We start from the raw sequence: 72,089 nt of genomic DNA on the forward strand, positions 1-72,089 counted from the left end.
CTTTAATGAGCTTGACAGTGGCAAGACGTTAAACGCAGGGGTAAGTCTTTTATCATAGCTAGAAGTGAACTTTTGATGAGAATTGGTCAAACTGATTAAGAAGTAAAATAATATTAATTATCTAATACATAAGCACTCAGATGCCAATAAACTGAAGAAGATTTAAAACAAAAGAATTTTGTTTGTCTATGTCATTTAAGTCATGTGGATCAAAACGAGTATCTTATATAAAAAAGAAAATAGATCCTGAAGGAAGATGTTACGCAATCTCTTCACTGTGTAAATGCAAATCAGTAACCCCACAAGGGATATCTGAAGAAATAAAATCTGCTTATGAGCTATTATAACAAAACACCATTGTACTAGACAGTACAAAGACTCTGTCGATACCCAAATCAAAAAACAATAATGCTTCAGACATATCTACATTCAGGTTGACATTCTGAATGAATCGAACACATAAATTATACAATGTGCAACATTCTAAATCTGTAAGGTACTACACTAAGTTCTAATTATCCTAGCTACAGTGATATAATATGACAAGAATTGCAGATAGTACGAACAAAAAATGTTGACAAGCGCTGCATGAAAATGTTCTAGAAAAGATACTTACATGTATATGCGGTATCCTTCATGATTACAGCAACCTTTTTTGACACTAGCTGGAATACCAGGCATTCCTCAGGTTAGAATACGTTGATGGCATGAGGACACTTCTCCCTATCAGATATATAAAGATGTAGATTCCATTAAATGTTTATTGTATATAGTGTATACTAAATTCATCACTCACAGATGCGATAAATTACTTTTTTTTCTTCAAAGCTGTAGTTCATCAGCTGCAGAATATTTCAACAAAGACAAAAGCCAGTCCCAGCGACACAAGAAAACCTTTATTTTGTTCATTTTCCCAGTTATGACGTTTTAAACTGTCATCTTCAGAAGCGAAATAGTGTTAAATCATTGACTAGCCAATGTCAAAATAAGAAACAAACGGTAGTGTCCATTGCTATATAATCAATAAGATGGAGTGACATCTCTCGAAGTATGTGATTTGTGTGACGAGTGGCAAACAATGAAATGTCCAATTTCACATTGTACATAGTTTAAACTGTCAAAACTGGTAAGGTGAACCAAATAAAAGTTTTCTTGTGCAGCTGACTACTGACTTTTAACTTTGTTAAAATATTGTTATTTTAAAAAAAGGGCACACAATCAAAAGTTATTTGGATTTATAGGAAATTTAATTTATACTGTTCACACATATTTTCATATTTCCATGTGTTCACTACAGTAGCTTGTATCCTATATTTTCAGTTTTATTGCTTCGACTACAACAAACAAATTTTAAGCTGATCCAAATCTTGAGCACCCGATGTAAAATTGGCCATGTGCAGAGCATGATTCATTTGAGTTCACACTACAGTATTTGAATTTTGGGTTCTAAGCTTTTTATTGATAGCCCTGCTGTAAATCAGCTTCACTGGAAACAACAAAAATAACAAAACACCATTTTATCCGAATTCACTTCACATTTTGAATAATGAATTTTTCGAAATCGATGTATATTTGAATACTCTCTTTTAATTTTTTGGTATTTTTCTCATTGATCCACTCTTGATCATCATTAAAATAAGAGCTGCAGTTTATACTGAAATCGAAATGTGTTGTATTCGATATAGATATTGCACAACATTTAAATGTGTTAGATATTGGAAACTGAAGAAATTTGAATATCCTAGAATTTTCTGCAAGAGTAAATTTTGGAACTTGCTAGAACAGTCTAAAACAATTTTATAAAATTTGGGAAGGTCTAAACTACAATTTTGTATTCAACTACAGAATCATACAAGTCTCACAAATAGGTCAGAAAATGAATTAATCATATTTTTTGGTTACATAATGTCATACTCAATCTATCAAGCTACATGTATTCTACATGCTAGCAATAAGTTTACAAATAATTCTGAGTGAAAGACATTGAGTACAAATTAAGTGATTGCCACGACATTAGGACTCATTATCTGTACAGTATGGGTTTCACAGGAAGGGTATCTTGAATGGAAATAATTAAATAGTGTACATTTCATTTGAATTCTCAATGAGTTTCAAAAGAGTGGAAGGCACTACTCGACAAAATGTTACTTCCTTAATTCAACCCTAAACTGCACCTCAGTGTCTACATTAAATGGAATACTCACAGGAACATTTTGACACACATATCTACCAATACACCTGACACATTTTTATAATAGTAGTAATCGACTGAAATTATTATAGAGGTTCCTTTAGTTTTAATGTTCGTGTTTGTCAGTGTTTCTTGAAAGATGTTATTTACTGCTAACAATAAAGTCGTTAATGAACATATTTCTCTCTGTCCCTCTCTCTCTCTCTCTCTCTCTCTGTATGTGTGTGTGTGTGTGTGTGTGTGTGTGTGTGTGTGTGTGTGTGTGTGTTTTCTGCAGTGTCTGTCAGAATAACAAATGTAGTAAGCATGACTTTCAAAAATTTGCGGCCAGATCTAATTCTTATAATAGGAGCTAGGATTCTATAAAATAATATAAATTGAAGCTCTCAGAAAATTAAGAATGATTTGATGATTTATTAGTAATGGAAATATGCAGGATAAACTCTTTCCTACATTTTTATACCACCTATACCATTAATTATATGTTCAGTACAGTTGACATACATAGCTGAGCATAATTACTTCCTTTTTTCCGGGAAGTGTGTTTTCAAACTAATGTTGTTATGCACTTGCTGTCTTAAAAACTGAAAAATTTTTACTTATTGTATTTGGGTTCTTCAAAAGACTATTTTGTAAGCATGTGGCGTTAAACATAAAGAACTTAACTGAGTGTATTGAGTCTTCTCAAAACTTAGCAGTAACCCATTAGTCTTGCACTATCTGTCAGTGTTCTCAAATATTTGATGAGCTATATTACCTCAAAAAGAACTACTTTTCAGTACCAAATTTGTACTATCAATAAAATATATAAAATCTGCATCGATTGCAGAAGATTGGATACACAGGGGAACTAAAATTCAACCTTTTTGTACACCACATCTCAGTGTTCAAATTCTAAGTGTCTGTTGCTATGTGAAAATGAGGCCTAGTACATCACCTGTGAAAGCACATGCAACTTGTTCTGCTGACAAACGTTTATTGAATCCAAACAGTTTGCTACTGAAAATTTTTCCCTCTACTAACCATTTATAAATTCAACTGTACATAGCATACTGAATTTTTTTTTGAAAAAAGCTGAAAGTATTGACATTGTTTGCTAATTATTCACTATTATTATCTCCATTACTTTGAAAGTCAGTGGCCATAGCCTTTTCATATTCTGAGCAATTGTAATTCTCGAGTACTCTAGAAATTATACAAAAATTGTTCTCTTGTAATTGCAAGGTGCCTCCCACATGTTCTACCTAATTACCTCTTTTATGATTCACTAACTGTTTTGACCAGTTACTACACATTCGATAGAATGTGTTTCATGTTTTCTCTATTTTGTGGAAATTTTGTAAGAGCTAGAGACTATCACAACCAAGACTGACATTCAGGGTAAAACGTTCTACTTATCATACTACAAGTTTTCAGAAATGAAAACGTAATTCACTAAAATGGATATCGATAATCAAATCAGACGACAGTCCCTGTCCGTTTCCGCTGTGACGAATTTAAGTAATTTGGTTGATAATTTGTAAGTTGATTCTTCCATCTATTCTTGGTAGAAAAAAGTAATAATTAATAAACACCATTATATTGCGTAGGTCTTACATGGAACATACTCAATATAGCAGTTGTCATTTAGTATTGCTAACAGTGTGAATACTGTGTGTATAACAGGCACACTTTATGTAGATTACTGCCAATATAAATAATTATACGCAAAGCGCAACAGTGTGATTCTGTATTATTATTTCCTGAAAACTAACAAATGAAAGAAACATAGCATGACAGTATGCAAAAATTGATTTAGAAATACTTCATGTGAATGTAAGGTAATAAATGTCACCGTAATCTGGATCAGTGTTTCAACTGCACAGCGTCACCTTCACTGCAGTGGCAATTTTTTTTTATTGTGTGTTGTTGGATGTCAACATCACATCGAGGGCGCTAATACAATTTAACTCAGTCTTATCGACAACGTTTCAAAAGTGCACATGTGTTTTACATTCTGCGCTCTGTCCGTAAATCATCAAGTAATTTCGGTACCCACCTTGCACACAATATGCAATCTCCTAGCCACTAGTGACAGTCGTATAAGTAGTGATGAGTCAAACACGAAAAACAAATTAACAGTAGTACAAATAGTCGAGCAAATAGTTCTTGTTCCATTTGTTGCAGTTACAGCGATTTTGATACAAGATTTAATGCTGCGTCCTTTATCCTGCTAGTTTTTATATCAATTTTTAACGACTCGACACCGACAGCTAACACTTATTTCACTCGTTATGACACACCCGTAACGTCTACTGATGAATTTAAGGCAATTGTAGAATCTCTTACACACAAGAATGGAATAACAATGGTGGAAGCAACGATTCCCTGGGTAATGTTGTGTGATCTAACCGCAGTCAAATCGCCAAAAATAAGCCATCACTGGCTTCATGAATGATGTGGCATTCGTGCAACTTTGTTCTCAGCTACCAGCAGTACATATACTATATATATATAAGCAATATGCACATATGCAGATGGAGATAGTATCACGTACACAAGTTGGAAGAGGCCAGTGCATTGGCGGAACTATCATTTGTACTTAGGTAATTCATGTGGAAAGGTTTCCAAGGTAGTTATCATTGCACGATGGGAATTAATTGACTTTCAATGCAGAATGATAGTTGGAGCTAAGCACATGCTACAGATGGACATATGGGACTAAACACATTTCGGAAATCGTTCAGGAATTCAGCATTCCGAGATCCGCAGCCTCACGAGTATGCCGAAAACACCAACTTTCAGGCAGTAGCTCTCACCACGGACCATGCAGTGGGCGACGGCTTTCACTTAGGGACCGAGAGCAGCAGCGTTTGCGTAGAGTTGCGATTGCTAACAATCAGCACTACCTGAAGCAACCGTAGAAACCAACGTGAGATGTACAACGAACGTATCCATTAAGACAGTAAGGCGAAAACTTGGAGTTAATGATCCATGGCAGCAGACGATTGCCGCGAGTGCCATTACGAACAGCATGGGATACCTGCAACGCGTCTTCTGGCCACGTGACCAAATCGGTTGGACATGGACAACTGGAAGACAGTGTTGTCTGATGGGTGCCGATTTCAGATGGTAAGACAAAATGACAGGATTAGAGTGTGGCGCAGATCGCACGAAGCCATGGAACAAAGTTATCGACAAGGCACTCTCCAAGATGGTGACAGTTCCCTAATGGTTTGGGCTGTGAAACTTCCTGGCAGATTAAAACTGTGTGCCGGACCGAGACTCGAACTCGAGACCTTTGCCTTTTGCGGGCAAGTGCTCTACCATCTGTGAGCTGTGTTTAGATGTAATTCATTGGTCCAACTGAACCATCGTATATCTAGAAATTATTATGTTCGGCTACTTGGAGATTATTTGGAACGATTCATGCACTTTGCGTTCCCGAAAGACACTGCAACTTTCGTGGATAACAATGCACCATGTCACTAGGACACAGTTCTTTGCGACTGGCTTAGAGAACATTCCAGACTTCTAGAGAGTATAATTTGACCCTTCAAACCGCCTACCATGAGTCCCATCATATATTTATAGGACATAATTGAGAGGTGTCCGCCAGGTTAGCCGAGAGCACTGCTTCCTAAACTCCGGTAGGCGCGCCAGCCCCGGCTCGAATCCGCCCTGCGGATTAACGGGGAAGGCATACTGGCCAGCCTGAATGGGGATTATAGGCGGTATTCCACATCCCACTGGGTGAATACCGTGCTGGTCCCCACGTTCCGCCTCAGTTACATGACTCGGAGACATTTGAAAAAACGTTTGCACTATTTCACGGTTTCTCTAGTCGCAGACAGCGGGGTTACCCTACTTCCATCCTGGGGAGGTGCGGGGTGGCGACAGGAGGGTCATCCGCCCACCCTCTGAAACTAACATTGCCAAATCCCATAGCAACATCTCAGACCCAGCAGTAGCTGGAATAGGGTCCGGATACAAAAAAATTAGAGGTGTGTTCATGCGCAAAGTCCTGCACCGGCAACACTTTCGCAATTGTGGTTGACTATAGAGACAGCATGGTTCAGTATTTCTGCAGGTGGCTTCCAGCGATGTGTGGAGTCCATGCCACGTCGGAATGCTGCATTACGCCGGGAAAAAGGAGGCCCGACACGATATTAAGAGTTATTGCAGGACTTCCGTCACCTCACTGTGAAAGCATACAGGCCTTAACTTTTGAATACGACTAGTTTATGAAGTGTTGCTAAAACTCACATGTGTATGAAATTACTTCTCATTTACTGATTAACAGCATCAAACAGAAATTTGAGAACAATTTTTATTCACTTCTCGCTGGCAAGGGTGTGACTGGTAACTTCTAAATTCATTATGGGTGAGAAAGACACCCCTTCACCCCCCCCCCCCCCCCCCCGAGTCCTTTCGTATCCCCTCCTGTGCCTTTCCCTACTTCCTGTTGCGTCTGCGCAGCACCCGTCCCCCCTCTTATGGGTCCTCTTCCTCCATCGGCTCCTTTCCCCCCTCCCCTATTTCTTTTTTTTCATCTCCTCCCCCCCATTTCCTTTCCCATCATTTGTCCAGGTTCCCCCCGTCTGCCCTCGGCTGTGGTATGTCATATTTGTGCCAATTTTTTTGTGCAGTGTTCAAGTAAATGTTCAGTGTTGTTCGTCTTTCCAAAGTGTTGCGAATGGAAACCATGCTGTCGCTGGGTGTGAATTTTATATCTCTTGCGAACAGAAACCAGATTGTCACCGTGTTTTTTTAATTGTCTATTATTTTACCTGTCTGCTTCATATGTATTTTATTAGCATCATCAACCCTTTGTTTTATGTTTTAAGTTCCACGATTTTCCGACATTTTAACATTTAAGCCACCGATTTTACCGCCTGCTTTTATTATCTATTCTCTTCATCTTTTTAAAACAAACTCTGTCGGCTGATGAGCGGCGTACTAAGCTGCTGCCAGCCCTCCCCCTTCGGGAGAAACGAAGCCCAATAAAGAAAAAAAAAAGAAAAAAGAGAAAGACAATCACAGCTCACTGTAGAGTGGAAACTAGAGTTCCCTTATGGCGTGATATTGTTATCTGAAGTGGTCCTCTGTCATAGACTAAGAGATTTATTGCTGTGAACCCAGGTTTACCGAAGTTACCACAGCCGGACCATTTCACTGATTCGTGTTAATACTGTCAACTTCACTTTGTTGCTTTAGTGGTAAATTGCGAGCCTGGAGACCGGAAGGTCGTGAGATCGAATCTCAATCTGACGAAGGACTTTTTTCAGTATGCCTTTACACTAGCATTCATCTCTGTGTGATATGAAGATATGTCAGGAGCGACACATGATCCGGACTGCATTTTATATTGTAGGTCAACTTTCACCAGTAGGATTATTTCCGTAGGTTAATGCAAAAGTCAGCTATGTGGCTTACCACTGCAAGAAGTTGCCAATATGGTTTAGGTTCAAATGGTTCAAATGGCTCTGAGCACTATGGGACTTAACTTCTGAAGTCATCAGTCCCCTAGAACTTAGAACTGCTTATACCTAACTAAACTAAAGACATCACACAAACCCATGCCCGAGGCAGGATTCGAACCTGCGACCGTAGCGGTCGCGCGGTTCCAGATTGTAGCGCCTAGAATCGCTCGGCCACCCAGGCCGGCAATACGGCTTTGGACGCACGTCTTCAGTGACTCCTAGCGAATCATGGCATTCGAATTATGTTATGTTGTTGTTGTTGTCGTCTTCAGTCCTGAGACTGGTTTGATGCAGCTCTCCATGCTACTCTATCCTGTGCAAGCTTCTTCATCTCCCAGTACCTACTGCAGCCCACATCCTTCTGAATCTGCTTAGTGTATTCATCTCTTGGTCTCCCTCTACAATTTTTACCCTCCACGCTGCCCTCCAATACTAAATCGGTGATCCCTCGATGTCTCAGAACATGTCCTACCAACCGATCCCTTCTTCTAGTCAAGTTGTGCCACAAACTCCTCTTCTCCCCAATTCTATTCAATACCTCCTCATTAGTTACGTGATCTACCCATCTAATCTTCAGCATTCTTCTGTAGCGCCACATTTCGAATGCTTCTATTCTCTTCTTGTCTAAGCTATTTATCGTCCACGTTTCACTTCCATACATGGCTACACTCCATACAATTACTTTCAGAAACGACTTCCTGACTTTTAAATCTATACTCGATGTCAACAAATTTTTCATCTTCAGAAACGCTTTCCTTGCCATTTCCAGTCTACATTTCATATCATCTCTACTTCGACCATCATCAGTTACTTTGCTCCCCAAATAGCAAAACTACTTTACTACTTTAAGTGTCTCATTTCCTAATCTAATTCCCTCAGCATCACCCAACTTAATTCGACTACATTACATTATCCTCGTTTTGCTTTTGTTGATGTTCATCTTATACCCTCCTTTCAAGACACTGTCCATTCCGTTCAACTGCTCTTCCAAGTCCTTTGCTGTCTCTGACAGAATTACAATGTCATCGGTGAACCTCAAAGTTTTTATTTCTTCTCCATGGATTTTAATACCTACTCCGAACTTTTCTTTTGTTTCCTTTATTGCTTGTTCAATATACAGATTGAATAACATCGGGGATAGGCTACAACCCTGTCTCACTCCCTTCCCAAACACTGCTTCCCTTTCATATCCCTCGACTCTTACAACTGCCATCTGGTTTCTGTACAAATTGCAAACAGCCTTTCGCTCTCTGTATTTTACCCCTGCCACCTTCAGAATTTGAAAGAGAGTATTCCAATCAACATTGTCAAAAGCCTTCTCTAAGTCTACAATTGCTAGAAACGTAGGTTTGTCTTTCCTTAATCTTTCTTCTAAGATAAGTCGTAGGGTCAGTATTGCCTCACGTGTTCCAACATTTCTACTGTTTTACGTCACGAATTTATTCGCAGAATTTAGTTGGCATTGTGGCATTTGGTGTCGTTTATGACTTTAACACCCCGAATTCTGAGAACCATACATAAGATCCGAATGAGAACAAAGGTGAGGTTGTTGCGGGAATGGCTTACACCATTTAAGAGAACAGCATTCACAGATGCGGCTGGTCGCCTTAGAATACCGACAAGTTGGTGCCGTTTGCGACCTGGGAGGGACCTCCAGTGCGGGGGTGGTGCAGACTGGTGCGCTGGCTGGTCGCTGGCTGCCAGAACTGTCGGTGATTTGTTGCTGCCCCCGTTCCAATCCGGCTGCGGGGGCTCGGATTTCATCTCGCGCCCGCATCCATCATGGCTAATTTATTTCGTCGCTAATGATGTCGTAATTCAAACGACATTAAAACCTCGCTCTGCACCGGCGAGTAATTTACGCTACGTCGCACTCAGTGTGGGCGAAACCTGAGGCGCGCCAGTGTTGCGTTGGGACTGGGACACGCGTAATCACAGGAAGGTGACAGCCAGGTGTGGTGCGAATTATTGCTCTGTTTCGACGTGTTTATAGGCCTGACGTGTGTGTAAATGTCAGTGTCTTACATACACTTACAAGTACTGGTTTATAGATGTTATTTTACAAAATTAGAAAAGGTACTGCGAAGCACATTTTTTCTTCGACCACTGTGAAAGGTGGCATCAAATAACACCAGGAGTGTGACTTTTATTGGTGGCTTAAACCGGTAGTGCTGACTGAAAATTGAAGTGTTACTGGTGGTCTTCTTTTTTCACTTGCGGATCCTTCTAACGGAACCTATTAAAGGCTTTACTTTACCGAAGTATTCGATACCCTCCAAATTCAACCAGTTTAGCGAGTATTATGAATATAGAAAAGTTATTGTGTATGTTAGCAATGATTGCATAACATGTCTCCATAAACAGTCAACCCATTAAATTATACTGAATAACTGACCCACACAAAAGTGAATATCACTTGATCACTGATACAGCAAATGTCATCATGTAAAAGCACTAAGTTTATCTTATATAATTAATATGAAGCACGAAAAATAGTGGCCAACTTACGTATTTTGGATCTCCTTAAATAAAAACCTATTTGTTCACTAGGACCGTTTTCACTCAGTATTCACGTAAACACTCCTATTTTAGACGAAACCCAATGTAATTGTTAATAATTCATGTTATTTACTTATTTATGCAAATTAGAGAAGTCAATTGACAAACTTCTGAAAAAAACGGCCTTTTTGTAACAAAGAATTATTCTGTCAAGTCAACAAATCTGTCTGCCATTTTAATAACCTGTTAAATTATGTCACTCGATATAAATTAATAACTTCTCTGCAGAAATTACGATAACAGATGTACATGTGACTTATAAACTATATCTCTTTTTAGTAGTTCTTTGACAAGGTTATAAATACAAGCAGCAAGAAGGGTCGGGAGCGGAGTCTGAATGTCACTTTGGTAAAGTGTATGTGTGTTATTGTTCGAGGTGGATAAACATTGCAAAGAACATGTAAAAGAAGTGCTACTTTGTGTTGTGCCATTGTCTTTGGTGGACAGTGGAATTAAGATGGCCACCAGAGTAATAAATATATGGAGTTTAAATATTTGTTGGTTTCGCTCATTATTTATCATCAAAAGCACATCAAAAACAAGGGACCTCATCTTTTCACCCCTAGACAACCAGATTTAGAGCCAGCATTAGCTTCAAGACACAGCAGCGATCCAGGAAGCAGCAGCGATTACCACAATGCATTTTAATGGCGCCAACCTAACATCAAGTGCTAACAAGTTCCGTAAATGGGAGTGAAATAGTGCGATTATAGCAATATCTAAGACTAGGCGACCATTATATCCTGCAATAACATTTTTCACATGTTGGGCATTATACGAGGGTAGTTCGGAGAACAGGTTCCGTTTCGATTTTCCTTCGCGGCACGGCTATGACCGCAGCTCCACTCATGCGCTGCAGTGTCTCCGGTGTAAGCAGAACGAAATGACGCAATTCATAGCTCGCTTTGTGTTGTGTGTTATGCGACTTAACTTCTGAGGTCATCAGTCGCCTAGAACTTAGAACTAATCAAACCTAACTAACCTAAGGACATCACACACATCCATGCCCGAGTCAGGATTCGAACCTGCGACCGTAGCGGTCGCCCGGCTCCAGACTGTAGCGCCTAGAACCGCACGGCCACTCCAGCCGGCTAGGCGCTTCAGTCCGGAACCGCGCGTCTGCTACGGTCGCAGGTTCGAATCCTGCCTCGGGCATGGATGTGTGTGATTATGTCCTTAGGTTAGTTAGGTTGAGTAGTTATAAGTTCTAGGGGACTGATGACCTCAGATGTTAAGTCCCGTAGTGTTCAGGGCCATTTGAACCATTTGGATCACGTTGTGTGAGTAAACATCTTAGTCAACAACACAAAGAACAGCGGATGAGCAGTGAACTTGATTTTTTAAGACGTTATAATGACGATGGCGAGAAATTTTTCATCCCAAATAATCACATGGGATGAAACTAATGTTAATTATGGCACCCCTGAAACAAAACGGCCGTAGATGGAATCCAAGCAGACTTCATTCCCAGAAAAAAGTAAACCCAATCCACTCTTAATACCCCGAAAAGTCATGTTCACAGCGTTTTGGGATAGGCAAGGCATTTACTGACAGATTTTTTAGCACGAGGTGAGTCAGTCCATAAGGATGTTTATTGCGAGACGCTTAAGAAATTGCGCCCCGGAATGCGAAACAAGCGCAGAGGAATGATCTCAAAACGTGCGGTTTCGATTCACGACAAAGCCCGATCACACACTGCAGATGTGGCAAAACAGCTCCTCCGTACCTTTGGCTGAGACATTTTTGGCTGTTGTCCGTTGTACCGACCTCTCTCCTAGCGATTTTCACCTCTTTCAGCATATGAAGTCGTTGCTTGGTCGTAAACGCTTCAACAACGATGAAGAGGTAAAGGGACATGTTACCATATGGTAGAAAACATAGGCGCCAACATTCTGTGACGAAGGAATTCGTAAACTTTTACCACGCTACGAGAAATTCCTAGAAAATTAACTAGGGCTATGTTGAAAAGTACAGTACGTGTTATAGATTTCTGTGTAAGAAATTGCTTTCTTTATCTCTATTCGATTCCTTTTTGATTAGCGAACGGAACTTACTTTCCGAATTACCAAGTTACTATCAGAGTTAGTCGAATTAAAACAAGACAGACGGGAAAAGGTAACTAAACTTTTTATTGTTTCTAATTAATCGTCACAACAGATAATAAATTTATCCCACTGCAATATAAGCCGGTTAATTCCGTCAGGGGAAATTGTTTGTGGTTACCTACGAACGATGATTGTACGCAGGCGTACCCGTATTTCTTGAGGGCTCCAAAAATACAGAAAGCGCAGCCAGTAAGATCGGGACTGCATGAGTTTACATGTAGTCGAAACAACAGGATCGGCAGGAATGTTGACGGACTGCATCATGCTGTTACAGCTAATGACCGTTCACGTGTTGCCGATATTGTTCCAAATACGCTGCAGAACTTTTGCTGGGACGCCCTTATACATCCTCCATACAGTCCCGATCTCTGCCCATGTGATTTCCATACTTTCTGAGCTATGGAGGAAGACATTCGAGACGTCGATATGCTTTGGACGAAGCGATGCACGCCTGCGTACAGTCATGATTCCGTAGGCAAACGTAAACTTTCTTCCATGAAGGTATTGACCGCCTTGTCTCGCAGTTATGGCGACTAATTTTGAAATTTACTTATTTCTTTCCCTATTTACCATCTCTCTCGTGTTCATCTGACTGCCTCTTACGTTTTAAGTTTCTTGTGGTAACAAGATTTTCAGCATTTTGGTTTACGGTTTAGGTTCGTCCATAACGTGGCCTCTTAAAATCACTGCAATAGGAAAAACTTTTGCTAGGGAATATGCATCGTAGGATGTGAAGATTGCTAAAAATATTTATAATGGTCTAAAAAACAAATTGAATACTGTAATTGACAAAGGAATCGGGGCTCTTTTTATATATATATATATACATATACACACACACACACACACACACACACACACACACACACACACACACATATATATATATATATATATATATATATATATATATATATATATATATATCGATTTTTTTTCTAGGTGCATATTACTAAACGGTTACCCTGAGGCAGGAGCCGAGTCACAAAAAACTTACCTAAAGGCTTCCAGAACAACAAAAATTTCATCGACAACATTTTATATGTAAGTGCCCGCCATAAAATTATAAAAATCTGTCACAATTTGCTCATTAAGACCTATTACGTTCTGTGAAAGGTTTAACGAGATAAGCGATAACAATTTTAAACTGTATGTATGTCACGAGGCAGCGCAACTCAAGACCCACAAATTACCTAGACTATTTTTACAACCATTCGAACATCTGAGTGGCTATATTACAGAATATTAAGCAAGGTATGAACGACGAACCAGAGCTGGCGCCCTTGTCGAATTTCTTCTGCAAAAGATTTTAATTAGGATGAAATTAATGGTCAGGTAATGGTACCATTTTTATGGGAACCTTTCGGATTTTACGTGCAAAAACAGCCACTCTAAAAATAGCTTCGGGCTGGAGTGGAACTGATGGTTCAACTTTTGTGCACAGGTGTATCGGACCTAAGTCTTAAACAAGTGTTAAAACGTTTGAAAAATGTTTTCTTCGTTTGGATTTTACGTGCAGGGAACACGTTTTTCGCGGAGGATATTCGAGTGCCCCACTTTTGTACTCGAAACTTGTTCGATACGCCACGCAGGTAGATAAATGCATAAAGACGAATTTTTCAATTCTTTTATCTTTTCTCGTTGTTGAGACACAGTGTTTTGAAATCGAACTAAATGTTGTACGTAAAATTCTATCTTACGTGAATCGAACGAACTGAAAAAGTTTAATGTGAATCAAATAAACGGAAAACTGACTTTAAAAAATTCTACCTTCATTCATATTTTACGTACGAAAAACATGTCTTATGTGATTTTCTTCCGCGTGCCACTTCTATGTTTCAGACGTACACGAGGCAGTTCAAATTTTGTAACACGTTTTAAATATACATCTTCCTGTTGTTTTGTGAAACCTTTATCCGTTGCGACTGTATAGCTGTCTAAAGTTACACGTAAAATGCACGAAAAATCCGGCCTTACAAAAATCGCAGTTGGTGTGAGGGTTTAAAAGTGACAGAGATGATCATAAAATAAATATTCTACCGTAATTATAAGAAGCGTTTGCAAAAATCTTCAACATACGAGTTTTACGTGGGAAAAATCTCGCGTTTTCACATCAATCTATGTTTCGTAGAAATGCGTTATATTTTAAGCGCTGCTCTTGGATATAGTTAAAAAACTACTTATTACGGTTGATTCTCGTTTCGTTGTTTCTACGTTACGAATTTTATTCGCCAGCGGCTTAAATTCACTGAAAAATCTTTGGACTTGCAAAATAGCCCACGTACCAAAGCAGTTACGCCCTGCCCTGTATAAAACTGGTGTACTGTAAGCTCGAGCGTTTAAAGTTTTATCGATGACATTCAGATAATTAATCCAATACGAAAACTGCCGTAGGAAATAATTGTGAAAGAAATGGTCATGTTATTTCTAAGCAACATGAAATGTTTTATTGCGTTCTTCAAGAACTAATATGTTATTTTGTAGAACATTTATTTTCGGACATAAGAAGTTTACGTTTGTCAATTTTAGTACAGAATTAGAAAGTTGATAGTCTTTTGTCGCGCATACATTGTTTCTTGGTTACTCTGCTTAGTTCAGCCAGCCATACTCACACTTATTTCGGATAAATTGCTGAAATATTTGGCACCAAATTTATTTCTGAGAGTATTTTGAGGGCGGTTTCTTGATTTTAAGTTTTTGTTATTGTGGACCTTAAATAAACAATGAGAAGAATTTTAAGAAGAAAGTAATACGATATATGCTTTCAATAGTTTATTATTTGGTGCGCGAATCGTTCAGCTTGCAATATAGTAAACTTTTAAGTACTTTTGTCTATGAAATATCGTCTTTTCGTAAGATTATCGGCATAAGATACACTACTTGTAACACTATTATCATAAGCTTCGCACAGTATGTAATTTATGTTTGCTGTTACTTTATTAATTGTGTTAAGTATCTAGGATTATTTTTCGTACGTATCCATAGACGGTCTCATGCGTATATAAATCAAATGAGTGTAACAATAAAACGAAAGAAGTATAAAACCAATATAAAAATCAAACGCAATTTCAAAAAATTAAAAATATGTGAAACAAAATAACGAAATAATAAAGAATGGAAAATAGGAAATACTAAAAAATAAAAAATGAAATAAACTACTTCTGGCGGGAATATTATTTTGACGTAGTGGTGAGGCTTGCGTGCACTGCTGACACTTCAGGCTTCAGTGGACAGGTTCAATCATACCAGACAGGTAACTACAGAGTACGCAGACTGACGAAACCCATCTCAAGGTATGTGACTCGAAAGACAATGAAAAAGCTATACTGGATAAGCCGTAGCCTGAGCAAGCAAAAAGCTACTTCGGTTGCCAAGCTATGTCGGTCTAATGTAAAAATGATGCCCGAGTAAAAGCTGAGAACCATAACGAAAACAGTTCCTATCATAACACAACAAAAGCCGAATATGTCTTGGACAATGTTAGGATCATAGAAGAAGGGAAATAGCTTTTCGACTTACTTGATAGCTTCAAAGACATTTAAATCGAAATATCTTCACTCATTCGTGGTTTTCTTTTTTTGCGAGTTAACTCTACTTTTCTAGCGTTGTGGGCTCACTCAGCTGTAAGATGCTGACTCACCTGTATAGTGGAATTTATAAACTAAAGTAACTGATCGTGTGTCCAAAATCCAAAAGATTCACCAGCCACAGTAAAAAATGTACTTGGTGTTCCAAAACACCCCGACAAGCTTTAGCGACAGGTTATTAACATCAAAACAATGACTAGTAAACATGGGCTTCACAAGGCATAGCTTAACCACTATGTGCTCATGTTCATCTTAGCTACTATGTAACAGATCTCGTCTATTGCAACGGCTTGTTTTCCATCTTTTTGGAGGAGGTAGTGTCTATTATACGTGTGGTCTAAAATGCATAACTTAAGAACTATGAGCACTTGTTCATACTCGCTAGACTGAAACACGTCTCTTCTACTGAACAAACACTCATAGCTCTTAAGAATGGTATGCATTTTAGAAACCATTTTTACTAAAAATATTTCTCTTGTTTTGGTTCATACTACCTCCTCTCAAAATATAGAAAGCCAAGGACTTGCAGTAGAAGAGATCTGTTCCATAGTATTTGGTTTAAACAACCTGTTTCAAAAGCCAGCTGATATTTTTTCGGAACATCCTGTAAATTTCATATTGCTAAAGAGGATGCATGTAAAAGGTAAAAAGGTTTACATTTGATGGACGTGGGGGTTATAAAATTTCTGGAGGTGCATTTTTCCTCGGGGTGAGGGGTCTATAAAATAATTTTTTCTATAAAACAATTTTTTTCGTGGTGAAAGGGATGATTTTTCCCGGAGTGGACCATTACTCCACCAGAACCATCCTCTGTTACATGTAAGAACAAATAAGCACATATTTACGCGCTTCTGGAAAGTGGACTGCATCTACAATAAGAAGTATGCAATGTGAACTTTAATAACACGTTGTATTATATTGTAAGACATGCCAAATGCCTTAGTGGATGACGTAGTGGCATGTGTCATGTTATGTGGCACGAAACCATGAATCATTTTACTTTACATAACACGATGCATTATACATGACTCAGATACTAAAACCAAGAAGTGAAAAAATGCGAATATGTCAAGACATTTTGATTTAAATGCCTTTGAATCTGCCACTTAAGACGAAAAGTTAGTTCCATTCTTTTATATGCCTAACTCGATCCACGACTTTTCGTGCTATGACAGGAACATTTTTCTTTCTGGATGATCTGATGTTTGGAAGTGACTTAAAGATTTCCAATGAACATGAAACAATTTTTCAAACCCTTACGAAACTTTTCCCGCTGACACCTTCTCAAAATCATGAGATGAGAAGATTTATTGCTTACTACATTTTCACTGTAAAACTGTAGCATCAGATATGACATTCTAATTTATGACATTTTCACTGTTAACTCTAATCGCAACACATTTGGCAGACAGTTTCAACATCTATCACTCGAAGTATCAGCAAAATTACTTCATTGTACAACACATACTTCCGGAGATATGACGTCATAAACATCTAGATGTGAAATTTTTTATTTACACTGGAGCGCAAAATATTAGACTAAACTAGTCTTTGATTATGGGTGCTTTTAGCAATCTTCAAGAAACCTTGAAAGTAACTGCAAACCGTTTCTAAACTTTTCCCGCTTATGTGCTTCATATAAAACTATGTAACATGTAAACTCATTTGTAGAGTCATCAGACATTGTATCCCCTGTTATACAAGTATTCCTTATGTAACTGGGGGTAGGGTGTTTGCCCAAGTATCACATTGCTTATTGTTCGGGGACGCAACGCTGTGTTTCTCTGATGAAAAATACTTCTTATTCGCACGGACTGTGATTGATGCCAGGTGTGAAAATCCGAGGCTATCTTTCACGCTACTCTGTAGATTTCTTCTTTTTTGCAGATGGTCGGAATATGGGCTCGGCCGATTCTTGAAGAATCTGAGACAACCTGTTGCAGGAATGTGATTTTCTGTTCTCTTTCCGTGTATTCTCCTTCTTTGCCCTTTTCGTTGCGTCTGTAGCGTGGCACCCTCTGGTTCCACTCGGAAGGTGTCGGACCACTCTTAGGTGAGTTGGCTGACAGAGGGAGGATCTGAGTGGAGGGCAAGCAGGACCAAGTGATAGACTGGTGGTCGAGATAAACCGTTTATTACTTATATAACTGCACAGGCTTCCGCGGCCAGAGTCAGTCGACATAAGAGTTTTCTGGGTATGGTACCGTGTCATAATGTTTAAAACTACTGCTGCTGGAGAAACAACCAATGTTTCGGCCGCGGTTGCAGCTGCCTTCTTCTGGGTCAAATGCTGCGTTCTAGCTATGCAGTCTCCCTTATATTTTGTTGTTGCTGTTCACTGCGCATGCCATTAGGCCATAATTTTAAAAAGAAAGTTCGCTTCATTGGTCAATTAATGAAGGAGGAGAGTGTAACCTCTCTTGTCTATTGGCTCTTGTGTTACGTGCCATGACCGGTGGTCACTGGCGAATGAGAAGGTGGCTCCCGCTTGTAAGAAGGCTGTTTAGGTTTTTATATTGGTAACGCCACGTAGCGCTCTGTATGAAAATCACTGGCTGTGCTGTTTGCAGTCTGTGGCTGGTTTGCGTTGTTGCTTGCTATTTTAGTGTTGGGCTGTTGGCTGTTAACAGCGCGTAGCGTTGCGCAGCTGGAGGTGACCTGCCAGCAGTGGTAGATGTGGGGAGAGAAATGGCGGAGTTTTGGGAGCGGATGATCTGGACGTGTGTCCATCAGAGGTAGTACAATTGTAAGACTGGGTGTCACGAACTGCTATATATATTATGACTTTTGAACACCATTAAGGTAAATATATTGTTTGTTCTCTATCAAAATCTTTCATTTGGTAACTATGCCTATCAGTAGTTGGTGCCTTGAGTAGTTAGAACCTTTTATTTAGCTGGCAGTAGTGGCTCTCGCTGTATTGCAGTAGTTCGAGTAACGAAGATTTTTGTGAGGTAAGTGATTCATGAAAGGTATTGTTGTGTTGCCCTAGACGAATATAGCGCTCGTGTTCCCGAATGCGCGTTGCTATTTGCCTGCCAGTCTCGCCGGTATATGCCTCTCCACATTTGCATTCCACCTTGTACACGCCTTCAGTGTGTAATGCGTCCACCTTGTCCTTAGTAGAGCCTAACACGTCCTGTACGCTGCGACCACTGTAGAAGACAGGCTGCACTTCAGCCCGGCGAAGGGTTGTATTGAGCGTCCTGATAATTGTCTGTATGTGTACGCCTGCGATGTAGTCTGTGCCCCAGTGTGCCCTCCGTTGTCTTTATACTTCGGCGTCTAGAAGTGGAAGTGCACCATTCTTCACTACTTCAAGAGTGAAATGTTGTTCCCGTGTATGTAGTTCAAATATCCGTGAAACTTGTGTAGCTCCGTTTCACCATGAGGCCATATAGCGAACGTGTCGTCCACGTATCTGAACCAGCGACGTGGGCGTAAAGGAGCTGAATCAAGGGCCGTTGCTTCATGAAAGTGTCGACTGCCAACGGAGATAAGGAAGACCCCATTGCTTCGCCGTCTATCTGCTCATAGTATTTTCCTTGCCATTTGAAGTACGTTGAAGTCAGGCACAACTCAACCAGGTCTTATATGTCTGGCGGGACGTGCTCCTCAAGGATGCGGATAGTTTCATCTACTGGCACGTTCGTAAATAGCGACCTCACATCAAAGCTGACCATGATGTCCGTGGGTAAAATTGTTTCTCCCTTCAGGCGTCCTATAAAGTGCGTCGAGTTCTTCACATAAGAGTTCATCTTGCCAACTGGGAAGCCTGCTCAGATACCATGAGTAACGATAGGCAGCGCTCACAACAAGCAGAATATGCTGGTTCGAATCCCAGTCTGGCATAAATTTTAATATGTCCCTGATAAATAGTATAGTAGATACGTAACAGTTATCATAATTTCTGAATATATTTCGTAGATCTAACTAGTTACTTTACTATTAGCCAGAGTTGTTATTTCTGGAATATTGCTTCTTCTGTGTATTCATACTAAGTGCAGTAGGTAGATTTAACATTGTCAAACTAGGGAGTGAGCATTGAAAATTTTGTTTTACAAGAAGAAACCTATGAGTCATGTTTGACCGGTCTTACATCCTCATTTTCCATGGCTCTTCCAGCTCCTGGACTGTCATTGACTCAGCATTTACAGTTGCAAGTGCATCTGATACAGTGTTTTTTTTCATATTGTTACACACGTGGTTCAGTTTGCCAGAGCAGTGCCACTTCAAGAGTGAGACCTGTCATCACAACTTCTGTGTCTGATCTGGCTTTTACAATGTACTTCTGAGCTTCTTTTCTGGCAGATCACTCCTGACACTGCCTCAGGCCCCTTGTGCACCACGCATCCTCCATCGTCCTAGCATTTCGACACCTTACATTCGTGGTCCACCTTCCTCGCATGGCTCATACACTTCCTCAAAGCCTCAGCATTCTTTGGCGATTGTTTCCTCGCCTCCTCTTCCTGCTCCGTGTCCTGCACAGCCTCCTTGTTCGAGGCATCTCCAACGACCATAGTGCTGCACCATTTCTGGCACCTCCATTGGCCTGGCATCTCCCCGGACCTGCTGCTGTTACCGACCACAAGGTTTCTACTGGCCCCAGTGTCTCCATCAGACCTGGCACCTCCAGTAAACATGACACCTCCATTTACCCTGGCATCTCCATTGGTCACCATCAGCCCCTCTGCTGTATTTCCAGTGTCCACACCATCATCCCCTTCACGAACTCTCCCGATAGTAGCCTCACTCTACTGTCTTCTGACTACACTGACCACCGCATGTCACCCCCCAGACACATCGCTTTTTTCACATTCCTTTCGGCCTAGTACTGACTCTCAGCCCTCAGAGCCCTGCCTCCCCTCCTACGACTCTTACTTTCGGTATGTGGGTAGCACTCCCTCATGCGCCGGCATTCTTTTCCACCAGGCAACATCGCAGTATGCATCATGTCTTCCCTCTACTCTATCGACACTTCTCCACCCTGGTTGCCACAACTGTACACCTTCAGTCTTAATCTTCTGACACCTGCAGGACCTCCTTCACAGGACATCCTCCACAATGTCTTCAATTGGACTTTCCCAGTGCTCTTCTCTTGTCTTTGAAGTTTTGCTGCAAGCCCTACCAATAGGTTCTTCTCCTCCCTGATGGTGCCACCAACTATCGCTTGTAGAAGGGAGGGTGCTACATCTGTGGCTTTCATCTGCATCACAGCTGGAAAACTCAGTGAGACGACTCCACCAGTTCCTACACAGGGGAGAGGGGAGAGAGATGCTATGGATTAGGCTGGCACCTACAGCCCAGCCAGTAGTGGTGCACCGTGGGTTGCTTCAAGGTACGGGCAACTAAATCTCAGCACATCACGCCTATAGCAACCACTGCAGCATCTGGTGGCACTGCATTCGCCAGATACAGTGTTGCTATTGTTGCTGCCGTCGACACTAGCTTACCTCTGTGATCCACATAACTTTATGCTGGTATAGGTCGCCGCACAACTGCTCGTCAGGGACCGGGGGCTTTCACAGTTAGTGTTCGCTGGCTCAGCGCCAAATGCACACCATACAGCAGTAACAGCGTACAGACTCTCGTTCACACTGTCGAGTCATCAACACCGACTATTTTTATGTCAGTGACACCCTACTAGGACAGATAGTATGCTTAGCTTAGTGACTATGTTAGCACATCAGCGCATCCTGTGCCTTGAAATAAGTGTAATTGTATTTTGTCTCAAATAAAATCAGGGTGACCTTGTAGCTAAATTCATTCAGAAGCTGCTTTTTGTTGTACTTGATTAATTTACTGTGTTAATAAAGTTTAATGGTCTTTGGCTACCTGGGAACATCTTTTCATTAGCGATGTGCATCATCCACAACACAGACTTACAATAAGTAGTCAGAAATCTAGGTTAATGTCGTTGCAGTTAATTGTATGCAGGATGTAAAAAAAGTATACTTGAAAACTTTAAGTGTTGCAGAGAGAGGCCCTGAGAAACTCCGTCAAACGCCATCGAAATTTTGGAAACCAACATTGTCGTTTAGAACTTCATTTCCTCAGTTTACAAACCGTTATCTGGGTTCGGAACCTTTGTTGTAGCAAGACATAACCTACCCAAAATCTTTCCATGTCTCCTGGGGTGTTTGCTACTGACAGCTCAAAATGTTCAAATGTGTGTGAAATCTTATGGGACTTAACTGCTAAGGTCATCAGTCCCTAAGCTTACACACTACTTAACCTAAATTATCCTAAGGACGAACACAGACACCCATCCCCAAGGGAGGACTCGAACCTCCACCGGGACCAGCCGCACAGCCCATGACTGCAGCGCGTTAGACCGCTCGGCTAATCCTGCGCGACTACTGATAGCTAAAAAGTGGTGTAGAACTAAGGGGTTTTCCCCCTCTCTCACTCTCCTACTGAGCCCATATCGTCCCAAACCTCTCTCTTCTATTCTTTCTTCCATTAAAATGTTCCAGTGCCCCATGGTTATCAGATTTTCATTTTCCTTACATACTCATTCAGTACCTTATTATATCGTCCCCTTCTCCTTGTGCCGTCGGCACGTATACCTTAAGTGTAGTTGATGTTGTTAGTGTGTTGTCGACTCTCATGACAATAACCCTGTTACTGAACTATTCATGGTAGAGAACACTTTGCCCTAGCTTCCCCTTCATAACGAATTCTACTCCTGTTATGAAGTTATCTGCTGCTGCTGATAATACCCTGATTTTATCTGATCTGAAATCATAATCTTTTTTCTTTTTCACTTCACTGACTCCTATTTAATTATACTATGATTTCTCGTTTACCTCTGATAACATTCAGATACCTATTCCATGCCCATATTCGCAGAGAGTTACAGATTGATGGTTTTTTTTTTCAGTCTTTCGTCTCATGTTCACTTCTTCTCTGGAAAATCCTTCGCAGAGATTCGATGGAGAAATCATCATAATGCGTTTTTCAATTACAGGATATAGACGAACTTCCTGAATGCCAGAGTAGCTTGGGTCAACAACTTCTGTTAATCAATGGAATGAAAACCCAGTCCTAGTTGCAAATATTTTATTTATCATTCGATGACTAGTTTCGGCCCAAGACCCATTTTTAAATCAACATAAACTCGAAAACGTGATTTCCAAAGATGTCAAAAAAGTGTGTAATATACATTTTTGGACGTCTTGGGAAATGCCGTTTTCGACTTAGGTATGTTGATTTGAAAATAGGTCTCGGCCCGAAACTAGTCATCGAATGAAAAATTAAATACTTGAAACTAGGACTGGTTTGTCGTTCTGTTGGTTACAGGATGTATCTCCTGTGGTGTTATTCATTCAGTTCCACTTCGGTGATGACGCTGTTGTATACAGAGCAATCACTACGCTAGAAAATTGTAGCGAAATGTACGAGGACCTGCGGAAAATCGACACTTGGCGCAGGGAGTAGCTCCTGACCCTTAGCAAACAAATGCAGCGTATTGCCTGTATGCTGACAGAAAGACCCTAACTACATGATTACACGATTACAGAACAATCACTGGGAGGAGTTACTTCCATAAAATATGTAGAGATATGCGTTCGGAGCTGTTTGAGGTGGGATGAACATATATAATTAAGCATAGCTGAGGCAGATACCAGAGTGAGATTCATTCGAAGAATCTAGAGAGAATGTAGTCCGTCAACAAAGCAAGTATCGGAAAATTGCTTCACATTCTGGGATCCATACCAGAGGGGACTGATAGATGAAGTAGTGAAGGTCCAAAGAAGAGCACCAGGTCTTGTCACGGATCCAGTTTGTAAGCATGAAAGCGTCACGGAGAGGCAGAGCGAACGCCAGTAGCAGTTGCCACAAGAGGTGATATGCATCGCGCTATATTGTGTTGTTAAAGTTCCTACAGCGTACATTCCTAGATGAGTCAACCAGTGTATTGCTTCCTCTTAGAAACAGGACGATTCATCTGCCTCTATTGATGGGCTATGTGCAACCAGCTATACCTTCAGAAATAACAGGCAGATTTTCATAGCTTTTCGCTCACTACGGGGAAAGTATTAGGCCTACAGAAATAAAATTAACAGCACCTATTTTTAGGGACTTGAATACACTTAAATTATATACTGGGGTAAGTTATCGCTGGAGGCCACGGTTTTCGAGTTATTCAAATAAATGCCTTTGAAGGTCACTTTTGCATCTTTTCTTGACTAATTCGAAAACTACAGCACCTAGGTAAAATGTACCCTAGTAGAAACCTTAATTACACCAAACTTTGTACATAACTCACCCATTCGATTTTTCTTGTAGCACTAATAGTTTATACATAGCGAGCGAAAGAATATGAAAATGTTGCACACAATAATTGAAAGCGTTGAGGGTTGCTTAAAGCCCATCAGTAGGGCCAGCTGAATCACCCTATATGCCACGCGAAAGGACACTGAATGTAAATTTAGGGTGATTGGAGGACACACACGGACTTACCAACAACCGTTCTTCCCACGAACCGTATGCGATTGTAAGAGGAAATGGTACAAGAAACATGTACAAAAAGTGCCCTCCGCCACAACCCAATAGGTGGTTCGTGGAGTATAAATAAAGATGCAGATTTGGTTCTAGATGCTGATGTAGATGCGGGTTCTGTTGCCTTCTTCCACATCTTACTACCACTGTTAGCAGCAACCCTTTTCTGCTCTTCCACTCTGTTCGACAAGGCCGTTGGTGCGAAAAGGGTGATTCCTTAATCCCGAGGACTTATGGTTCAAATGGCTCTGAGCATTATGCGACTTAAATTCTGAGGTCATCAGTCTCCTAGAACTTAGAACTAATTAAACCTAACTAACCTAAGGACATCACACACATCCATGCCCGAGGCAGGATTCGAACGTGCGACCATAGCGGTCGCTCGGATCCAGACTGTAGCGCCTAGAACCGCACGATCCATCCGGCAGGCCAGAACATATGCAAGTGTAGTTGAAGATTTTGTTTCAAACAATTAGTGAGTGAATAAGTCACAGAACCAAGAAACAGATGCTGATATTACGCTGTACTCATCTGACAGGAATAGCTTATGTTGCGAGGGGCATTCAGTAAGAAATGCAGCGCTACTTTTTTTCTTAAAACATGTTTGTTTTATTCAGTATTGCAATACATCACATTACTCCTCACTCTTTGGATTTCAAGAACCTGTTTTTCAACATAATCACCGTTCAATACGACGGCCCTCCGCCACTTTAATTTAGGGGGTTGTATGACTACAAGCTACCACTCCCCTGGTCGACGTCAGAGCCAACGTCTTACCACACCAAAAGCCTCCCAATCTTCCACGTACTTCTACTCGTGGATTCCGTCCTTCATTGGGCCCAAAAGATGTAAAACAGCAATTGCGAGATCCGGGATGCAAGCAGATGAGGATGAGCAGTGCAATGAAGTTTTGTGAGCTCCTCTCAGACGCGAGACCGGTGCGAGGCCTTTCCTACTCATGGAGAAGGAGAAACTCGTTTGTATTTTTGTAGCGACGGATAACAATTCAGGGATGTCGGCTTAGCGCAGCCGGCAAGCTCGCAGGAGATTGGACAGGACCGCGCGACCTACTTGCTCTGATGTCAGGCTCCTCGCCCAACGACTCGCCATTCTTTTGGTCACTGCTGGATCTCCGCAGTCACTCTTCAGGCGCCTGTGAATACCTCCCATGCTCTGGTTTTCCCCAGGAAGATACTCAGTGACAGCTTTCTGCTTGGAAAGCACCTTCGTAACAGACGTCACTTTGTAGACTACGTATAACGCCGCCGATTACAGTAACTTAATGAAACTGTAGGGGCTGAAAGGGAAATAATCCACGATGTCTCAGAAGAAATGACTCATTTTTAACTGAAATTGGCAGACTGACGTCCACTGTAAGCAGACTGAGCGTTTTTATTATTTACACTAGTGGCCATTATAATTGCTACACCAAGAGGAAATGCAGATGATAAATGGGTATTCATTGGACAAATATATTATACTAGAACTGACATGTGATTATATTTTCACGCCATTTGGGTGCATAGATCCTGAGAAATCAGTACCCAGAACAACCACGTCTGGCCGTAATAACGGGCATTGAGTCAAACAGAACTTGGATGGCGTGTACAGGTACTGCTTCAACACGATACCACAGTTCATCAAGAGTAGTGACTGGCGTATTGTGAGGAGCCAGTTGCTCGGCCACCATTGACCAGACGTTTTCAATTGGTGAGAGATCTGGAGAATGTGCTGGCCAGTGCAGCAGTCAAACATTTCCTGTATCCAGAAAGGCCCGTACAGGACCTGCAACATGCGGTCGTGCATTATTCTGCTGAAATGTAGGGATAGAATGATGGGTAGAGCCACGGGTCGGCGTAACACATCTGAAATGTAATATCCACTGTTCAAAGTGCCGTCAGTGCGAACAAGAGGTGAACGAGACGCGTAACCAATGGCACCCCATTCCATCACGCCGGTCGATACGCCGGTATGGCGATGACGGATACAGGCTTCAAATGTGCGTTCACCGCGATGTCGCCAAACACGGATGCGACCATCATGATGCTGTAAACAGTACCTGGATTCATCCGAAAAAAATTACGGTTTGCCATTCGTGCACCCAGTTTCGTCGTCGAGTACACCATCGCGGGCGCTCCTGTATGTGATGCAGCGTCAAGGGTAGCCGCAGCCATGGTCTCCGAGCTGATAGTCCATGCTGCAGCAAACGTCGTCGAACTATTCGTGCAGATGGTTGTTTTCTTGTTAAAGTCCCCGTCTGTTGACTCAGGGATCGAGACGTGGCTGCACGATCCGTTAAAGCCATGCGGATAAGATTCCTGTCATCTCGACTGATAGTCATACGAGGCCGTTGGGATCCGGCACGGCGTTTAGTATTACCCTCCTGAACCCACCGATTCCATATTCTGCTAACAGTAATTGGATCTCGACAAACGCGAGCAGCAATGTCGCAATACGATAAACCGCAATCGTGATGGGCTACAATCCGACCTTTATCAAAGTCGGGAACGTGATGGCACGGATTTCTCCTCCTTACACGAGGCATGAGAACAACGTCTCAACAGGCAACGCCGGTGACCTGCTGTTTGTGTATGAGAAATCAGTTGGAAACTTTCCTAATGTCAGCGCCTTTTGTGAATGTTCAGAAAAGCTATTAAATTGCATATCACAGCATCTTCTTCCTGTAGGTTAAATTTCGCGTCTGTAGCACGTCATCTTCGTGGCGTAGCAATTTTAATGGCCAGTAGTGTATTTTCTTATTTTCTGGAATTACAATCACAGACTGATTTTGGACACTGCAGACCATGAATATAAGTCACACTGCTGTTGTACCCAGTACTAGCTTCGTGACATCCTCTGGATGTAGAGTGCACGGTCAGTGGCCAGATACGCCCTCCGTCTCGCAGACTCGCGCTGCACAGAAGTACTGTGTGTATTTGCGAGGCCGGGATTGAGACGCTGCCCTGTGGCGGCCCCTTAAATCTCTGCCGGTGCCTGCAGTTGGTTATCTGCGGCGGCAGCGCCGCGAGTGTTATACCGCCTCCGCCCCCCCCCCCCCCCCTCCCCCCGTCCCTGGCAAGGGCGGCGACAGTCGCAGATTTATAGGCGCCCAGAAACTGCCTGCCGAGTTTCCCTGCAATAACACCGGATATGAAACGTCTCCTCCGCCGCGCCGCTCCTTGCCGCCGCGGTATTAAAGCCCCGCCGCTGGCTCTGCCGCTGGCTACGGCGCGCACCAGAAGACGAGCCAGCGCGGGAGGGTCGAAACGCCGCCAGCTTTCTGGAAGCCGTTCGGGCGCTTGGCTGCGCGCCGAACGCCACTGTTCAGAGGCCTTCTCGTCTCCGCAGGTCCACTCGCAGACCCTGGACGTGCTACTGTTCCTTAGCAGACAGTCATTTCGGCGCTATAACAATGCGGGCAGGCCTATATCATTGACGTCGGTTTCCAGTAGGGTTTTGGAACATATACTTTGTTCAAGCATTATGAATCACGATCTATTGATACGTAATCAGCATGGTTTCAGAAAACATCGTTCTTGTGCAACGCAACTACCTCTTCATTCGCACGAAGTAATGGCCGCTGCCGACAGGGGATCTCAAGTTGATTCAGTATTTCTAGATTTCCGGAAAGCTTTTGACACCGTTCCTCACAAACGACTTCTAATCAAGCTGCGGGCCTACGAGTTATCGTCTCAGTTGTGCGACTGGATTTGTGATTTCCTGTCAGGAAGATCGCAGTTCGTAGTAATAGACGGCAAATCATCGAATAAAACTGAAGTGATATCAGGTGTTCCCCAGGGAAGCGTCCTGGGACCTCTGCTGTTCCCGATCTATATAAATGACCTGGGTGACAATCTGAACAGTTCTCTTAGGTTGTTCGCAGATGATGCTGTAATTTACCGTCTAGTAAGGTCATCCAAAGACCAGTATCATTTGCAAAGCGATTTAGAAAAGTGTGAGGTGATCCACGTCAGTTCCAAAAGAAGTCCGTTGGAATTCGATTACTCGATAAATAGTACAATTCTTTAGGCTGTCAATTCAACTAAGTACCTGGGCGTTAAAATTACGAACAACTTCAGTTCGAAAGACCACATAGATAATATTGTGGGGAAGGCGAGCCAAAGGTTGCGTTTCATTGGCAGGACACTTAGAAGGTGCAACAAGTCCACTAAAGTGACAGCTTACACTACACTCTTTCGTCTTCTGTTAGAACATTGCTGCTCGGCGTGGGTTCCTTACCAAGTGGGATTGACGGAGGACATCGAAAGGGTGCAAAAAAGGGAAGCTCGTTTTGTATTATCACGTAATGGGGGAGAGAGTGTGGCAGATATGATACGCGAGTTGGGATGAAAGTCATTAAAGCAGAGACGTTTTTCGTCGCGGCGAGATCTATTTACGAAATTTCAGTCACCAACTTTCTCTTTCGAATGCGAAAATATTTTGTTGAGCCCAATCTACATAGGTAGGAATGATCATCAAAATAAAGTAAGAGAAATCAGAGCTCGAACAGAAAGGTTTAGGTTTTCGTTTTTCCCGCGCGCTGTTCGAGAGTGGGATGGTAGAGAGATAGTATGATTGTGGTTCGATGAACCCACTGCCAAGCATTTATATGTGAATTGCAGAGTAATCATGTAGATGCAGAATTTGTGTTTACTTTTTTTGATCTTGGTGGAGCCTCCCCTCTCCGACACAGACACTCTGACCCTCATAAAAGTTCTACTCCCGCCTCCGTTTTCTTAGCTATGATTGAGAACTTCAAGGGATATGGGGCCGCGATGTTGTCCGGCAGGTCTGAACAGGGCGCATCTAGGACATATAACGCGGCAGTATGAGGTTGTTGCTAAAGTTGGGTATCGTGCACCGGAGTATGGGTACTGTCGAGGAGGGGTACTGCCAGGCTGGCACCTACGAAGTCTCCTGGACCAGCGTCTGTGATCCACATATAAAAGACGTTAGTAATGACAATTTTATATATACTAAGATGGTATCTGTTCTTTCGGACATGTCCGAAAGAACAAATACCATCTTAGTATACATATATAGTTAAGGCCCACCGGCCACTTGACCATCTTCTTCTGTGCGAATGCACAAACAGTGCCTGAACTCTTATTGGAATGGGCAACGCGCCGCGAGCAATGAGTATAATGGGCGGCGGCACTAAGAATGTAGCGCGGGGCAATACGTTGAGAATGTGGGTTTCACGGGAGGCGTGCCAGAGATAAATCCCTGCAGTCGCACTATCCTCTGTGTCCTCGGTGGGTCAGATGCATGCCGGCACAGTAGCTCAGCATGCTTGGTCAGAGGGTTAGCTACCGTCTGTAATAAAAAACTGAGTGGACGGATCAACAAAGAACCTGTACGGCCTTCATCGGACGTCCGCCATGAACAAATTCATCGACCAATATAGAGCAGAATGAGATAAAAAAAAGATGCGTAGAGTGTCTGCCATGTAAACAGGAGATCCCGGGTCCGAGTCCCGGTTGGGGCACAGATTTTCATCTCTCCCCGTTGACGTATGTCAACGCCTGTAAGCAGCTACGGGTGTTTATTTTATTGTAAATTCAATGATAATTTAGTAATTTTTGCAATAGTAAGTTGAAGCATGAGAACGGTTCATCATTCCAGCAAACAAAATTGAAAAAAGAAAACCATTTGGTTACAGTGGCCACTGATTATGGTTTAAAATGTTTGGTCACGTTTACATTTTGCAATTAAAACTACATTTTTGACATGATTACACATATTAGTAGATTATTTCGTCGTTTGTGTTCGTAACGGCCACTTCGGCCCTTATCTTAATGTTTGAATGTTACAATAGGTAAATATAAATAATTATATAACTAAATTCACGTGTGCAGTGATTCCAACTGGAAAAATAGTGATCAGAAGAAGAAATGAGACCATTTGAAAAGATTAATACCGTGGTTTGAATAATGTGGCAAAGGAATAGAAATTTTAATAAAAATTACTTTTAAACTCATTAAATGAATTTAAATAATGATCAAAGTCATTTAGATAAAGATTTAAAAGACACCCACCAGGGTGAATGGCTGCAACGTGGGATATCTGGGACATAAACCCATAATGCCGCATAGATTGTTTCAAGAAGTCACTCCCACCGCTAAGCACCCCTCCTTGCAAGACTGCAGTTGATCAGAGACATGTAACTAACACTTTCACCACAGTAACACATGTCGACATGTCACTAAGAGGCAGTGGATAAACAAAGCCTTCATCTGGTAACGTTGAGAGGTGGCATGAGCCCCCTCTCATATTTGTATCTTACTCTGAGTAATTCGATTTTCCTCTCTAATCGCATGCAGTGAAAAGTCGCCATTCCTTCACATGTGGACTTCCCACGCAGTGTCTCTCGTCACTCTGGTGGTCCGGTGACAGGCGGGTTCTGCTGAACTTAAAAGGGTTATACCGACAGGTGTGAGGGAGTCGAGTGGATGCTTTCCAGACGCCGAGATTGTCATAAGAGTGGTAGCCACATGCCCACAGGGGTCTGACAGAGTGGCTGGGCTAGAGATTCCGTTACTTCGCAGAAACTTTGTGAAAACACTTTCTGCCGGGCTACCAGCGAGGCGTGGGAATGACTTGCGTTCCCAGGCAGTCTTGGCGAGCAAATTTCCGCGTTTTCTGCAAAATCATAACTGTGATTGGTTGGCTCACGGGATAGCTCTGTGACGTAGCAAAATCGGCGCAGAAACTGGCGCCAAGTAAAACCATTGGTGGAATAGTAGGGCGTCGGCAATAGAGTGGAATTTTCCGCCGGTTTTCGAGTTGCTGATTGGAACGTTTAACCACGGCCACTGTCGTGGGGCGGGAATGTTCTGTGTTCGGTTTGTACGGGTGCTCTTGAGAGGGTCACCTCTCGCCTTTCGGTCGGAGTAGGTTACAAGACTGAGCTCTCGCTGCTCTGGACAGCCTGCCTTCCGTTGGCTGTCTAATATATTTCATTTAATTGTTTATTTGACGAAGTTGCTGAAGTTTCGACTTAAACATAACTTTCCGAGTACAGTTGGCAACTGAGCGTTCTGCGTACAAGCGGCCTATGTTGTCCATCTTGAGCAGTTTTGGCTAAAGTTGATTGCACCAGAGTTACTGTGTGACTTCTCTTGTTAAAATCACTCACTGTACCGTCAGTGATTCTGTACCGAGCCCGCTTCGCCTCCCTCAGAAGCGTATTTGTGTTTCTAGGAAGTCTTTAGTCTGGAATAACCAGACCAGGAGAATTTGTTTCGGGCTATACTCACGACATTATCATCACCATGATGGGACGTCGAAGCAACCAGCCATCGCCTCCGGTATGCCGGATCGTGTCCTTGCAGTTAAGAGGACAGCTTGGTAATGTACGTCGACAGCACCGGCGAATCAGGGAATTTTGCTGTGTGATAATCATAGCTCAGCAGAACGCGCCTGTTCGCCTTTTTCTAATTTTGTTCTGTCTTGGGTGTTCATTGTCTAAGTTATCACTACAGTAGCAGCAATTAACGTTGGGTTGGCTGGGTGTTTCTCTTAAGATTTGAGTTGCAAGGAGTTGGCTCCACATACCACTTGGTCATAAATGTTACAATCTAGTTTATGGACAACTTCACCTTCACAGCATTTATTTGAGTATCCAATTTGATGTATTGTAAATGTTTCATGTGTTTTGTTTATTATTTTGAGTTTAGTCATAATAAATCAAATTTTGTTTTGGACAGAACTTTCATTCTGTTAATCGTTAGAGCAACCCTTTCATCTCTCACTACGTTAATGAAACTTTCCTTAAGTTTTATCCAATTAAATTATTGCAGGTGCCAAACTCATTTCTACTCCACTTGCAGTTCGCGTTTCTTCTTAATCCACGTGCAACATCAAAAGTCGGTGTTAGAAAAGGGGGGGTGGGTTAGAGCATCATTTCCAAATGAAGATTCGAGAAGAATTTAGTGTTAAATACACTGCTAGCCCCGGCACCTCGCAACGTGTGATGTGGGCTTCTCAAGAATCGCATCGTTAGAAGCAGTGTTATTGCCGCGACTGTAAAATGTAATTACCTACAGTTCTGAACAGAAATACTGTCGCATTTGATGGAAGCCATCCCAGTAGATCTAAGTTAATCACTGGTGATCCGAAATGACCAATGTATCACCCAGTCCACCCATGTAATTATACGTTTCAGCAGCACGTACTGAGATACAACAGCACTGAACTATCTCATCAGATCTGCGAGAGATCGCCGCCTATCCCCCAGCTTCCGCGTTGTGTGCTGAGACGCGGGTCTGACCTCTTCTTGTATACTCTTGGTTTCAGTGTCCGTCAACCGATTTCCGTAAATCGTGACTACAGCAGCACGAGAACCCACGACCATCATCGCCGTTTCTCATATGATCGTTTCCGCCAACCGAGGTGGCCGAGCGGTTCTAGGCGCTACAATGTGGAACCGTGCGGCCGCTACGGTCGTATGTTCGAATCCTGCCTCGGGCATGGATGTGTGTGATGTCCTTAGGTTAGTTAGGCTTAAGTAGTCCTAAGTTCTAGAGGACTGATGACCTCAGAAGTTAAGTCCCATAGTGCTCAGAGCCATTTGAATCATTTTGCTCGTTCCCGGGCACAGGACAATAAATACCTACCATTAGTCACAGTAGCTTATGCTAGTTGACTTCTCATTTGGAACTAATATAGTCGGTAGAATGTTTGCCTATTGGTGCCGTCTCCACTTCTGCAGGCTGTTACGAAAAGATCTGGGCAAAATTCCAAGAAACAATCATTACACTTCCAAGAATGAAATGTGTTTTGTGGACAGGAGTCCGGAAACGCCTTATGTTTGGGATTAGAAGTCATTTTCTACTTTTCTTAATACTCTCTTTCATCACGGGGAACACAAAGAAACAGAATCTACCGACAGAAACATTTCTTTACACGAAATGTTCAAAATACCCTATCGGTTACGTATAGTTATTAAGCTGTATTTGTAGGGTTCACCATCAGTATTTTTTGTTCCACAGGAACGAAGGTCATGTTGACATGTCACTGGTTGCACTCGACTGCATTCCACTAATCACAATCACGTAGAATGGTTTGATGCGGCCCGCCACGAATATTCCTTGTAACTGTCGTGGTGGAACGCAAGATGTGTCTGAGTGTTCGAACATCGTCTGGAGCGTCGACGTTTTTCTCGTGTCAGACATTACTCAGTATTAACGTGTTCATTTCGCACAATCTCTGTATAATTGGATGAATCTAGCCATTCTGTGTTCAATATCTCTATGCTTACAAGGTTCAGCACGTTTAAAATCGACTGCTTCTGTATGTTCCCTGTCCCTCTGGCTAGTTTCAATGCTGTTCCATTTCCAGGAATGTCACAGTGAGCTTTGAACCAGCACATGGTATTACCATGATTCCTAGTTGTGAGCTTTAATCTCCAATTCATCAAGTACGGCACTGGGTGATTGCTTCCTCCACTGCTGAGGTATTTCAGTATTTCAAGCCCTGATATGCAATCAAAGAGGATAACTGTCTGATAATCCACACCCTTCTCGGGGTACAGAAGCGCTCGTAGTAGAGCCATAAGCTGGTGTAGCCGTTATTTCATTATGTAGGATGAAATCTGATCCAAATTAGATGAGGACTTATGTGAAAAGTTCACATTTCAGGAAGGACAGCACTAATACTGAAGACGGTGGTCGCTCGTAAACAAACATTCTGAATTGTCTCCTAGACGATCCGTTTGCAGACCCATGTTGACGGAAATGTTTTTTCTCGGAGCATCCTGTATTTTAATTTTCGCTGTTAACTGTGGTACACTACGCCTATATTTATACACGATGGTTACAAACAGTGTGAAAAGCTTGTAAGTGTGTTGCAGAGAAGGCCGTGCTGAGAAATAAATGTTAAAATAAATAAATTTTGATACGTTGCACCATTCTCGATTTTCTCTCTGCGGGACAACCAAAATTATTGGTACAGCATTTTGTGGTAAATAAAGGCACTCCAGCTGTACCTGCCAAATCGTTTATTTGGGTAAAATCGTAGACACCACACAGGTTTCAGGATATACACTGACGAGAAAAAAAGTCTCAACACCAAGAAGGACTTGTGAAACATAAACGTAAGTTTGTAGTGTGTTTCATGCTGTCTGTTCATATTTCGGGTGTACAGCATTAGAATGCGCTAGTAGCGCCACTATGAGGATGCAAATCAGGTTTGCAGTGGAAACTCGATTAACCGTCATCTTCGGGACTGTGGTCGTGACGGTTGAGCGAATAGACGGATAACAGAAGCACTGTATTCCTCCAAGACATAACCTCAATCAATTATTTTATGTATAGACACGTATCACTCTCACAGTAATATAATAATATTTCTGAGCGAAAACAAATTAAATACGATTGTAAAAGCAAATAAAACTATTTATTACATGATAAAAACATCCGTACAGTAGCTACAAAAGTTGCAGAATACGTAATGTACAGTACTGAACTGTACTATAAACTTACAGGTGAAATATTTGATCCAGCTTGGAAATAGTCAGCCAATTTCTTCTGCCTTTCTGATGTTCGAGCTTTCATCGCGGCAATATTTCGTATTTTTCGGAGCAGTAGCGCCTGCGTTGCATTAGCGTCTTCTTGACTTTCAAACCATTCTGTACACTTGGACAGCATTGTTTCGGCCTCTAAATGGCTAATAGTTTCTTTTTCTTCATGCTTTGAACACTCGTCTTCATCAGCCCCTTCTTCTTCTTCTTCTTCTTTGGTGGCACTTACGCTGGCAACAATTTCGTCATCGCTCAAAATTTGGAAACCCCGGTCCACTTTGTCACACTCTAACCACTGTGATACTTCTTCTGACGTCAAATCTGTGCTGATTTGTAAATTATTGCACAAATTGACCATCTCGTCAACTGTCACACACTCAGGTTCCTCCGATTCTTCACCCCTAGGTTGAGGCCAAAGTTTATTCCAGCCGTTCTTGAGATTTGACACTGACAAATCACTCCATGCACTGGCAACATTGAAAATGGCATCTTTAATACTGTAAGACCTCAAAAACTGTTTTACAGATGTTGATTCATCAGATGAGAGCAAACTTTCGATAAATATTTTTCTATAACGACGTTTCATGTTTTCGATGATTCCCTGATCCATGGTCTGTATAAGTGAAGTTGTGTTTGCTGGAAGGAAGAGACATGTTATGTTGCCGTCATTTCACAAGTAGGGTGCGTTGGGGCATTGTCTAATAGCAATAGCGCTTTCTGTGGCAACTTTTTTTCACCCAAATGTGCTCTAACTTGAGGTACAAAATGTTTGTGAAACCAGTCAGAAAAAATTGATTGATCCATCCAAGCACTCATCTGGGCGTAGTATTGTGCAGGGAGAGCATTCAAATTCAAATTCTTGAATGCACGAGGTTTTCTAGATTTCCTAATCACAAGTAGGGGTACCCTATGATTGCCGGTCGCATTTGCGCAAACCATAGAAGTGATACGATCTTTTTGTACTTAGAAACCTGGAGCAGCTTTTTCAGAGAGTGATGCTAATGTCTTTTGTGATAAAGCCTTCCAATGAAGCCCAGTTTCATCACAATTGTAAACTTGCTCCCTCAATTCAGCCATTTTTTCTTTAAATTGTTCCCGGAACTCAGCAATTACAGAGCTATCCGCGCTGAGTTTTTCACCACTTATATCAAGTTGGCGAATGCCACGACGAAATTTAAACTTGTCGAGCCATCCGATACTTGCTTTAAAAGACGAGTCACCATCAAGTCTGTTGTTCATTTCAACAGCCTTGGCCATTATTATTGGCCCTGAAAGTGGAGTCCCCTGACTTCTTGCTTGTATAAACCATCGGTACATTGCAGTGTCCAATTCATCGTATTTTGCAGGTTTCATTGACTTTCTTGTTCGCACATCTCCATCCATGCTCTGAATTGTTGAAACATGTTGTTCTATTTTATCAGCATCACGTTTTCTATCGTTAACTGTTGTTCTTCCAATACCATAAATCAGCGCTACACTTGTCGCCGTTTCGCCCTTTCTTAAGCGTTTTATAATTTCAAGCTTTTGATTAAGTCCTAAAACAACACATTTACGTTTTTCAGACATTGTATCAAGTCACTGCATCACACACACCTGCACTAAATACGGTAGTGTAAAATATTAGTCAATAAATCTTGTTCAAGTGGAAGACACGTAACACGGCACAGCCCGCTAGATACACTGCGACAATTACAGTCTTCTCGCCACAACTGGAAACCGATCCAGTGGTGATTGTTGACTCACAAGTGAGACAAAGACAAGAAAAGGGGGAGATATGTTAGTACGTCAACTGAAGGTCATACTTTATGTACCATTCTACGGCGGGCGGGTACATTCACTTCCCACTAAAATAGAGTAAATAAACAAAGCGAACGCGTCACTGCACCTTAGAGCATCCTTTTATAAGAGTATTATTATGCTGTTACAGCACTGACGGTTAACAGAAACTGACGGTTTAAAGAGTGACGGTTAATCGAGTTTTTACTGTATTTTCAATACATGTGGTAACGAAAATGAACGTTAGTTAGCTTAGAGATTGGACGTGGTAGATTGATGTTAGTCAAGAATGCTTTTAAGGCAACAAAGACACCTCACCGAGTTTGAACAGATAGTGTAATAGGGCTTCGAAGAACTGGATATTTGTTCTGCGATACTGCAGGAAAGTAGCCACCGTACATGACTACTGGCAGTGGTGGTCACTAGAAAGCACGGTCGCTAGAAGACCGGGCTACGGGCGGCCACGTAGCGTTAACGAGAGGGAGGCCATCGTGTTACACAAACGGCTCTGGAGCATCGTACCACGCATCTACAGCAGCAACTGGAGAAGAAGTTGACAGCATTCTGTCGGTACAAACCGGTTATTTTAAGGACAGCCAGTCGCCCTGTAGCGTGCAATCCCCTGACTCCACACCTTGTCATTTCCGCCTTCAGTGGCGTCGAGCGACATATCAGTGGAGGACTGGGTGGAGATTTGTTTTGCTCTCTGATGAAAGCTGATTCTGACTAGGAGCCAATGACTGCACTGTTTTTATGGTTAGAGGGAGGACTGTTTTGGACCTGAAAACAAACTGCCTGCGTGCTAGACACACCGGACCCACACCTGGAATAATGATCTGGGGTGCGATTTCTTATGACAGCGGGCACCCTGACTGCAAATTTGTATTTCACTCTGAAGATTCAACCTGTTGTGGTGCCATTCTCGAACAGCATCCGATGGGCTCTGAATGCTTGCTCATATAGCGCTGTTGTAACCTAATATTCTCTACAGAGTGCCGGCAATTTTCCTTGGCCTGTTCGTCGCCAAATTTGTCTTGGATGGAACACATATGAGACAGCTCCAGCGCCATACACAAATAGCATTAACTCTCCCCATATTTCCCGACCAAGTGCAACAGCCATGGAACTCCGTACAAAAAATTGACAACCGCAACCTCTACAACACAATGCATGCATATTTGCTAGCTTGTATTCAGCATTCTGGTGGTTACACTGGTTATTCATGTACGACCACTTCACATTTGTAATGGATTATTTTGGGCTTACATTAACAAGTGACCTTACAAAGCTAATCACTTAAATATGCTACCTATAAAATGTGTTCCAGATATTCCATTACTTTACATTACCTATTTTTTGATGTTTCGATTTTTTCCGTCAGTGTAAATCCCATCTTCAGGTGCTACAAACAACAATGGAAACTAAGAGAGGTTCTTCATAAAGTGATTTATCATTAAAAGGGCTGGTACAGAGGTGGACGCCAGATTGTATACATACTATTTTAAATGTCTACAGCAGTCTCCATTCCAACAGGTTGCCGTATCTGGTCAACTGCTCGTAAGTTCTATTACATCTCGTCCCCTGAACTTGTAAGTTTCTTTTCACATCTGCTGTGTGGTGTCTCGCCGCGCGGGATTATCCGAGCGGTCTAGGGCGCTGCAGTCATGGTCTGTGCGGCTGATCCCGGCGGAGGTTCGAGTCCTCCCTCGGGCATGGGTGTGTTTGTCCTTAGGATAATTTAGGTTAAGTAGTGTGTAAGTTTAGGGACCGTTGACCTTAGCAGTTAAGTCCCATAAGATTTTACACACATTTGAACATTTTTTTGAGTGGTGTGCCGGCCGGTGTGGCCGTGCGGTTAAAGGCGCTTCAGTCTGGAACCGCGTGACCGCTCCGGTCGCAGGTTCGAATCCTGCCTCGGGCATGGATGTGTGTGATGTCCTTAGGTTAGTTAGGTTGAATTAGTTCTACGTTCTAGGCGACTGATGACCTTAGAAGTTGAGTCGCATAGTGCTCAGAGCCTTTTGAACCATTTGACTGGTTTCTCACAGTCTTTTCACAATTAGTCATGTTTTGTTTTGATTGGTTGCACGGAATATATTGTTTCCCAGCTTAGCACCTAATGTGTAACACTGGAGCTATGTATATATTTGGTATTTTTTTGGAGTTTGCTAGTCACGCTGGCTTCCCCGTTATTGGAGGTCTTAGCGCCACAATTATGTGGGTTACCCCATACGTTGTGTTGCACTACACTATGTGATCAAAAGTATCCGGACACCTGGCTGAAAAAGACTTACAAGTTCGTAGCGCCCTGCGTCTGTAATGATGGAATTCAGTATGGTGCTGGCCCACCCTCAATCTTGATGACAGCTTCCACTCTCGCAGGAATATGTTCAATCATCTGCTGGAAGGTTTCTTGGGGCATGGCTGGCCGCGTAGCAGTGAGGAGAGGTATTGATGTCGGTCGGTGAGGCCTGGCACGAAGTCGGCGTTCCAAAACATCATCCCAAAGGCGGTGTATAGGATTCAGGTCAGAACTCTGTATAGGCCAGCCCATTACAGGGACGTTGTTGTCGTGTGACCACTCCGCCACAGGCCGTGCATTATGAACAGGTGCTCTACCGCGTTGAAAGATACAGCCGTCATCCCGAAATTGCTCTTCAACAAGCAAGAAGGTGGTTAAAACGTCAGTGCAGCCTGTGCTGTGATAGTGCCACGAAAAACAACATGGGATGCAAGCCCCCTACATGAAAAACAAGACCACACCATAACACCACCACATCCAAATTTTACTGTTGGCACTACACACACTGGCAGATGACGTTCACCGGACGTTCTCCACACCCCACACCCTGCCACTGAATCGCGACATTGTGTACCGTTATTCCTCACTCCACACAACGATTTTGCACTGTTCAATCGTCCAATGTTTGCGCTCCTTTCATCAAGCGAGGCGTCGTTTGGCATTTACCGGCGTGACGTGTGGCTTATGAGCAGCCGTTCGACCACGAAATCCTAGTTCTCTCACCTGCCGCCTTACTCTCATAATACTTGCAGTGGATCCTGATGCATTTTGGAATCCCTGTGTGGTGATCTGGATAGATGTCTGCCTGTTACGAGCTTCTTCAACTGTGTGCGGTCTCTGTCAGTCAACAGATGAGGTCGGCCTGTACCCTTTTGTGCTGTACGTGTCCCTTCACATTTCCACTTCGCTATCACATCGGAAACAGTGGACCTACGGATGTTTAATAATGTGGAAATCTCGCGTGCAGACGTATGACACAACTGACACCCAATCACCTGACAACGTTGGGAGTCCGAGAGTTCCGCGAAGTGCCCCATTCTGCTCTCTCACGATGTCTAATGACTAGAGAGGTCGCTGATACGGAGTACCTGGCGGTAGGTGGCAGCACAATGCACCTAACATGAAAAAACATGATTTTGGGGGTGTCCGGATACTTTTGATCACATAGTGTATCTGCATCCACAATCCTGCGTTGTTAATATGTCGAGGTGTGTGCATTGACACATTTTTCACTACCATGTTTCATTAGCGGTACGTCGTTTTGTTTTTTTATAGTATGGTTTTATTGATTTTATATTTTATTTATAGTTTCATTAATTTTATTTCTTCACTATTTCATTATATCTTTTTATTAGTTTTATTTCTTTACTGTTGCATTATGCATTGCATGTCTTGCTTTTAGTGTTTGCTCCGTATGCCATGTGTAAATAAGTTGCTTTTAGCACTGTTCGTGGCACGTAGCGTTTGGGAGGAAACGTGGGCGCGCGGCCGTGTAGTCACATATGATTTGTTCCGTGATTCCTCTCGCACTCGGTATTAGTTCCGGTTTTCGACCAATCTCTGCTTTATATGTGTCTACAGGAGACGCATTGCAGTTCGCGCGGCAGTTTGTTTACCAGTCTAGCTGGGCTTCCACGACACGCTGCGGGCTGCGCACTTCCTTGGTAGGCTACTCTTGAGATGCACAATTTGGTATTGTACGGCTTTTATGCTTTCAGTTCAATTTCTTAAGCCCATGCCACATGTATAATCATTCGCAGTTGGTACAAAGGTTACATTGGGTTCTAAATGTGTGCTTATTTGCTGTTACATTCATGTCCTTTTCAGTTAGGGGACTTTCACCTTGTCTGATACTGACTGACTCAGAGAACTTTTCCATGCCTCACCCACATGGGATCTCGCATGCTACTTAATAAATTCGTTGTATTTTCTACATGGCTGGTACGACTTTCTGTTGCGCAATCAAGGTGTAAATTAATGCGCAGATTTGTATGGAGTTGTATTGAGTTAAAGGTAGTTTTCATTGTTATTCTCTTTTTGAGTCCTGCCTTCAGGAACTGTATTCGGTTGTAAATTACCTTCTGTTTTGGTATCACTTCTCTTTCCTCAAGTAGAATATTTTATGTTGAATAAATTCTCTGTAAAATTGAGCCCAAAACCTGCATAACCGCCAACCCGACACCCATTCCACCAAAATCCTACGCTGTACGTTTTACTTTCTACTGCACAGAGGCTACAGTGATTTTAAACTTTTTGCATTATATTATCATTGAATAAGTATAATTATAAGCTGCATAAACTATAAATACATTTGATATTCCTATAAATGTACACATTATTTAATTCATAAACAAATGTTTACTTCCTCAGGACACAAAATGAACTTGAACCACTCCACGCCAGAATTTTCAAATGTCCGCACAAATGATCACACACAACAGCTCTATTCAACTTAATACACATGATTTCCAAAAGGGGGCATCACTATGTATATAAGTTATCTCTGTAAACCACTGTGAGAAACTCGTCAGAGGGCACTTCCAGTTGTACCAGGTATTTAGGTTTTCCGCTTCCAGTTTCACAAGGAATGTGGTAATCGTAACTGCTTTAATATCTCTACGTTTACTCTAATTAGTATAATCTTGTCTCCGCAATTTCTATGGTAGTGCTATGTGAGAGCATGTAGTATATCCCTAAATCGTTCTTGAAATTTCACAAGTATGTCTAAAACGAGCGATTCATGTGATTCGTAAATTTCGCTGTTTACAAATGCCGTTTTAGCATTATTTTGCTGATATTTTGTAACTGGTTATTATGCAATGAATATGGACTGTCTCTACAGGGTGTCCCAAAAATCGCCGACAAGCCTTAGGGACAGGTTCCTTACACCGAAACAAGAAAAAACTGTCTAGTAAACGTGGGCCGTAAACTTTATACCTTAAGACGACCTTCAATAGTGCGAAACAATCTCATCCAAGGCAAAAATATTTCTTTCCTTATTTTAGGACGAGGTTGTATGCACCAAACCCAGAAAAGTATTCTTGCCAACATGGGGTGTGCAATGGCTACATGGGTTATGAGCGCTTGTTCATCTTCGCTATTGTGAATCACGTCTCTTCTACTGAATAAGTGCTCACAGCTCTTAAGATGTATGAGACAGGCGAAATTCCCGAAGAAACCAGGGGCTGACAGATGTGAAAATTGCCGAAATATCAGTTTAATAAGTCACAGCTGCAAAATACTGACGCTATTCTTTACAGGCGAATGGAAAAACTGGTAGAAGCCAACCTCGCGGAAGATCAGTTTGGATTCCGTAGAAATGTTGGAACACGTGAGGCAATACTGACCCTACGACTTATCTTAGAAGAAAGATTAAGGAAAGGCAAACCTACGTTTCTAGCATTTGTAGACTTAGCGAAAGCTTTTGACAATGTTGACTGGAATACTCCATTTCAAATTCTGAAGGTGGCAGGGGTAAAATACAGGGAGCGAAAGGCTATTTATAATGTGTACAGAAAGCAGATGGCAGTTATAAGAGGCGAGGGGTATGAAAGGGAAGCAGTGGTTGGGAAGGGAGTGAGACAGGGTTGTAGCCTCTCCCCTATGCTATTCAATCCGTATATTGAGGAAGCAGTGAAAGAAACAAAACAAAAGTTCGGAGTAGGTATTAAAATCCGTGGAGAAGTAATAAAAACTTTGAGGTTCTTCGATGACATTGTAATTCTGTCAGAGGCAGCAAAGGACTTGGAAGAGCAGGTGAACGGAATGGACAGTGTCTTGAAAGGAGGGCATAAGATGAATATCAACAAAAGCAAAACGAGGATAATGGAATGTAGTCGAATTAAGTCGGGTGATGCTGAGGGAATTAGATTAGGAAATGAGACACTTAAAGTAGTAAAGGAGTTTTGCAATTCGGGGAGCAAAATAACTGATGATGGTCGAAGTAGAGAGGATATAAAATGTAGACTGGCAATGGCAAGGAAAGAGTTTCTGAAGAAGAGATATTTGTTAACATCGAGTATTGATTTAAGTGTTAGGAAGTCGTTTCTGAAAGTATTTGCATGGAGTGTAGCCATGTATGGAAGTGAAACGTGGACGATAAGTAGTTTAAACCAGAAGAGAATAGAAGCTTTCGAAATGTGGTGCTACAGAAGAATGCTGAAGATTAGATGGGTAGATCACATAACTAATGAGGAGGTATTGAATAGGAATTGGGAGAAGAGGAGTTTCTGGGACAACTTGACTAGAAGAAGGGATCGGTTGGTAGGACATGTTCTGAGGCATCAAGGGATCACCAATTTAGTAATGGAGGGCAGCTTGGAGGGTAAAAATCGTAGAGGGAGACCAAGAAATGAGTACATTAAGCCGATTCAGATGGATGTAGGCTACAGTAGGTACCTGGAGATAAAGAAGCTTTCACAGGATAGAGTAGCACGGAGAGCTGCATCACACCTGTCTCAGTACTGAAGACAACAACAACAACAACAACAACAACAACAGATCTTAAGGCACGCCTTTGAGTACATCTTTACTGGACTTTTTTAATTGTTTTGGTCCATAGTACGTACTCCCAAAATATGGAAAGCAAAATCCTTTCAGTGGAAGAAATCTCTGTCATACTATCGAAGATCTACGAGTGTTCATAGCTCTTAAGACATGTATCTTAGAGCCCATCGTTAGCAGACATTTTTCTCTTATTTTTGTGTAAGGCACCTGTCACAAAAGCTGTTCGGTGGTTGTTTGGTACACACTGTAGGGCACAAAAGAAAGCCAGAGCCGTTGCGAACAGCATAAGAAACGTCCGCAGCGTGTCGATCACGCCTGGGAACGCCCCTGGCAGGTGAGGACCAAGGGAAGAACCCCTTGCCACGGCCGCCACTTGGAAAAACAGCGGAAACGCACCGCGCAACCGGAAACGGCAATAGCTGGTGCGGACGGCGTAAGGAACACAAGACACCGCCCCGGCATATTTATGGGACACGATTAGCTTGTCGATCAGTCTCAAGAAACACCTGATGAAGACGCCGAGATACGACGTCAAAATACACTCCTGGCCATTAAAATTGTTACACCAAGAAGAAATGCAGATGATAAACGCGTATTCATTGGACAAATTTATTATACTAGAACTGACATGCAACTACATTTTCACCCAATTTGGGTGCATAGATCCTGAGAAATCAGTACCCAGAACAACAACCTATGGCCGTAAGAACGGCCTTGATACGCCTGGACATGAGTCAAACAGAGCTCGGATGGCGTGTACAGGTACAGCTGCCCAGGCAGCTTCAACACGATACCACAGATCGTGAAGAGTAGTGACTGGCCTATTGTGACGAGCCAGTTGCTCGGCCACCATTGACAAGACGTTTTCAATTGGTGATACATCTGGAGAATGTGCTGGCCAGAGTAGCAGTCGACCATTTTCTGTATCCAGAAAGGCCCTTACAGGACCTGCAACATGCAGTCGTATACTATCCTGCTGAAATGTAGGGTCTCGCAGGGATCAAATGAAGGGTAGAGCCACGGGTCGGAACACATCTGAAATGTAGCGTCCACTGATCAACGTGCCGTCAGTGCGAACAAGAGGTCACCGAGATGTGTAACAAGTGGCACCCCATACCATCACGCCGGGTGATACGCCAGTATGGCGATGACGAATACACGCTTCCAATGTGCGTTCATCGCGGTGTCGCCAAACACGGATGCGACCATCATGATGCTGTAAACAGTACCTGGATTCATCCCAAAAAACGACGTTTTGCCATTCGTGCACCCAGGTTTGTGATGCAGCGTCGAGGTTAACCGCAGCCATGGTCTCCGAGCTGATAGTCCATGCTGTTGCAAACGTCGTGGAACTGTTCGTGCAGATGGCTGTTGTCTTGCCAACGTCCCCATCTGTTGACTCAGGGATCGAGACGTGGCTGCACGATCCGTTACAGCCATGCGGATAAGATGTCTGTCACCTCGACTGCTAGTGATATGAGGCCGTTGGGATCCAGCACGGCGTTCCGTATTACCCTCCTGAACCCACAGATTCCATATTGTGCTAACAGTCATCGGATATCGACCAATGCGAGCAGCGGTGTCGTGATACGATAAACCGCAATGGCGATAGGCTACAATCCGACCTTTATCAAAGTCGGAAACGTGATGGTGCGCATTTCTCCTCCTTACACGAGGCATCACAACAACGTTTCACCAGGAAACGCTGGTCAACTGCTGTTTGTGTATGAGAAATCAGTTGGAAACTTTCCTCATGTCAGCACGTTGTAAGTGTCACTACCGGCGCCAACCTTGTGTGAATGCTGTGAAAAGCTAATCATTTGCATATCGCAGCATCTTCTTCCTGTCGATTAAGTTTCGCGTCTGTAGCACTTCATCTTCGTGGTGTAGCAATTTTAATGGCCAGTAATGTATTATGTTGGGAAGACTACCGGCATTACTCCCGATTTCACGAGATTACAACTGCTCATCTCTGACATTCTTTCATAGATTAAATTTAAATGACATTTATTATAACTCTGTGTCTGATTTTAGAAACAGGGCTAGGATTCTATGACATGTAGCATGACTCGGATCGCTGACAGTCGATATTCACTCGCAAGTAGAATTCTCTCAATAGATTCACATAAATAAAACGCAATTAAAACTGTGCCATCTACTTTTGTGAAAACAGTACTTTGCCTGAATGTAATGATGTGGAGTGCTACGCCGCCGAGTATTACGTACACACTACGCCACCATTTACGTGGGTCATACGGGGATCTTCTTCCTGTACATATAATGTTTGAAGTTCATTAAAACAATCACCTGACGGTACCATGCAAGAAATTAGAGATAAATGCTCAAAAGTTGTTTAGAGTCCGGTAAGTTTTGTTTGATAAAAGTATGTAACTCATGTGTACTCTACTTCTGCTAATACAGTATCTATATAAAGAAAGTAGATCTGCACCTTAACTTCCATGGTAACTTCAGGTGTGGATTCATTCTGAACTATCAAGATTATTTTCGTAATCGTAATATGAGCAAGTGATTTTCTTCATAATTAGTAGCCCGTCCCACAGTACAGAACAAAATTAGTCCTATAGTGACGACTAGATTACACGAAATAGTTCTCTTATTAATATTTTAGTGACCAATTTTAATTTGTGTATTGAAATTTTGAGTTCAGAGGTCGCAATGCCCTTATTTACAGTACTTATATCCTGTTTGGATTGACGACTGTCGTATTAAATGGTGCAAATGGCTCTGAGCACTATCCGACTTAACTTCTGAGGTCATCAGTCGCCTAGAACGTAGAACTAATTAAACCTAACTAACCTAAGGACATCACACACATCCGTGCCGGAGGCAGGATTCGAACCTGCGACCGTAGCTGTCACGCGGTTCCAGACTGAAGTTTCTTTTGTATAATGATTACGGTATGTTTCGAAGACGAGTAGTTAACGTTTATTCTGATTGCCTAAGCCAACCATTAGTATCACGAATATATGACATATTAGTACAACAGCAGCGCGAGAGGAGTGTGCTATATAAGATTTCGCAGCATAGTCGGTTTCTATGTTAAGCATCTGCTACTTCAGGTGTGAAATGTCAGGTGCCAGGCGCCATTTCGGCGCTTTCGTCAGGTACTGCCATTTGACACATTTCAACAAAATCTATACCAGCAACCTTTCAGATTTAAAGCTCTAGTTCAGCGCATGTTAGTATATTGAGGAAGTTGACAATGTCGTATAAAGTTCAACGCTAGGGACCATTTCTCTAGTGCCTCGTTTCGCTTTTAGACACTTCTTGGCAGCCAGACCGAGTCACACAGCCGTGACGTCAATAAAGGTGTCCATAAAAATTGCCTTTACTGACAGAGCGCCCCCAGTCGATAGCTGGGCATGATCGGAAACGTAATTAAAAAAGCAATCAGAGTGCGCGGGCACCCGGCGCAAAGCTCGTAAATTGTTTAGCGGGCCACACCGCACCTCGCCCCGTCATCGCAGCGCAAGAAACAAAAAGTGAAAGAAAGGTAGGGAGAGCGACGCCCGGGGCACAGAGCCGGCTGGCCGGGTCGATACCGCCTGTGCTCCGTAAAAGGCTGCCAGCAAGTGTTTGTGCGAGAACACCGTTCCAGTCTCATTTGTGTTACTACCCCACAGCAATAGCAAGTAATGCGCACTCCCTCAGAAAATAAATTGGTCGGAAACAGTGAGAAAAGCTTATAAGTGTGTTACAGGGTAGATTGTGCTGAGGAATAGCTGTTACGAAAAAAAGTTCGACACGTTGCGCCATTTTCGATTTAACCCTTTCGCTACTAAAAATGTGCTCTTTGCCTTCCGTAGTGAGCTGGCTTTTATTATGGCTGTACTGCCCGACATATTATGCCTCTGCATTCCGGCCGATATGAAATGTTAATAAAAATGACTGTAAGAAAATTATTAGAGTGAAAAAATTAGATTTTTGCACATCCCACAGTCTGATGTCATCGCTTGATAAAGGAGTGAATTTCTTTTCGTTATGTACTATACTTACTGTGCTGCATCAAATTAAGAAAAACTTGGGTAAACTTTGCATATGATTTTACCTCGTACATTATAGTAAGTGAAATGCAGATAAGATATCGAAATTTTCTACGAAGTTGAGAGCAGAACGACATGTCGTTTCATTCTCGAGTCACTGGTTTTTATTTCCGAAGGACGGTCACACGCGACGCACCCATTCGCGTCCTTGGGTGTAGCGAATATCTCACAAAACGATTCGAGGTATCGAAACTAGGATTTACTGCAAATGGTAGGTTAAATTGTATCATAATAATGATTGAATAAAGAATTTTTTTAGAAATGGTAGCACGCGATTAGGCACATACGTTACATGATAAATAAACTAAATATTTTTATTGATCGACTCACGAGTAACTCGTCTGCAGCCGTGAGAGGTCAGCGACTCAGGACGCATTGAAACGCCCATACCACTGTAGGAAAACCCAAACGGCTCGCACATACACGTCCGCAGTACTTGGGGAACGCCGTAGCAAGACTTGTATACCCGACCACAGCAGCGAAAGGATCTAGCTTTGAGGTTAGCCAATCATGTCGTTACAAGTGCAAATTCAAGCAACCTGCCCGATACCGTACAAATACAGTAAGTTGTTCTCATCCCGTATATGATAGTATAATGCAACAGCCTCTCCCAAGATCATTATGCACTGCCCAATACCACCTTTTTTATATGCATCCGTGTATTTATCAAATGGTTCAAATGGCTCTGAGCACTATGGGACTTAACAAAAAAAGGGCTCTGAGCACTATGGGACTCAACTGCTGTGTTTATCAGTCCCCTAGAACTTAGAACTACTTAAACCTAACTAACCTAAGGACATCACACACATCCATGCCCGAGGCAGGATTCGAACCTGCGACCGTAGTAGTCGCACGGCTCCGGACTGCGCACCTAGGACCGCGAGACCACCGCGGCCGGCGTGGGACTTAACATCTTAGGTCATCAGTCCCCTAGAACTTAGAACTAGTTAAACCGAACTAACCTAAGGACATGACGCACATCCATGCCCGAGGCAGGATTCGAACCCGCACAGTCACGCGGTTCCGGACTGCGTGTATTTATCGTACAGTTCAGTGCTTCCTAGGGCTTCTATGTGTATTTTTATAGGTATCGTTCAGTTCAGTTTGCCAAAAAACCTATTCTTCTTTGTAATTACATATAGAATAATCTGGAATGCGGTACATTCTCGTGACGGTTCATAGACTGTTTTCATTAACAAAAAAATATGTACATATGCCGAATTAAATATCTGATCGTGAAATTATTCATTTTTATGTAATTCATTCTAATTGATGATGCTTGTAAATCACGCAGATATTTTCCTCTTGTTAGTTACAGCAGCCAAATTTACGAAGTTCCGGTATTTGAGAAAACATGTATATTTAATTTATGTAATCTGGCGAAGCAGTATTTGTATTCTTCGACCAAATGTTAGCAATAAAATCCATACGGTCACTAATTACGAAATTAAAGTAAAATCAATATAATAGTTGAAATCAGATTGTGAATTAATTTTCGCACATAAAACCAAGATGATGATAAAAATTGTTATGCCATTTATTATATTTTATGACCTGTACAAATGTTACAGCACTCAGTTTAGATGGAATTGTTTTTAATTGTAAGTTACATTTTGTAATAAATTAACAATGGTAGCAATTGTCAAAATGGTATTTAGAGCGACGCAGCGACACTGCGTGGGAGTCAGTCGAGTTTTGTGTTCTTGGAGGTGTCAGTGCAGTTCAGTGCGTCAGTTCCTTTTGCACTCATGTCAGTTCTGTCGATCAGCTGATGTCAATAAATAATTTGTCAAGCTTGCAATTTTCATGATGTTCTCATTATTCGCAACATCCACAACATTTATGAATCACAGGCCAACGCAAGTTAAGTAGTAACGTTTAAAAGATCATTACAATAGAACATGAGATTGTTAAACCATTGGCTAGGGTTCACCCCTTCCTACCGTCCCATGTCTAATTTTGGTATCGCACTTTTTTTCGTTTCTAGGAAATGAAATGGAGAATACGCTTGGCAGCACCATCTCTGGCAGGTTGCTTGAATTTGCGCACACAAGGAACTAATTAGCTAACTACAAAAGTTTTTTCATTATGCATAAATCCGCTCCAGTTATATTTGACGAAACCTTTACTGGGATAAAATTGCACACACAACTACGTTTCAGAATATAATTCCCATCCTCAGATACCGCAAAAAAGAAAGATACGAAGGAAATCCAAGAGCGATTCTTCGTTAAACTAATTGTAGCAGTAAGCGTTAGGATCACTGGCAGTATTGGCAGCATTGGTAGAAAAAGAAACCCAAACGAATGTGTGAGACAGGAACTGGAAGCAGTCGACTTCTCTTTGTTTTGTTTGTTTTGCGCAGAATTATAACTGCAAGACATTCAATGTTAGTCCACTGTGTATTTTATATCCTTACAAAATTTAAATTGGTTTCTATAAGTAATAAAAATTGGTTGATTGCGTAGCTTCTGTGCTTTCATATAACCAAAGATATCACTTTTGAAGGACCTGTTTACATACACAAAAATGAAAAATCTATATAATTACTGTTGCTGTTTTGTACTCAAAAGAACTTTCTTCATCATAATGAAAGGCAAGCGCTTCCTGTTGTTATTCGTAAGTGCGACAGTTGTTTACGAATACCGGAAACATGTTTTACATAAGCACAAAGAAGTACTCACGCGATGATTCATTCGTTTTTGCTTTGCATTTTGCTTATTCTTTTTTATTTATTTAATTATTTTAGCAAATTGTGTTTTCTACCGCTATTCGATAAATCTGTATTTTCTTTAATTTTTACAACGACATCCTTCTCTTTCTTGAAATATTCGAATAAAACCTGAATTAAACATTCACCATTTCCATTCTGCTGTAAATACTGTTTTTCTTTAAGTAACAGAACAGGAGGACAAGAGTGGAGAGCAAAAATGTTCCTCTGGTTACACAGCTCTTTATTTATATTCACTCAGTTTCTAGACGGTTCTACGCCTCTGGTTACTGGGGGAATCCAGTAACACCGTGCATATGTAAACAAAGCGATCGAAATGAGGTAACGCCCAATAGTTATGCAACACACCTAATGTACGTGTAACAAAGTTACTAGCGTAACTGACCAAGGCTACTAGGAAAACAACCATACTTTTCGCGTACTTATTATAGCCTATGGTACTCTACAGTAGTTTTACAGCTCCAGTTACAGATTTTAAATTGTAGCAAATTTATCTTCGAAATGTTATGCATAAGTGTCTGAGACAAATGACGCCACACTATTAGTATTGCATTTAGACAACTTATATGAGACTTAAGTAAATTCAGAAAGCACTGAAAGCGGTACAGTTTGTAAGACTTTACCCAACCAATGAAATCCCAGACCAGGACTCCAGGAGCTGAACCTGTATGATGATGAAGGGGTCTTCACGTACGAATACTTTGATCTTGATTTCCACTTTGATGCCGTATTCAGAACCGGCACTCATCTGGATAAAATGTGCCATTCCGGTATCCAGTGCTGTCGTGTGGCGCCACATTGTGGGTCCCTCTTTTTGGTGACACAACAATGGTCACCGTGTTGACATTCAATGGTCGGCCAGACGACGTCACACTCTCCGTGTGGATACTTGCCATGCTGTGAAAGAGCCCAGTACAAGGCAACTGAGATTATGCTTTGCTTTATGGCGCCCTGAGACCTTCATGATTGTCGTGTGATCCTGACCACTAGCGTGGAGCAACAGGTGGGGGTCACAGGAGGCCATGATCCGGCCAACGTCGAATTACGACACCCGCTTTTTACGTAGCTTATAACAAAAGAAAAGAATGGGTAAATGTGATGACGACTGGTATACACAGGGTTCGTACAAATTTCAATTTGCGTGCGTTGATCAACCAGATAATTATGGCCACCTAACTAATAGCTCGTTATGTCCACCTATGACACGGATGACATGGAAGCAGTAAGGCCCTGGAGGTCGCTGAAGGGAGTTGGCATGACATCGGCGCACACATTCACCTAATTCCCTAAATCCTGGAAGGGAGGCGATGAGCTCTAATGCCACGTGCAGCCACATCCCAGATGTGTTCCATCAGGTTCAAATCTGGCGATTGTTCCACGAACCACTCCATCACACTCCTGACTTTACGACATGGCGCATTGTCTTGTTGAATAATGCCACTGCCTTCAGGAGACACGATCTTCATGAAGGGGTGTATGTGGTCTGCAACCAGTGCACGATGCTCCTTGCCCTTCGTGGTGTCTTGCACTAGCTCCAATGCCCACATGGATGTTCCCCAGAGCATAATGGTGTAGCCGCAAGCTTGTCTCTGTCCCGCAGCACAGGTGTCAAGGAACCCACCCACTGAAAGACAAGGTGTTCAAGCCCTGCCATCGGCATGATGAAGAAGGTATCGGGAATGATCAAACCATGCAATGCTCTGCCGTTGGGCCCAACGACAGTGCACCAACGGCAGAGCATTGCATGGTCTGATCATTCCCGATACCTTGTTCACCACATGACGAGCAAGCAATTCCGCACAGATGGTTCTCCTTTGCTCTTTATGGTGTTTGGTTAGACAACGAGGGACCCAGCGGGAACAAACCTTTGAATATCCCAACTGGTGAACAATTGTGACAGCACTACCAACAGAGATGTCAAGTTGAGCACTGAGTTGTTTGATGGTGATCCGTCGATCATCTCTAACGAGTGTGTTCGCACGCTCCGCCATTGCAGGAGTCACAGCTGTGCACGGCCGGCCCGGACGCGGGAGATCAGACAGTCTTGCTTGACCTTGCGGCCATGGTGACACACCCGTTGCCCAACGACTCACCGTGCTTTTGTCCACTGCCAGATCACCGTAGACATTCTGCAAGCGCCTATGAATATCTGAGATGCCCTGGTTTTCCGCCAAAAGAAACTCGATCGCTGCCCGTTGTTTGCAACGCACATCCGTTACAGACGCCATTTTAACAGCTCCGTACAGCGCTGCCACCTGTCGGAAGTCAATGAAACTATACGAGACGAAGCAGGAATGTTTGAAAATATTCCAGAAGAAATTTCCGGTTTTTTCAACCAAAATTGGCCGAAAAAAAAGTGTTGCATTTCTTATTGAACTGCCCTCGTATAAATAAATTTTAACAATTTTGTGATATTTTATTTTACTGGTACTGTGAAATCTTGCTTCTTACTAAATATCATGATTCTAGGTTAACGGGAAGTACCCAATAGATTTTCGTGAGTGAAATTGCGAGTGCCAAAAAGACCGTGTCTCTTGATTCCATCTATGTAGAGGTTTAATTGTTTTACACAGCCAGCGGGACGTAGTCCTTAGTACGTGACATAATTTTAAATTAGATACCTGTACTCTTTCTGAGGAAATGGGGTCTTAACATTAGGTCAGACAGATTAACTGACAACACAGTCATCTGTTTTTTACCTATTTAAGTACGACACTTTAATCAACGTAAAAGTGCGATTTATGAATGATAAACATGCTGCCTAACCATTGTTTATCTGCAAAAAGTAGATGACGCTTCACCTACTTGTATTGTGGTGTTGCAACGAAATGCTATTAATTTGCATAAAAGAAGCACGTTAGTATATAGCCGCCTGCGTGGTGTCGCAGTTACCCGGCGGCAGTGTGTAGGGATGTGGCACATGCCTCATGACGAGTTTCTATAGTTAATAGTTAGATGGCATGGCACACTGCTTTGTGGTTCCAGCTAGCTGCTACGAGATGTCAGCAGAGTGGTAAAAGTGTTTTTTCTAACTTGAGTCGAGAATAGCACTTCGTGAGATGCTGTTGAGACTACTTTGCTGGGCTTTTTGAAACCCCAGAATACCAATCACCTCATATAGGAAGAAAAAGTCAAGGTAGCTGTTTTATAGACTTTTTTGTATTTTGCATAAAATATGGTGCAGTTAATAGGAAAATATTGTTGTATATGAATTGTTATGGACCAGAAGGGGGAAAAGTGCGAGCATTGACTGATCATGTACCTCATTAGGGGCCAATTGATTCCGATGATGGAGATGATGAGGATGGTTTATTGTCAGTGATCACGATATATCAGCAGAGACGGATGGAGAACAAAACGTTGAAGATGAGGTCAGTGATAGTTATTATCTGGCAACAGATGTACCGACTGAATGGAGAAAAGAATTATCACGAAGTAATGGTAGAACAAGGTCGCATCTTTCAGGGGTCGTTGATGATGCCAAGGAATATTACACTGTTAAAGCGTTGCAATCTTTTTATATTTGCTGATAATAATAATGATCATCGTCATCATTTATTGCATTTACGGGCCTTTAAGGAATACAGCAGGAAAATAGGGATACAAACGAGAGTATGAAATTATGCAACAACCTGACAGTACAAAGATTTGCCAAGATACACATTACAAAATGAAAAAAAATTACCAATCAGTCACACTCTTAGTTCAGGAGACATTTGTTGCAGATGGCGGTCCATGGCTGTCGGTCCCGAGCCTCATCTACCGCTTTCGGCTCCACTTGTTTGAGTATTGCCAGAACCCGATCCTTCCACCGCGTCCTCGGTCGTCCCTTTGGGCGTCTCCCAGCTGGTTGGGAACGGAGGACTCGGTTAGGTAGGGATCCACCAGCTCGGAAGATGTGGCCAAACCACTTCTGCGCCAATATTCGGCAGATGTGTGGCTTTCCATACCACCGGTAAAGGTCTTCTTTTGTTCTTGGAACCCACTTACCTTCCACGGTATTGTCGACGGGTCCATGTATGTTTCGAAGTACCTTCCTCTCGAAAGGACAATTTGCTTCTTCAGTTTCCAAACATATTGAAGTACCGGCCTTTCTGATGTCATGTACAGCGGAATCTTATTTTTCAGGGATATCAGCGTTTTTTATTCGGTATTGCAGCTCTTCCGTCACTTCACTTTTATCGGTCAGTATTGATCCCAGGTATGTGAATTCCCTTACTCTTTCGAAGCCAGGCTGTCAACAATAATGGAGGGGAGAGGAGATTTTTTGCTTGCTCCTGGGTGTCCACGAGGATCACAACATCATCAGCAAATGCCAGGATTGTGCCCATATTTTCTGATAATATGCAAGAAATTGTTTTGTTTACAAATAAGAGCATAGACCGAGAGGGATTCAGTCAAAAGAAAACGTACTAAAAGTTACAATGAAGCTAGAAATGATGGCACTGGGCTCCTGTGTTTAGCAGCACCTACGAAACAAGTACATTGATTTTAGAATACATTTGGGCATCTCATAGAACATGTATATAGATTTCTTTTGTTACTATGTCCCTCAAAAAGATTCAGAATACTCTTGCGCTGTCCTCAAATGGTTCAAATGGCTCTGAGCACTATGGGACTTAACATCTGAGGTCATCAGTACCCTAGAACTTAGAACTACTTAAACCTAACTAACCTAGGGACATCACACACATCCATGCCCGAGGCAGGATTCGAACCTGCTACGGTAGCGGTCGCGTGGTTCCAGACTGAAGCGCCTAAAACCGCTCAGCAACACCGGCCGGCACGCTGTCCTCATTTTGATGACAAAGAAACTCGAGCAGCCATGAAGGAAGCAGAACATTGTGTCCAGGTAGATACGTTTTTTGGCCCGTTTGTAACAGTAAGAAGCTTTCCTCCGTCAGCGAACATGCTACATTGGAGGAGAAAGAAAGTAGTCCACGCAGGATAAGTCGGCTGATGGGCAGTGACCATTTTTCGTTCAAAGCGCTGGGCAAGTCCATTCCTTTGTTCGGAAGTGGAAGCCGACAAGTGTTTGCCACCTTTCGGCCGGCGGCGATGACAGAGGCGCAAGCCCTGCAGTCTTTCTCAAAGGATTTTACAGAAACTGTTCGTTAAAAAATTTAATGTTTTCGTTACTTGCAGCTTTGTACGTTATGTTCATGATGAACTGACCATCATTTCGTTAATGGTCATAATCAGTGTGACGTTTACTTGGGAGGAATGCATTGCGAGGTATTCGAAAAAGTTTTCAAAGTAAATCAGGGGTCGCTATGATTTTGCATTTGATGCGTATTGCATATTAAGCAGCTACGTATGAAATATAGCTTTTTAGATTTGGTTGGAGGTCTCTGTCTGTCACCAATCTCGAGAAAATTGATCTGATGTAGCACACTTTTTATGTCTGCCTCGAGTGGCAAAAATAAGTTGGAATTGGTAGCAGGACGTGACCGGGGTGAGACGCAAGATCTGATGGCCGAGAAAAGACTAGTCTCGAAGTAAGGCGCTCGGATCCGGACTGTGTCGCCTACAACCGCACGGGCACTACGGCCGGCTACTGAGGATGTGCTACTGGCCTTAGTTTTCCTCGTCTCCTCACTTAATTAGCCATTGTTTCAGAATTCCCGACAGTTGCGTCTGCACAACTTGTTAGTAGGTGACGCTGTGTAAACTTCGCGGTTTTTTAGCAAAAGATGCAAATTTTAACGTGGCAGCAAGACAAAGTCGTAGGTTCTTGCTCAAATTCGCCACTCACGACGCTTCACTGAGAGTTACAAATGGTTAACAAACCAAGAAAAAACCAATCGCTGCATTTTCAGCGGAGTTCTTTGTAGGCACTAACCAAAGCAGAGGTGACATGTTTTTGAATAGACACCATGCATATGTGGGGATGGAGGGGCCCGCTTAATATTTGCTAAACATGTGAGCGTACGCTTCAGTTTAGAACGGCACTTCCCCTACGGCGCTCGACATTTTCGCTACAGAGCCTGTCCACTACTGCTCTCGCCAAGCATGCCCTGCCATCAGCACACCTACTGGCCACGGCATTCTGCGCGGACTGCAATTGATATGTTATTGATAATTCATAATATTCTATTTTATTACTGTCACTTTTTGTTAATACTGAACAACTCATTCCTTTATTTCATTTCCGTGTCCGTTCAGCATTTCCAGAATGTAGCAACTCCGATGGCCTTGTTGTTTCCCTCGATTAGGCCCTGTGTTGTGCAGGGTTGTTCAGGTTGAGAACAAATTAGCAGGTGGTCCGGGACTCCTGTTGTTCTGCTCTCGCAGGATGTATCTCCATCAGCTGGAAGAATGCCCCATTATCACACGTCGGTCTTCCAAAGAGGAACGCCCACCCTAAGACGACTGAGTTATCTCCAAATAGGGAAGGGCAAGTCATTTCCTGGAGCTCGCTCTTCCTTTACAGGGATATCTGGTGGTAGCTAGCTCTTCCCCCAGGTGATGCGGATAGACTCTGGTGTTCCCTCTAGTGGTTGAGTCCTGGCAATGAAGCTCTTTCTCGACTTCAGTCGACGGACTACAGCCTGATGATCATGCAATGGATGTCGGGGATCATAAGTTTGCTTAGCCCTCTCTACATCAGCAGCAATAGCCCTTCTAATAGTGGGGGCAGCTATTCCAACAATCGTGTAGACTTGATCGACTGGAGTTGGCTTCATACATTGCGACAAGATTCGGACGGTGTCATTGATTGCAATATGAACCTGTTTGGTGTGAGTGGATGCATCCACACAGATGAAGGATACTTGGCAGTGGACACACACAAAGCAACAGCCGAAATTCTCAGGACACGAGGATTTGCTCCCCAGGTGGTGGATGTGAGCTTCCTCAAGATGTTATTCCGTGAACAAACTTTCAGCCTGGTGTACGGCAATGTTTCTTGAAGGACAGAGTTCGGTCAAGGGTAACACCTAGATATGCTGGTGCTGAACAATGCTCCAGGCGTTTGCCTTGCCATATAACGTCCAGTTCCCACCGAGTTTCTCTATTCTTCAAGTGAAATGCTCACACTTGAGTGTTGTTAGGGTTTGGCTTAGATGACTGGCTTTTTTGTGGGAGCCACTGCAGTATCGTCAGTATAGATGAAAAGACTGAAATTTTCCGTTATGGGCTGGTCATTAGTGCAAAACATTGAAGAGCACAGGAGCGAGCACAATGCGTTCAGGTAAGCCAATCTTTTGTATGCGGCATCAGCTCTTCTTACCATGGAGAGAGACTTGAAATCTTCTGCAGGGGAGTACGTATAAGGGGTGTCAGTTGGTTGTTGTTGCGGTCTTCAGTCCTGAGACTGGTTTGACGAAGCTCTCCATGCTACCCCATCCTGTGCAAGGTTCTTCATCTCCCAGTACTTAATGGATCCAAAATCCTACTGAATCTGCTTAGTGTATTCATCTCTTGGTCTCCCTCTACGATTTTTACCCTCCTCGCTCCCCTCCAATACCAAATTTGTGATCGCTTGATGTCTCAGAACATGTCCTACCAAGCGGTCCCTTCTTCTTCTCAAGTTATGCCACAAATTCCTCTTCTCCCCAATTCTATTCAATACCTCCTCATTAATTATGTGATATACCCATCTAATCTTCGGCATTCTTCTGTAGCACCACATTTCGAAAGCTTCTATTCTCTTTTTGTCCAAACTATTTATCGTCCACGTTTCATTTCCATGCATGGCTACACCCGATACAAATAGTTTCAGAAACGGCTTCCTGACATTTAAATCTATACTCGATGTTAACAAATTTATCTTCTTCAGAAACGCTTTCCTTGCCATTGCCAGTCTAAATTTTATATCTTCTCTACTCCGACCATCATCTGTTATTTTGCTCCCCAAACAGCAAAACTTCTTTACTACTTTAAGTGCCTCATTTCCTAATCTAATTCCCGACTTAATTCCACTACATTCCATTATCCTCGTTTTGCTTTTGTTGATGTTCATCTTATATCCTCCTTTCAGGACACTGTCCATTCCGTTTCAACTGCTCTTCCAAGTCCTTTGCTGTCTCTGACAGAATTGCAATGCCATCGGCGAGCCTCAAAGCTTTTATTTCTTCTCCATCGATTTTAATACCTAATTCGAATTTTTCTTTTATTTCCTTTACTGCTTGCTCAATATACAGATTGAATAACATCGGGGAGAAGATACAACCCTGTCTCACTCCCTTCCCAACCGCTGCTTCCGTTTCGTGCGCCTCGACTCTTATAACTGCCATCTAGTTTCTGTACAAATTGGAAATAGCCTTTCACTCCCTGTATTTTATCGCTGCCACCTTTAGAATTTGAAAGGGAGTATTCCATTCAACATTGTCAAAAGCTTTCCTTAAGTCTACAAATGCTAGAAACGTAGGTTTGCCTTTCCTTAATCTTTCTTCTAAGATAAGTCGTAAGATCAGTATTGACTCACGTGTTCCAATATTTCTACGGAATCCAAACTGATGTTCCCCGTGGTCGGCTTCTACCAGTTTTTCCATTCGTCTGTAAAAAATTCGTCTTAGTATTTAAAGCTGTGACTTAGTAAACTGATAGTTCGGTAATTTTCACATCTGTCAACACCTACTTTCTTTGGGATTGGTAATCCTGTACAATAACATCAATCCTTAGCAATAACTTACAGTTGATTAAACCGATAATTTTAATGTTAAAATAATAAAAATATGTAAAACACTAAATGGGATACACTACGCCCCATGTACCACTAGCTTTCGAATTCCAGGGCACGCCACTGCCGGGTAAATGGCTGTCGGCGCACTTGACGTCCTCAACTCTATCCTGCTAACGGTGTAGCGCGGACGAACATGCTCCGCCACCAGACGAGGTCGTCGCCAGTTTCCGAGACGCTATCAGTTCCCGAGATCGCACCGCGCCCGCTCGGCTGCTGTCTGCCCCCACCGTGGAGGACGTCGTATTCGCCGACTTGGCGCGCCCTCTTCCGCGTCAGCACGGCGCCGAAGCGCGCAACGAAACCACTCTGCAGCCGACGGTCCACGGCGCGTACGCCGTGAAGGCTGCTCGCCAGTAACGCGCGTCTTGACTTCCAGAGCTGATAAGATGGGTCTTGTTGTGGAAGCAGTGTATTCCTCTTCCTCTTCTATAAGATAGCAGCAGACCTTACTCTTCGTAGCGACTACGTATCTGCATCTCTTAACCGTATCGTGAGGTTTGGCATAGCGTCAAATACCGTCGTCTATGCGTAAAGAAAGCGGAAATAAAATTATTTTCGCGAAAAAATACAGATCAGTCAGTTGCACAACAAATTTTAAATTTTATCTTACCACTTGCAACAGATCAATGTGTTGTCTTCAGAAGTTTTGTACAGGCTTCATTCGTAGGTATGCTGACGTCAGATAAGAAAAAACTGGTTCAAATCATTCAAATCAGTCTGAGAACTTTGGGACTTAACATCTGAGGTCATCAGTCCCGTAGTACTTAGAACTACTTAAATCTAACTAACCTAAGGACATCACACATATTCATGCCCGAGGCAGGATTCGAACCTGCGACCGTAGCAGTCGCGTGGTTCCGGACTGAAGCGCCTACAACCGCTCGGCCACTTCGGCCGGCAATGACGTCCTATACGATGAATAAGTAGGGAAAATAAAAAGTTTGTTAAAAACAAACGAAAAATTGCTGAACATCAGAAAATTATAACGGATTTATTAAAAAGAATGTACAATTACTGAACACAAAAAAATGCATCTTTAATGTAACATATGTTAAGTGAACGTGAAGATGGGGAGAAACGAAAGGAAAGGTATCACTGCGGTCTGCTGCAACGGGTATGGGGATATTACGCGTATACCGAGTAAAAGTGTGTACCAGTCCGGGATTCGAACCAGGCTTCTCTTGCTCACGCGACAGGTGCGTTAACCACTGTGGCATCTGAGATTCAGTGCTGTCGCACCTGCGCGTATTTTCTCGATACGCGTCACGCCCGATCCATATTCCCATCGAACGCCACCTATCCAAAGTCGCCATGCGTGTCGTCCATATTCGATCTGTGAGATTCCCATAGGAGTTCGGAGGTATTTGTGCATCCGCACAGGAGAAGGTGAATCCAATGCGCAGGTAGGCCAATCAATTATATGAATGCGAGGTGTGTGTTCTTTTCAGACATGTCCGAAGGAGGAGACACTATGCATTCACATAATAGTTTAAAGTAGCAGTAAATTGCCTCCCATGGCAAAAAGCACCTAATATATGCGATGAATTAGCAACTACCTGAACTGAGCTGGTATCACATATGTATCCGTGGTCTAGGGGAGCCGGCACGGTAGCTCAGCGTGTTCGGTCAGAGGCTTAGCAGCCCTCTGTAACAAAAAAAACTGAGCTAATCGATCAACAACGAACTTAAAGGGATGTCTTACGACGTCCGCCACGAGCAGATGCAACGAACAAAAGCGAACAAAACGAGATAAAAAAAGGGGGTAGCGTCTTTGATTCATAACCAAAACGTATTCGGTCCCGGGTTCGATCCCCGCCACTGCCTAAATTTTGATAAATAATCAGCATTGGCGGCCGAAGACTTCCAGTATAAGAAGTCAGCCTCATTCTGCTGAAACGTCCCATTAGAACAATTATACATGACTGTGCTTAAACTGACACACAATATTTTTAGCGCAACGCAATCCCAACAAAAGAATGGCCCTGACTAACATTAACCTATACCTTTTCACAAATCACTTACCTCACAAAAATCTTCGTTACTCGAACTACTGCAATACAGCGAGCGCCACTACTGCCAGCTAAATAAAAGATTCAAACTACGGAAGGCACTAACTACTGATAGGCACAGTTAGCAAATGAAAGATTTTAATAGAGAACAAACAATGTATTTACCTTAATAGACATCAAAAGTCATAGTATATGACATCCAGTCTTACAAATTTCAAAATTCCGCCATTTCTCTCCCCACATCCACCACTGCTGGCGGCTCACCTCCAACTGCGCAACGCTACGCGCTGTTAACAGCCAACTGCACAACACTACAATGGCAGACAACAATGGAAACTAGCCACAGACTGCACACAGCACAGACAGTGATTTTCATACAGAGCGCTACGTGGCGTTGCCAATTTAAAAACCTAAACAGCCTACTTACATAGCCCCCATGCTCCCCACAAAAAATTTTACAAATTGTTTTGGGCAGTGGCCAATACAGATTTGAAAAAAAAATTTCATAATTACAATAATCAGTCCGCTGTTAGCAGCGGTGGGGCAAGGTCGTCGTGCTTGTGTCCCCCTGTTGGCGCACCGCGCGCGCGAGTGTTTACTGTTTACCTTCCGGTGCGGCGAGTGTCACGCGTCCGTGTCTCGGTAGTGCCATGGCGCACTCGTATCGCAAGTCCACAATTGAGATCACATTTCAAGCGGACTACGCAAGACCTCGAGCACTTGACATTGAACGTTTCATCCGGGAAGAACTTCATATTGCACCTCACGACATCATTGGAATCCACTTTTCTATAACACAAAGTGTCGTCTACATAAAAATGATCAATGAAAAGGCGTGCACTGATGTTGTGTGCCGACACGCTCATGGACTTAAATTTAAGCATTCTGATGGTCACATAGGAACTGTCACGATCGACCACGCTGGATTAGACCTTCGCACTCTGAGGGTCTTCGAGCTGCCATTCGAAGTCCCGCCGGATGTTGTGATGACAGCTTTCAAACCATACGGCAACGTGCTAAGCCATTTGGCTGAAAAATGGCGAAAGTTTTAGACGTACCCCGTCTTAAATGGAGTGCGACAAATTAAGATTGAACTGACGAAGCACGTGCCTTCCTATTTGGTAATTGGCGGCTGCAGAACCACTGTCATGTACGACGGACAACCGCGTACTTGCGCCGGCTGTGGCCAGGAAGGACATGTCCGATCGGCCTGCATTCTACGCTGACTGACTCAGACGCCGGTTGGTGAAGTTCCATCCCCGACGACGCCTACTTCACTCCCCATCACGTACGCAGCGGCTGCAACCGCAACAGCTGCTCCTGCCCAGGATCGAAACACCGTATTGCAGTCAGTGGTCGATGACAGTGTGGCGGGCAGCATATCCCCCTCTACGACATCAGCGGAAGACCTGCCTCAAGACGGTGATCAATTGCGCCACCGAGACGAGCCTAAAGAGGAGATGGAAGTAGAAACGGAAATTGTCCCGACCTCTGCCTTCCTACAATGGAGACCGCATCAAATGATTGTCACCCGCACTCTGACACAGAACGACATGTCCGGAAACAACGGTCCCCTCGAAAACGCAAGAAACGGCGCCATACGCCATCCGATGATTGCCTGCTTCGGATGTGTGAACCGGACGAACATCCGGCGTCGGACGACACTCAGGACTCCACCACCACAACTCACCCTTCCCATCACGATGCTACGGCGGATACAATTTCTGAGCCTCTGTCTGACAACATCACTTCTGCTACCGAACATACGCACGAGCGCTCTACTGACAGCACTAATCAACAGTTAACAATTGCTGCATCTGATTCTTGGGCGGATGATGTCGAGGATGAGCCACAGCACCAGGAGGATGCCGAAGGCAGAGATGCTCCCTCGGCTGTACCCAGCACCGACCAACAATAGTGACTACGGCTGTATCGTCAGCCTCTGTGGGGCCGCCCCTGCCGCCCACACCTGGCCTCCTACACAACACCAACAATAGTGACTACGGCTGTATCGTCAGCCTCTGTGGGGCCGCCCCTGCCGCCCACACCTGGCCTCCTACACAACCTAGTTGCCGACCTGGCTGACCAAACATACCGTCTAGCGACGATTAACATCATCAACATACGTGCCCGACATAAACTAGCGATGCTACAGGATCTACTCAACGTAGCAGACATCGACATGGCGCTCCTTCAAGAGGTGTATGTCGCAGACTTCAAGGGACCCTATGGCTACAAGACTTGGGTCTCACATGCGTCTGCCAATGGCAGTGGTGTGGCGATCCTCCTCCGCGAAGGCGTATCCGCAGAAGACGTCGAGTATCTCCCTGACGCCAGAGGCATGGCTCTTACTATCCAAGGAGTCAAACTTATTAACATCTATGCACCGTCAGGATCTTGTAGGCGTCGCGAGCGGTCCACCTTTTTCGCTCATACAATCACGCCCCTCTTTATGGGCCGTCAGGACGCCTTGATAATGGGAGGGGACTTCAACTGTAGCCAAGCACCTAAGGATCAGTTACCACATCATTCTCCCTGCGCAGAACTTACGACAATTATAAATAATCTTCAATTGGTTGACTCGTGGGAACATGTTTGAGGCGATCGGCCCGGATTTACTCACTACACCAGCCATTCCTCCAGCCGCATCGACCGGATTTACATCTCGCGCTCCATAGCTGCGGGGACAAGAGCTGCCGAAGTTTGGCCCACAGCTTTTTCTGACCACGAGGCCTACATCTGCGCTATTACCCTCGGCCACCAGAAGGTATGGCACAGCCGTGGTCCTTGGAAGTTGAATGTCGCCCACCTAGCTTCTCAGGAATGCCGCCGCCTTATAGAGAACACGTGGGACTCTTGTAGCCACCGGCGTGGAACCTACCGGTCTACACTGTCGTGGTGGTTACTCTGCGCCAAACCAGCCCTCCGGAAGACCTTGATAGGCTATGGGCAAGATGTTGTAGCATGGAAGAGACATACCATGGACTTTTACTACAGCATCTTAAGGGAATGTACGACACCGCCGTACTCACCTGCACGGCACGTGACGGTGAACCGTGCCAAGGCACAGATCATCACATTAACACGTTGCCACCTTGAGGGTGCGATCGTCAGAGCGTGCACTCAAGACAGAGTGGCCCAGGAGGAACCGTCTATGTACCACGTCACTGCAGAACGACGGCGCCGACGCAGGACACTGATCCAAGCTATCACGACGGAAGACGGACGACGCCTTGATACCCAGCGCGACATAGGAAACGCCCTTCATGCTCACTACACTAGGCTGTACTCGGAACATCGACATCCCCCAGAGGTGATCGCCGAAGTCTCTCAACTCACTTATGGCTCGATCTCTCCGACAGCGGCGGCAGATTTGACTGCAGATGTAACGGAAGAGGAAACCATTGAAGCAATACAGGCTGGGGCTGCTCATAAGTCCCCGGGACCTGATGGCCTTCCTCTGGAATTTTACCGAACGTATCAACAATTGCTGGCACCAGTATGGACTGATATTTGCCGCGATCTTATGTCTCCAACGACGCAGACACCTGGGGCCTTCCTAGAAGAACTGATTGTGCCCATACACAAACCACAAGGCGGATCCAGGATCAATGAATATCGGCCCTTGACCTTACTCAACAGTGACTTGAAGATTTTCACCCGGCTTCTGGCGGCACGCCTAAAGCGATCAGTACGATGTGTTGTGTCGCAGGACCAGGCATCGTTAGGTGGTGTGAATAATATCCGCACTGCATTGTGCCGATATAGAGATATGATCGCGCTAGCCAAAGCTCGCCAACTTCCAGGAGTTTTGGCCTCACTCGACTTTAGCCAGGCCTTTGACAGAGTCGACCACACATTTTAGAGGAGGTACTGTGACACATGGGGTATCCGGACGTCATAGTTAATGTACTGATGCGTCTCTTACGCGGCGCGACGTCCAAGGTGTTATATAATGGCCGTCTTACGCCGCCGGTACAGATCCAGCGATCGGTGCGACAAGGCTGCCCTCTTTCGGCAATCTTGTACGCCCTCGTCTTGGAACCACTCCTCTGCGGATTCCGACAACGTCTGACTGGGATGTCCCTTGGTGGACACACTTTTTGCTGCACTGCCTATGCGGATGATCTGGTTCTCCTTCTTCGCAATAATGACGATGTTCGTGCAGCACTGGCGTGGGTGGCGACCTACGGTGCGGCATCGGGGAGTCATCTCAGTCTCAACAAATCACACGCCCTGTCTATAGGCAGAGGCCTACCCGACGAGAGCGTCGCACCGCTACGAATCAGTGACACAATCCGCTGTCTTGGCATTGATCTCACATCTGACATGAAGCGTCCAACAGCTCTTAACTACAGGCGTTTATTGAATCAGATGAGAGCAGGAAAATAAGTGACCACCGTATGAGACATCTAGACCTCCTGCAACGGACACGATATGCTAACGTCTATTTGGCGTCACGTATCCCCCATTTTGCACTGATACTCCCCATACCATCAACCCTGGCTCACCGCATGTTGGCGGCTTTGGGATCCTTTGTTAATACGGGCATGTTATTTAAGATTCGTTACGAGTCCCTAACCCTCCCGAGGAGCAGAGGAGGTTTAGGCCTTTGTCATGTTCAGAACAGAGCGAAGGCCCGTTTCGTCAGCTGTCACCTGCAACTGTGGCGACGAAGTCCGACGTGCCTCACAAGTCTCTTACTGGAAGCCTTACGACCAATCTCACTCGCACCCCCTGTGATGATATCGGACATCCCAGTACCTTTCTTCTACATTAGCCAATTCCTCCTTGAATTGAGCTACATCCGCACCTCACTACTACCCACACGCTTGATGATGACGAGGGCGATATATGCTGTCATGCAAATGAACAGGACGCCGAATGTGATTGAAAGCGAACACCCCAATACAAAGTGGCGCGCTGTGTGGCAGGCAGTAAATGTCACCACCCTTGATACTGATGTGCAATCTGCGTGGTACGTAACTGTTAATGGGAAACAGTTGTGCCAGTCCCGCCTACATCACATCCACCTCGCTGATTCACCCTTGTGTGCCACATGCCAAGTGATTTACACGGATGAACATCGTTTCGAATGCGGGTCGGCAAAGGACGTTTGGTATTTGGTGCGTCAGATATTGGCTTTTCTCACACGCACGAATCCCGACAGGATAACTACCAGATCACTTCTTTTCCCCGATACGATTTATTTCCCAAGAGCAAAAACGAACTCTGTGACGTGGATCAGCGGCCACGCTGTTCACTACTTCTTCGGTAATGGCGAAAAGACAGTACCCGATTTTTGGTATTACCTCAACGAACGACATTGTGCGATCGTCAAGAACCCTAACTATAGGCAATATTTTTCTAATTTCCTTTGGAGCGCATTCCATAATCCGCCTCGCAGCTGGATTATCGATGACATGAGAAGATAACCATAGCACCTCTTTCCATTTCCTTTTTTTATGAGATTGAACAAACAACGGAAACAATACAGCAACGAGAAGGCAGTCATCGAAAAATTCGCAGTGGCCTACAGTATGGAGCATCCTTTGTCGTAAGGGGACGACTTTCTATTATTCTGTTTATGTAGCCGAAGAGGAATGGCCTTCTTTTTATCCATTAATATTAAAAAAAAGCAAACCTTCCTAAATCCTTTTTCCTTTTTTTCATTTTTGTAAAGAAAAAAAAGTCTTCGGTCCCGGGTTCAATCCCCGCCACTGCTAAATTTTGATAAATAATCAGCATTGGCGGCCGAAGACTTCCAGCATAAGAAGTCAGCCTCATTCTGCTGAAACGTCCCATTAGAACAATTATACATGACTGTGCTTAAACTGACACACAATATTTTTAGCGCAACGCAATCTGACTTTCAAAAACCCCTACAAAAGAATGGCCCTGACTAACAGTAACCTATAACTTTCACAAATCACTTACCTCACAAAAATCTTCGTTACTCGAACTACTGCAATACAGCGAGCGCCACTACTGCCAGCTAAATAAAAGATTCAAACTACGGAAGGCACTAACTACTGATAGGCACAGTTAGCAAATGAAAGATTTTGATAGAGAACAAACAATGTATTTACCATAATAGACATCAAAAGTCATAATATATGACATCCAGTCTTACAAATTTCAAAATTCCGCCATTTCTCTCCCCACATCCACCACTGCTGGCGGCTCACCTCCAACTGCGCAACGCTACGCGCTGTTAACAGCCAACTGCACAACACTACAATGGCAGACAACAATGCAAACTAGCCACAAACTGCACACAGCACAGCCAGTGATTTTTCATACAGAGCGCTACGTGGCGTTGCCAATTTAAAAACCTAAACAGCCTACTTACATAGCCCCCATGCTCCCCACAAAAAATTTTACAAATTGTTTTGGGCAGCGGCCAATACAGATTAGAAAAAAATTTTCATAATTACAATAACAAAGAAATCAAATGCACACACTTATTGATACAATGTTGGTTAAAAGCTAAAATTTTCTCACAGTCCATAAAGACAGTCCTGATCATTCATCACAGTAAAATAGCAGTGTTTTTCTCAAAGTCTGAGCAATAAAAGAAAATGCAAACGGAAGTAGTGGATTTCCATGCAGTCTTGAAGAAGTAGTGTTGTCCTTCCAACGGAAAGACAGTGCTGACTCTAGACATGCAGAAAGGTAATGGGCCACAACAGAGCAAACCCACAACGGAGTCAATCGAAGTTTTGAAGAATGTTGTTAGGTAGGTCATCACAGAGCAGACCACTGTAGTCTTGTTAGAGATTACGGTATTGGTGGGCCACCAGAGGTGCAGACCCACTGCAGTCCTTGTAGAAATAATGGTGTTGGTGAGTCATCAAAGGTGTAGACCAACTGTAGTCCTTGTAGAGACGGCCAGCAACCATCTGTTGCGACTGTGCAGGTGCACAATCACCATCGAAGAGTCTTGCGGACAATATAGCAAGTCCATAAACCACCACTTGTGCACTCACAAAATGTTTTTTTTTAAATATCTTTAGAACCAGCAATGCTGTTACCCAGTCCCTTGCTGAATTATCAACACACGTGCAAGCACTAACAGTCCCAACTTCTCACATACTGTGCATATATTATGACCAACAGAGATGTGTGCAGTGAAATGATACTTAATTTGAAGAACTGGTAACAATTACAATTTGATAACATAAAAATACAATAACAAAGGTACAAAACACATCATTAAAGAACATAACAATACAGATAACATTTGTAGTAACACAGGCTTTACAAAAGAATAGAAACAAACATTTACATCAGTGTTACAAAAATAATGACATAAGTACATACATAAAGATCAGAATAACTTTTGAAACATCACCTTCACATATGAGCAACAAAACAGAATAAATACTGTCTAAACATCTTTACAAAGTAAATAACATAGTATTAGAAAAATTCTACAACATAGCTCTCATCAGCAAAACACATAAAGACAGGAAAAACACAAATACACAAGGGTACACAAACACATAGAGGGATGACACAAAAGGAAAAGACAGGGTCTGTTTTACTGCAGTATTTTGCATGGAGATCTCCCTTCGTTGATCATTATTCCCAAAAGTCCTATCTAAGCCTGCTTTCTGTATTCTGTTCACATCCTCTTTCAAAAATAGTTTTTCTCCACTGTACACTACTTTTTTGGCCAAACCATTTTCTTATAGCTTCTCAATGCATTTCTTCCAATTCATCATAGTTAGTTTCTTATATAGTCTACCCCCTCTTAAGCTAACTTAAATCTACTGAGCTCAGATATATATACCAAGGAATGAGGCGATGCAGCAGCACATAACAAATCAACACAAACAGCTATGACAAAAATTCAAATTGGCAAAGCAAGCAGCATAAATTAGCAAAGCAAATGCAATATTACAACTAATACAAGGCAATGCGCAGCAAACAAGAAAAATAAATCAGTAGTAAAGCTAGCTTCATACAATGTAAAATTCAGTAGGACTACGCCTGGCAAACAGCAGCATCAAATGCAATAACTTTTACCTAAACATGACAAAGCTCAAGCAGAAAAAATATTACAGTACAAATGGCATATTTAATACCTATGTCACATCTTAATACTGGAGAGATGCATCACGAGAACTTACACTAGTAGATAAGTTACCAAATCGCAAGAAAATTATTTATGCAATTCCTATGAAGGGAAATGTCTATTTATGTGCCCTCGTTTTCTTGGAAGTAGATCATAAATTTCTTATTGACTGGATCTGTAGGCATAAAATAACTATATTAATACATCTATTAAATTTTATTTTAACCAATGCTGCAGTGAAGCTAGAAACTAGATATTAAAGTAATTGAGTAAACAAATACATAAGGCAAGCCATATGGCATTTCTCTCAACTAGCAAGACAATAGCCGTGAAATGTTTCTCATCATTTCATTAGGCATTTTAGGAAATATCATCAATTAAGAACTCCACAGTGCAATCATATATTTTCAAGTTTGAGCATGTCGTCTTTGCGATGCTTTCTACAAAGCTTTCTACAATAGCGGGGATAATGGCCTCCCTTTTTTTTCTCCACCTGTGGCTCTGAAAGGCACACACTAATGGCTTTTTTTTTTCAGGTGACTGTCGCGCAGCTGGGTGCCCACGACGCATTACGTGCAGGTGGTCACTTAACTTTCTTACCGAAATATTTACGACAACAGTTTCCACTACAGTGACAGTCTCATATGAAAATTTCACAGGTCGAAAATTTACGTTACAAATGTGTAGAAACAAAATCCTGTAAATATAACAGTGTCCAAAAAATTTTCGGAGGAATTGTGATACATTCACGCATGTACACACATTTCATAACTCTTTAAAGTACGACTCTCAACTTATTGATCATAAACGTACCTCAACAGCATAACACACATCGTCATCACAATAATAACATCATAAAAGTTCAATTACATCTCAGAATCGTCGCAGCTTCTTTCAATAATTTCAAAACCTAAAACAAATTCTCTGCTAATGTCAAAAGTTTCATCTACCTCAAACGTACTTTAAAAAATCATGATCTCATACTAAATACATCATTCAAAGCCCTCAAAGTATCACACTACTGATAGGTATAGTTAGCAGATGAAAGATTTTAATAGAGAACAAACAATGTATTTACCTTAATAGTCATCAAAAGTCATAATATATATAGTAGTTCGTGACATCCAGTCTTGCAAATTTCAAACCTTGCCATCTCTCTCCCCACAGCCACCACTGCTGGCGGCTCACCTCCAACTGCGCAACGCTACGCGCTGTTAACATCCGGCTGCCCAACACTACAATGACAGACACCAATGCCAACTAGCCACAGACTGCACTCAGCACAGCCAGTGATTTTCAAACAGAGCGCTACGTAGCGTTACCTAAACAGCCTACTTACACTGCCAACGGCCTTGTCAAAGAGGGTGGGGGAGCGGACGGAGGTTCAGGGCACTCTCTTGTCCTAGGTTGGGAAATTGCCCCTAAAGGCGGAAGAATCAGCTATGATCAACGACTTGAGGATGCAGAAGGCAATGGAAACCACTGCATTAAAGACACGTAACGTGTATCCACAGGACACGTGCCCTGTAATTGAAGAAGTATCATGATGATCTCTCCATTGGCAAAAAATTCCGGAATAGTCCCCCACTCGGATCTCCGGGAGGGAACTGCCAAGCGGGAGGTTACCATGAGTAAAAGACTGAATAATCAACGAGAGGATAACGTTCTATGAGTTGAGACGTGGAATGTCAGAACCTTAAACGTGGTAGGGAAACTAGAAAATCTGAAAAGGCCAATGCAAAGGCTCAATCTAGATATAGTAGGGGTCAGTGAAGTGAAGTGGAAGGAAGACAAGGATTTTTGGTCAGATGAGTATCAGGTAACATCAACAGCAGCAGAAAATGGTGTAACAGGTGTAGGATTCCTTATGAATAGGAAGGTAGGGCAGAGGGTGTGTTACTGTGAACAGTTAAGTGACCACGTTGTTCTAATCAGACTCGACAGCGGACCAACACCGACAACGATAGTTCAGGTATACATGCCAACGTCGCAAGCTGAAGATGAACAGATAGAGAAAGTGTATGAGGATATTGAAAGGGTAATGCAGTATGTAAAGGGGGACGAAAATCTAATAGCCATGGGCGACTGGAATGCAATTGTAGGGGAAGGAGTAGAAGAAAAGGTTAAAGGAGAATATGTGCTTGGGACAAGGAATGAAAGAGGAGAAAGATTAATTGAGTTCTGTAACAAGTTTCAGCCAGTAATAGCGAATACCCTGTTCAAGAATCACAACAGGGAGAGGAATACTTGAAAAAGGCCGGGAGATACGGGAAGATTTCAATTAGATTACATCATGGTCAGACAGAGATTCCGAAATCAGATACTGGATTGTAAGGCGTACCCAGGAGCAGATATAGATTCAGATCACAATATAGTAGTGATGAAGAGTAGGCTGAAGTTCAAGACATTAGTCAGGAAGAATCAATACGCAAAGGAGTGGGATACGGAAGTACTAAGGAATGACGAGATACGTTTGAAGTTCTCTAACGCTGTAGATACAGCAATAAGGAATAGCGCTGTAGGCATTACATTTGAAGAGGAATGGACGTCTCTAAAAAGGGCCATTACAGAAGTTGGGAAGGAAAACATAGGCACAAAGAAGGTAGCTGCGAAGAAACCATGGGTAACAGAAGAAATACTTCAGTTGATTGATGAAAGGAGGAACTACAAACATGTTCCGGGAAAATCAGGAATACAGAAATACAAGACGCTGAGGAATGAAATAAATAGGAAGTGCAGGGAAGCTAAGACGAAATGGCTGCAGGAAAAATGTGAAGACATCGATTAAGATATGATTGTCGGAAGGACAGACTCAGCATACAGGAAAGTCAAAACAACCTTTGGTGACATTAAAAGCAACGGTGGTAGCATTAAGAGTGCAACGGGAATTCCATTGTTAAATGCAGTGGAGAGAGCAGATTGGTGGAAAGAATACATTGAAAGCCTTTATGAGGGTGAAGATGTGTCTGATGTGATAGAAGAAGAAACAGGAGTCGATTTAGAA

This window comes from Schistocerca americana, chromosome 8, assembly GCF_021461395.2.
Source record: "Schistocerca americana isolate TAMUIC-IGC-003095 chromosome 8, iqSchAmer2.1, whole genome shotgun sequence".
Taxonomy (NCBI): Eukaryota; Metazoa; Arthropoda; class Insecta; order Orthoptera; family Acrididae; genus Schistocerca; species Schistocerca americana.